This window comes from Mesoplodon bidens (assembly GCF_964165515.1).
Source record: "Mesoplodon bidens genome assembly, chromosome: 12".
Classification (NCBI taxonomy): domain Eukaryota; kingdom Metazoa; phylum Chordata; class Mammalia; order Artiodactyla; family Ziphiidae; genus Mesoplodon; species Mesoplodon bidens.
This window is the reverse complement of record NC_138168.1, coordinates 33,179,259-33,251,347: the sequence shown is the minus strand read 5'-3', so window position 1 is coordinate 33,251,347 and position 72,089 is coordinate 33,179,259. Positions and strand designations below refer to the sequence as shown.

The 72,089-nt window shown below is 39.7% G+C and overlaps 1 protein-coding gene across 1 annotated transcript; it reads left to right on the top strand.

Annotated features, from left to right (window-relative positions):
• The first annotated feature begins 14,149 nt into the window (after positions 1-14,149).
• GPR63 (G protein-coupled receptor 63) lies at positions 14,150-64,207 on the top strand. Its single transcript, XM_081251113.1, has 2 exons — positions 14,150-14,338; positions 58,821-64,207. Exon 2 carries the CDS (start codon positions 58,971-58,973, stop codon positions 60,228-60,230), a length of 1,260 nt encoding a protein of 419 aa, XP_081107239.1. The 5' UTR covers positions 14,150-14,338; positions 58,821-58,970; the 3' UTR covers positions 60,231-64,207.
• Positions 64,208-72,089: the final 7,882 nt, after the last annotated feature.

Here is a 72,089-nt window from a genome sequence, read left to right as displayed (position 1 = left end):
ATGTATTGAGGTGCTCCTATGTTTGGTGCATAAATATTTACAATTGTTATATCTTCTTCTTGGATCGATCCCTTGATCATTATGTAGTGTCCTTCTTTGTCTCTTCTAGTAGTCTTTATTTTAAAGTCTATTTTTCTGATATGAGAATTGCTACTCCAGCTTTCTTCTGGTTTCCATTTGCATGGAATATCTTTTTCCATCCCCTTACTTTCAGTCTGTATGTGTCTCTAGGTCTGAAGTGGGTCTCTTGTAGACAGCATATATATGGGTCTTGTTTTTGTATCCATTCAGCCAATCTGTATCTTTTGGTGGGAGCATTTAGTCCATTTACATTTAAGGTAATTATCGATATGTATGTTCCTATTCCCATTTTCTTAACTGGTTTGGGTTCGTTATTGTAGGTCTTTTACTTCTGTTGTGTTTCTTGCCTAGAGAAGTTCCTTTAGCATTTGTTGTAAAGCTGGTTTGGTGGTGCTGATCTCTCTCAGCTTTTTTTTTTTTTTTTTTTTTTTTTTTTCTTTTTGCGGTATGTGGGCCTCTCACTGTTGTGGCCTCTCCCACTGCGGAGCACAGGCTCCGGACGCACAGGCCCAGCGGCCATGGCTCACGGGCCCAGCCGCTCCGCGGCATATGGGATCTTCCCAGACCGGGGCACGAACCCGCCTCCCCTGCATCGGCAGGCGGACTCTCAACCACTGCGCCACCAGGGAAGCCCCTCTCTCAGCTTTTGCTTGTCTGTAAACGTTTTAATTTCTCCATCAAATCTGAATGAGATCCTTGCTGGGTAGAGTAATCTTGGTTGCAGGTTTTTCTCCTTCATCACTTTAATTATGTCCTGCCACTCCCTTCTGGCTTGTAGAGTTTCTGCTGAGAGATCAGCTGTTATCCTGATGGGGATTCTCTTGTGTGTTATTTGTTGTTTTTGCCTTGCTGCTTTTAATATGATTTCTTTGTGTTTAATTTTTGACAGTTTGATTAATATGTGTCTTGGCGTATTTCTCCTTGGATTTATTCTGTATGGGACTCTCTGTGCCTCCTGGACTTGATTAATTATTTCCTTTCCCATATTAGGGAAGTTTTCAACTATAATCTCTTCAAATATTTTCTCAGTCCCTTTCTTTTTCTCTTCTTCTTCTGGAACCCCTATAATTCGAATGTTGGTGCGTTTAATGTTGTCCCAGAGGTCTCTGAGACTCTCCTCTGTTCTTTTCATTCTTTTTTCTTTATTTTGCTCTGCAGCAGTTATTTCCACTATTTTATCTTCCACCTCACTTATCCTTTCTTCTGCCTCAGTTATTCTGCTATTGATCCCATCTAGAGTATTTTTTATTTCATGTATTATGTTTTTAATCAATGCTTGATTCATCTTTAGTTCTTCTAGGTCCTTGTTAACTGTTTCTTGCATTTTGTCTATTCTATTTCCAAGATTTTGGATCTGGGAAATAGAATCTTGGATCATCTTTACCATCATTATTCTGAATTCTTTTTCAGGTAGACTGCCTATTACCTCTTCATTTGTTAGATCTGGTGGATTTTTATCTTGCTCCTTCTCCTGCTGTGTGTTTTTCTGTCTTCTCATTTTTCTTATGTTACTGTGTTTGGGGTCTCCTTTTTGCAGGCTGCAGGTTCGTAGCTCCCGTTGTTTTTGGTGTCTGTCCCCAGTGGCTAAGGTTGGTTCAATGGGTTGTGTAGGCTTCCTGGTGGAGGGGACTAGTGCCTGTGTTCTGGTGGATGAGGCTGGATCTTGTCTTTCTGGTGGGCAGGTCCACGTCTGGTGGTGTGTTTTGGGGTGTCTGCGGACTTTTTATGATTTTAGGCCACCTCTCTGCTAATGGGTGGCGTTGTGTTCCTGTCTTGCTAATTGTTTGGCTTAGGGTGTCCAGCACTGTAGCTTGCTGGTCGTTGAGTGAAGCTGGGTGCTGGTGTTGAGATGGAGATCTCTGGAAGATTTTCGCCGTTTGATATTATGTGGAGCTGGGAGGTCTCTTGTGGACCAGTACCCCGAAGTTGGCTCTCCCACCTCAGAGGCACAGCACTGACTCCTGACTCCTCAATTTGGGATGATGTGTTGTCTATTCATGTATTCCACAGATGCAGGGTACATCAAGTTGATTGTGGAGCTTTAATCCGCTGCTTCTGAGGCTGCTGGGAGAGGTTTCCCTTTCTCTTCTTTGTTCTCACAGCTCCTGGGTCTCAGCTTTGGATTTGGCCCCGCCTCTGCGTGTAGGTCGCCGGAGGGCGTCTGTTCTTCGCTCAGACAGGACAGGGTTAAAGGAGCAGCCTCTTCGGGGACTCTGGCTCACTCAGGCTGGACGGAAGGGAGGGGCACGGAGTGCGGGGCGAGCCTGCAGCGGCAGAGGTCGGCGTGACGTTGCACCAGCCCGAGGCGCGCCGTGCGTTCTCTCAGGGAAGCCGCCCCTGGATCCCGGGACCCCGGCAGTGGCGGGCTGCACAGGCTCCCGGAAGGGCGGTGTGGGCAGTGACCTGTGCTCGCACACAGGCTTCTTGGCGGCGGCAGCAGCAGCCCCAGCGTCCCACGCCCGTCACTGGGCTCCGCGCTTTCAGTCGCGACTCGCGCCCGTCTGTGGAGCCCCTTTAAGCAGTGCTCTTAATCCCCTCTCCTCGCGCACCAGGAAACCAAGAGGGAAGAAAAAGTCTCTTGCCTCTTCGGCAGCTCGAGAGTTTTCCCGGACTCCCTCCCGGCTAGCTGTGGCACATTAGCCCCCTTCAGGCTGAGTTCTCGCCGCCAGCCCCAGTCCTCTCCCTGCGCTCTGACCGAAGCCCGAGCCTCAGCTTCCAGCGCTGCGCGCCCCGGCGGGCGAGCAGAGAAGCCTCTCGGGCTGGTGAGTGCCGCTCGGCACCAATCCTCTGTGTGGGGATCTCTCCGCTTTGCCCTACCCAGGTATGTGGGGTGTTTCTTGCCTTTTGGGAGGTCTGGGGTCTTCTGCCAGCGTTCAGTAGGTGTTCTGTAGGAGTTGTTCCACGTGTAGCTGTATTTCTGGTGTATCCGTGGGGAGGAAGGTGATCTCCGCGTCTTACTCTTCCGCCATCTTACCCGGAAGTCTCTAGGACTTAAGCTCTTATGCTCACATCTACATCCCAGGCTTCTGCTTTTTTTATTTTATTTATTTATTTATTTATTTATTTATTTATTTATTTATTTATTTATTTATTGGCTGTGTTGGGTCTTCATTGCTGAGTGCAGGCTTTCTCTAGTTGCGGCGAGCAGGGGCTACTCTACGTTGCGGTGCGCGGGCTTCTCATTGCAGTGGTTTCTCTTGCTGTGGAGCATGGGTTTTAGGTGCGTGGACTTCAGTAGTTGCAGCACGCAGGCTCAGTAGTTGCGGCATGCGGTCCCTAGAGCATGCGGGCTTCAGTAGTTGCAGCGTGTGGGCTCAGTAGTTGTGGTGCCTGGGCTTAATTGTTCCACAGCATGTGGGATCTTCCTGGACCAGGGATCGAACCCGTGTCCTCTGCATTGGCAGGTGGATCCTTAACCACTGTGCCACCAGGGAAATCCTGCTTCTGCTTTTTTAGATACTCTAGTCTGTACCATGTAAACCTAAGTAGGGATTTCAGCTATGAATTATCTTTAAGTAAACAAACACCAACCAAAAACAATTGTCCTAAAAGCATTTGCAACTTAGTCAGACTTTAATGCATTTCTGGAGAGAAGATGAAGGAGTGGTCTGAGTTCTAAAAGCACAAATAGCTAAAAGCAGAATAGCTCTTATCACGAATCTTACAACGTCCTTTGAGAACCCCACCGCTGGGGAATTTCATGGATCTTTCCCTCATCTAGTTTCAGGCCTTCTCCCTCTCTTTCTTCCTCCTCTCTTTGGCTCTTCACTCTCTCTCTCTTTGTTCCTCTCAGGAGCAATAACATCTCACCCCCTGTCCATGCAATCCAGCTTCTTCCTTCTGGAATATTCTGGCACGTTTGTCATCTAAGACTTAACAGCCTTGCTTATATCAGCTGGCCTCATCAATTTATTCTCCTGAACAGTGACACATTCCTACTTAGGGAGACTTCTGATTCAGTGATCCCTTTGCTTTCCCCCAACCCCTTCCCATAGGAGTTGGAAATAGTTCTTTTCTTTCTCTTCCTCTAGTTGGCACTGCTATTATTGCTTTGACTTACCAAAACAGTAATGCTACACTAGTTTTCACTTTTTCTGTTTCATATTCTTTTTTTTAATTGAAGTTATATTCGATTTACAATATTATATTAGTTTCATGTGTACAGCATAGTGATTCAGTATTTTTACAGATTATGCACCATTAAAAGTTATTACAAGATAATGGCTATAATTCCCTGTGCTGTACAATATTTCCTTGTTGCTTATCTATTTTATGAATAGTAGTTTGTGTCTGCTAATCCCATACTCCTAATTCATTCCTCCCCCTCCATTTGCAGCCACTAATTTGTTTTCTGTGTCTGTGAGTCTGTTTCTGTTTAGCATGTACATTCATTTGTATTATTTTTTAGATTCCACCTATAAGAGATATCATACAGTATTTGCCTTTCTCTGTCTGACTTATTTCACTAAGCATAATATTTTCTAGGTCCATCCATGTTGCTGCAAATGGCAGAATTTCATTCTTTTTTATGGCTAAAACATATCCCATATATAGATATATGGAATCCACTAGTGTCTGTTGAATGACACTTGGGTTGCTTCTATATCTTGGCTATTGTAAATAGTCCTTCTGTGACTATTGGGGTGCACGTATCTTTTTGAATTAGTGTTTTCGGTTTTTTCCAGATATATACCCAGAAGTGGAATTGATGGATTATATGATAATTCTATTTTTAGTTTTTTCAGGAATCTCCTTGCTGTTTTCCATAGTGGCTGCACCTATTTACATTCCCATCAACAGTGTACAAGGGTTCCCTTTTCTCCACATCCTCTCTAACATTTGTTATTTGTAGACTTTTTGATGATAGCCATTCTGACAGGTGTTAGGTGATAGCTCACTGTGGTTTTGATTTGCATTTCTCAAATAATTCACGATGTTGAACATCTTTTCATATGCCTGTTACCCATCTATAGGTCTTCTTTGGAAAAATGTCTATTTAGATCTTCTGCCCATTTTTTGATTGGGTTGTTTTTGATATAGAGTTGTATGAGCTATTTATGTATTTGGTATATTAATCTCTTATCGGTCATATAATTTGCAAATATTTTCCCCCATTCCATAAGTTTTCTTTTCATTTTGTCGATGGTTTCCTTTACTGTGAAAAAGCTTTTAAGTTTAATTAGGTCCCATTGGTTTGTTTCTACTTTTCTTTCTTTTGCCTTAGGAAATAGATCCAAAAAAAAATATTGCTCCGATTTATGTCAAAGAGTGCTCTATATATGTTCTTTTCTAGGAGCTTTATGGTTTCATGTCTTACATTTAGGTCTATGATCCATTTTGAGTTTATTTTTGTATAAGGTCTGGGAAAATATTCTACTTTTATTCTTTTACATGTAGCTGTCCAGTTTTCCCAGCACCACTTATTGAAGAGACTATCTTTTCTCCATTGTATATTCTTGCCTCCTTCATCTTAGATTAATTGGTCATAAGTGTAAAGGTTTATTTCTGGGCTCTCTATTCTGTTCCACTCATCTATGTGCCTATTTTCATGCCAGTACCATGCTGTTTTGATTACTGTATCTTTGTAGTATCGTCTGAAGTCTGGGAGGGTTATGCCTCTAGCTTTGTTCTTTTTTCCTCAAGATTGCTTTGTCAGTTTGGGGTCTTTTGTGGCTCCATATAAATTTTAGGATTATTTATTCTAGTGCTGTGAAAAATGTCATGGGTATTTTGATAGGGATCGCATTAAATCTATAGATTACTTTGGGTAGTATGGCCATTTTCACAGTATTAATTCTTCCAATCCAAGGCATGGGATATCTTTCCATTTATTTGTATTCTGTTTCATATTCTTACCTTTCTCTCTCCTATGGCTAACATCTTTAGTTCTCTTTTCCAGGCAGTCCTTAATGCTGGTCTCTGCTTCATTGTAACTATGTCACGCCTTTCTCAAAGTTGCAGATGGCTTCTCACTGTTTCACAGGTAATGTACATGATGGTCCTTCAAGGAAGTCTTCCTGCATTGAGAGAAAGAAGTATACACTATTTCCTCGTGTCCCTAGGCTGGCTGTGCTACAACTTCCCTACCCTTTCTAATTAAATCTCAATTATGCTCTTATTTTTGTTTCTTAACTGTCAAATTCATGTTACCTGAGTTTGTTTGTCTTTGCCCACCAAGAAGCAGACACCAAGATGGGATAAGTTTTGCCACATATGTTGGTGGAAATATCAGTGAAAGGTAAAGAAGAGGAAGGAGGAAAGCAGGGGAGACTTCTGAGCATGATGCAGGTCTCACACCTGTGCCTGGAGAGAGGGAAGGAAGGAGGACTGGCTATAAAGAATCTCAGACTGTAGCACAATTCTGAGAAAGTTTGACCAGGCTGTTGATGAGTCCTGGAGCCAAAGTTACATGTTAGAGGAGTCCCAGGTGTGCAGGACTGGGCCCACACTATTTCCCCAGCCATTCTTTGTCATTGGCTGAGTGTAGGCCTAGGGAAGTGTGGCCCCATTTAATGCAGTGGTGGATCTTTAGGCTGGCAGTGATATGGATTCCAGCAGTAGGACAGTTGAGTGCATTTTAATAGCCACCACAGTGAGCTTATTCAACATTTTTATTTCTATTCATATATTAATTTATTACTTGCCCATTATCTATATAAGTTACATATCTAACATCAGCAGAAAACCTTCAGAAGGTGAATATTATATGTCAAATAATTATGTAAAATAAGGAACCAAAATGATTTTATATACTAATTTTGAGAATAATTGTTTTCTTTTAGTGATTTGTGTTCTAAAATGGAGGATTTTTGCTTACTTCAAGAAAACCAAAAAATTTGAACAACATCCCTTTTAACTCAACCAAATGTTTATTATATTTTTAAAAAACTAAAATACTGAGATTTTATAACTTCTAAATATTCTTTAAAAGTTCTTTGCAAGGGCCAAGTATAATTGTTTTTAAAAATATCAATTGTATGAAAAATGAGTGATTGATTACAAAAGAGATAAAATGGGAATTCCCTGGCATTCCAGTGGTTAGGACTCCATGTTTTCATTGCCAAGGGCCCAGGTTCAGTCCCTGGTTGGGGAACTTAGATTCCGCAAGACTTGCAGCACGGCCAAAAAAACCCACAAAAAGCAAAAGAGAGAGAGAGAGAGAGAGAGAGAGAGAGATAAAAGGTGATAAAACTTACTATCAGCAGGGTAAGAACTACTTCACTTGTTAAAAAATTCATGCTGAAAAAAACTACTCACAGTAGTTTGAATATTGTTAGTTATATTTCTGAATGGAAAATTTTCAAATCAGCTGCTTATTATTCTACAACTTTCTAAAAGGGAATGAGATAAAAGAATACCTAGAAAACACAAACTCTGTGCCTTTAGTGATGGCTCTAACATGCATTGACATTAACTTTGTGTTGGAGACTGTTAAGTGTTTTAGATGAATGTCTTAATACTAGTAACACTTCATTCTTATTTTCAATTTACAGATGAAGAAAGTGAGGGTTAAAGAGGTTAAATAATTGCCTTGTGTCCCTTCATCATGGTGGCACTAGAAGTAGAACTTGTGATTATTAAATGCTAAAGGATTTACTTACCTACTACACTACCTTGCACTTCTAGTGAAGCTCCTGCTCAATTGGGCTAGCATTGTGTGAGCTGTGAAACCTCTTTCTGTTTCTATAGATAAAGGTAGAATTTCAAAACTCTTGTTGTTTATGAAACACCAGTTGTTTATGAAACACCTTTGCAAATTCGGTGATATCCTCAAAGTAGCCATACTTTTGTTCATTTAGGTTTTTTTTAACTGATATTTTTTAAAACTTAGCTTCGTTGGGGCTTCCCTGGTGGTGCAGTGGTTGAGAGTCCGCCTGCCGATGCAGGGGACACAGGTTCGTGCCCCAGTCCGGGAAGATCCCACATGCCGCGGAGCGGCTGGGCCCGTGAGCCATGGCCGCTGAGCCTACGTGTCCAGAGCCTGTGCTCCACAACAGGAGAGGCCACAGCAGTGAGAGGCCCGCCTACCGCAAAAATAAAAACAAAAAACTTAGCTTCATCTAAAGAAGTAATACTCAGGAAACTGATGTGCTCGTTATATTTTCTAATTCATAACAAATTAAATACACATAGTAAAGGTTACCCCCTTCTAAAGTGAAATCATATGCCAATAGACACACACACACCAGTGTTGGAGAAACACTGGCCTAAGACATAGACTGAAAGCAGGCTGAATGGCTGCTCTCTATCTCCTCTCACTGGTCTTGGCCTGCTGCATCTTACTACTGCAATGTTTACTTGGTATGTGTGTGTCCATACATTCATGTGTGAGTGTGCATCTGCTGTAGGGGGTGGGAAATAGTGTGATGGGGTAAAGTGGGGGCAGGGAAAAGGCTAAGAGATCATGTCTCCACTACAGCTTACCAAAAAATAGAAACATCCAGTCAGTTAGTCTCTATGGACTTACCTGTAGACTTTACCATGGACATTCCAAGGTGGAGGCAACCAAAGCTAGTCATTGGAGATAGTTATTGGGGCACAGAGACACTTGTAGAGCAGGCACGTGTTATACAGAGGGCAAGCTGTGTTGGGTAGTTGAGTACTCTTCCCACAGAGGCCCTCTTTTTGTCCAACCCTATGCCCCTGAGGGATCCCTTAGCAAAAGGATTGGCTTTGGAGCTTTGTCTCCAGTGTGCACTGACTTGAACAATGCTTTGAATGTGACCAGTAAATACTGGCCAAAAATATTATAATAAAAGACTTTTGAGCCTAAATCCTTGCTTCTAAAGATACTCAAGATGTACCAAGGCTCACACTGATATGTATTTATCACTGCCCTATTGGCAAAACCAAGAGAAGGATTTTAATAAAAGGTCAACTCAACATCAAATACATCAAAGACAAGGTTTTTTTTTTTTAAAATAACTTTATTAGGGGACTTTCCAAATACACACAATAATGGGAAGTGTAAGATAATAAACCTCCCTGTATCTGTCCCCCAGCTTCAAAAATTATCAATCATTTTTCATCTATTCTTCCTTCCATTTTTTTTTGCAGGATTACAAAATTCTTCAGTAGGTACCTCTGATGACATTTCTGTTTTACACATAATTGTTATGCCATTATCACATCTAACAATATTAAGAATAATTCATTTATAGTACCTAATGCTGGACTTAGTCTATAATCTGATTTTCCTGACTGTCCCAAGGGTTCTTTTCATAGGTGCTTTGGTCAAAAGAGAACACAAAGTCCACACATTGCATTTCATGATTATGATTCTTAAATCTCTTTCACTCTTTTATAATTGGTCCCCTGCTTTTCCATGCGATTGATTTGATAGAGAACCAAGGTCATTTTTCTTGTTGAGTGTTCAACGTTCTAAATTTGACTGATTGCTTCCTTGAGGTGGTTTTTAAACTTGATCCTTTGTCCCTTGTATTTCTTATTAGGTCTAGAGGCTTGATTAGATTCAGGCAAGAAGACCTTATAGTGGTTCTGGGTACTGATTTTGTCATATCATGGCACACATAATGTCTGGGTGTTGGATTTTGGGGTTTAGTTTTTTTCTTTTTCTTTCTTAGTTGCTCTCTCTCATTGGCAAGGTTCAAAATTATGCTACATTTATTTCCTTTTTCCAACCAGAAAAAAAAGTCAAGATCTACATAGACAAAATGACTAGGCAGAATACCAGTGGTTCTGAATCTCTTGGACAATCTGTATTTGAAGAAAGCTTCTCCTGCTTCGTACACAAAGGAGTTGACTGTACAAGGGAAAATGTATGAGATATGAACACTTAGGGATTACTGAATGTGAAATTACAAAAAACACATCACTAATTACTATATTTAGAAGCTAAACTATAAAAATCAGGTTGAAAATAACTGAAATGTAATGAGTCATTTGCTAATTATTTAGCTTATGGATTTCCAATGCCATTTGCTTCTAGCTCTTTTCTTCTTCCTTAGGGAATTTTTGGTGGCACTGCTTCTTAACACCTCCAGAAACTATTGTATGCTGATAACTGACCATAAATTGTACATGTGGAGAGACACATAAGAGATTATGACTCAGCATCCATGCTGTGTTATTGACTGAGATAAACCATGAGTGGATTGTACCACAGTTGAGGACTTTCAGAGCAGAAAGTAGTTAGAATTCTGCTGACTAATCAGTATGCTATCTATTGCTTGGTAGAGAATTAGAAACGTAAATCAAGAAGGTGAATATGCCCCTTGAAGAGAGACAGAGTATCACCATGCTTCTCAGGTGCTAGACGTGTTCAGTTATGGGTCCAGCCCATGGGTTTGCAGCCATAACTGTACCTGGGCAGCTTTTAAACTTACTGATGCCTGGACTCTACCCCAGAACTGAGTCTGGGTCTCTGAGGGTGGGTTCCAGACATTGGTATTTTGAAAAATCTCTTTAGGTGATTCTAATATGCAGCCAGGGCTGAAACTCTTCAATCTAGCCAGCAAACAAGAGGTACCATTTATAGGTCTTACTCTGTGCAAAAGACTGCGCTGGAAATCTCTTGCACATATGGAAAATGATGCTTGGAGAGATGTTATTCACTCACTGTTTTGCTACAAAGAGTTTCACACTCATTCTATCTGGATTCAGAACTATGTGTTTTGAAATATTTTTGAAAGTGACCAGAAGTATGAAATGAAATTTATATCATAACTTAGGAACACAGAAGATAATGAAACAAGTTCAACAAATAATCTTATTAAGTGTGATGCACTTTAATATTTTTTATTTTAATTAAAAAATACTAGTCAAAACCTACTAAAATGATTTCATGACCTGCAGTTTGAAACACTCTTATAAACCATGACAGTGCAGATTTCCTTTCAGTTCCAAACACATGGCAAAATCTTTTCCCCCTCAATCCTGCTCATATTTTCTCTTCTTACCTGGAAAACCATTATTTTTTTTCTCTGCATTTTTAAAAGGCCATCAGGTTGTTTCCTGGCTGAAAAGCATTTCCCAGACTACTTCAGCTCATTGTGTCTCTTATTTCAGTGCCTATAGCTAACACGCAGAGCTCATCACACTTTTTTTTTTTTACACTAAATCATGTGATATACTGTGATGCTCTGTAATTGTCCTATATCTTAGATGGTTATGTCTCCTTGATTAAATTTAACCGTTCTGAGGGCAGTGATTATGTTGCATGCTTTTGCTTCTATACTTTTCAAGATGCCTAGCACAGAGCAGGGCAGATCACAAAAGCTAAACGCTGTCCTGTGACCCTAGGCAAGTCAATCTCTTACGTTTTATTTCTTCCTCCTTAAAACGAAGGGGGCTGTTTTAGGTTAATCCTAAAGTTTCCTCCAGGTTTTTAAGTCTATTTGTGTATAATATCTATGAACTTCTTCTATAAATACAGAAGTGAAGAATACATTAAACATTTTTATGAGCAACCAAAGGAAAGTTCTCGTGTGGGAAGAAAAAAGGCTGAAATTATTTGGCAGTTTTGGTAGGCAAAATATAAACTCCTCTGTGCTATCTCTGAAAAGAAAAAGAAGAACTTACTGGAGTTTGGAAATGGAATTGGGCCCTGGGTCATTTGGATTCTGATATGTGATTATTCACAGGCCGCATTTCTTTTTCAAGTTGAATGAATATATGGGTAGCAAGAAATATCCATGGGCTCTTTATATTATTATGAATTGATCACATAATAACACAAGAATTAACAATGAATGTGGGGTTGTGGGAGGCGTGTGGAGGAAGAGGTAGCATGATTTAGGGAAAAAATTATTGAATACAATTACAGTTTAGGTATTGTTTGTTTGCAAGTGGTTTGTTAACATCACTGAGGCTCTTCTGAGTGGCTTCTGAGGTGAAAGGATGTGGCTGGCTGGGTCAGTTACTTGCATTCTTCTGAACCAGAGGCTATAGGCAGAGTAGCCAGAGAGATAGGTGCTGCGTGTATGTGTGTGTGTTAGGGAATGGGAGGTGTGGGGAATAGGCCAACTATGGACTTTACCTGCTTATTATTATACCAATTATACCAATCCATGGTTATAATGGTTAGTTCAGAGATGGGCATAGGATCTAAGCAAGTCCAATGAGACTCATTCCTTGGCCTGCTTTCTTGTTAATGGGACCAATTGCTAAGGAGGTGGGAGGAGGGGGAAAACCTGCGGCTGTAGGTCTAGGCCCTGATTAGAGAAAATAAAGCCAGTGCAATGAAAGCACAACCACGATATGAAGAGAAACAGAGTCCTAACACTTTTTGAGCACCTGGAGAAAAGCAAGGATTTTTTTTTTTTTACCTTTTTTTTAAAAAAAGCAACATTTTATTAATTTATTTAATATCTTTATTGGAATATAATTGCTTTACAATGTTGTGTTAGTTTCTGTTGTACAACAAAGTGAATCAGCTATACATATACATATATCCCCATATCCCCTCCCTCTTGCATCTCCCTTCCATCCTCCCTATCCCACCCCTCTAGAAAATCAAGGATTTTGAAAAGCATTTTTTTTTTTCTGCCAGTTCTACTCTTGGGGTTTATAAGCATATGAGTCAATACATTACAACCTCCTTTGCTGTAGGCTTTCAAAAGTCAGTTTGAGTAGGGTATCTATTACATCCAACTATCCTGACTACACAGGAGTTTATCATAAAACCAGTATAGCTTCACTCTTGCTCACTGCTAACCTCCTCTCTCATCTTATCCTTTGGTGAAACAGGGCCATGTCTCCTGCTTTTATAGAGCCCAACATTCGTTTCCTCTCCATCTGGTAAGAAAGGTTTCTCCAACCTTCTGCGCATGGTCTTCCAGGTGTCTTCCTCCACAAGTTAACATGTGCTTGTTTCACAACAGCAAGTGGCAGGAGAGGAAAAAACCGAGGTCCAGTCTTAGGCAAGTGATGCGACTGCCTTTGTGTCTATTACAAAATACCTCTCCCTCAGAGTCCCCACCCGCCCAGCACTCCCATTCTTTGGAGCCCAGGCTGGATTTTAATCTTCAATTGCCTGTCCACCTCCACCTCAGCCAGAGGACATTGGGCAGGCTACAAAGGACAGGGTACAAAAGACTGTGCTGAGGTCCCACAGTACTAAGAAGAAGCAAGAGCTGGAGTCAAGAGGTAGAAAAGCAAGCCCACATCCACACCCACACCCACTGTTACTGTGGTCTCTTCCTAAGGTGTTGATAGCTGCTGATGCTGTGTCTCTGAGCATCGACACACTGGGCATATCCCGCTGTGCAGTGATCACAAATGTTGATGATAGCTGGAAAAACAGTATCACTTGTCACTTGAAAGCAGTATTTCCCAGTATCATTTAGATCTTAAGGTTGATATCTTTTCTTAAGGGCCTTCCTGAATTCAGTTTGGTGATCTTTACAGCCAGTCTTTGCTGATGAAAGTCAATAGTTCAAGACGTCCAGTTGGAGGCCACCTGGCCATTGGCCATTGGAAGAGAACAGAGCACATGGTAAAGCAGGGCATTTGGTAAGTCTCCCCTGACACACCAGTGACACCTTCAGGGGTCAGTCTAGGGGCCCCATCTGGTCTTAGTTTTTTCTGTCTCCTGCACTCCTGGGGTGGGTGGGGGGACTCTCAACACTGTGTTGGAGACAGGAAGAAAAAGCAGGAAACACGGGAGGAAACGCAATTCCACTAGGCAGTCTCCAGCGGCGCGCACGGGCTTCGGGGGCGTAGGTGTGGGCGGTGCCTCTGTGGAGGCGGGAAGACAAGCCCCTAAGGGGGATGGGGCGAGTAGGAGAAGGGGCGAAGTTCCAACACCATCGTGGGCGCAAGCCAACGGCGAGGGCTGCCCGCCGGTGCCAGGTCCCAGCACTTGCCCTGTTTTGGCCCAGGCGGAGGGGCTACCTGACCCGGCGGAGAGCTGGGGCAGCCCGGGTTCTGGCCCCTGGAATCTCTCCGTGTCTGCAAGCTCCCTCCCTATTTTCTTGCTTCCTCCCCCCTCGCCGCCCGTCCGAAAACGCGGCGCCTTTAAGAGGGAGCTCGGTTACCCTGGGGGCGGGAACCCCTCGGCAGATCGCGAGGCGGCGATGCTCCTCACTTTCTGCTCCAGCTCCCGCCGCCGCCGCCTGGATCGCCACCGCCATCCCCGCCTCCTCTTCTTCTTCCTCCTCCTCCTCCTCTGCCTCGAAGCGTCGTTTTCTGCAGCAGAGGAGAGAAGTGCTATGTCAGGAAAGTTCCGGGAGGGACTGGCTGGGGCCATGCTCCCCGGGCTCTCCCGCAGGCGCCCGCGCGCAGCCCTTTGTATGAGGTGAGACTTGGGGTCCCCGGCCCCAGGGACAGGTAGCCGCCCGCGGGGAGCGCTTTGATTCGTCGCGGTGGGAAGGGTGTGCGGTTGGGCGGAGTGTGTGGCGGGGGACGAGGCTGGTGAGACTGAAGTTGTGCCGGAGAAGCTCGGGGTTTTCGGGAAGGTTTTTGCAGCTGGACTAGAGGGATTTCGGCAGCCAGCGCCACACGGTGGGGCCCGGCCGGGACTCGGTGTCCCTGGGTCCCGCCTCGCCTCGCCTCCCGACGCCCCCTGCCCTGTCCACTGCCCGCCCGAGCGGTGAGGCCTTCGAGGAAACCGCTCCGCTGCTGCCGGCCCCCGGTGCCGGGTTTCTTTCTGCCGGGCTCTCCCCTCGAGATGCTAAGCGCTGGAAGTGAGAGGCAGGGGATGGAATCCTCCTGAACTTTTACACTGTGGGCTCCTCACTCTTCAGAGGTGAAATTCACCTCGTTTGCCCAAGTCCGAGGGCTCCTTCGAGCTCCACCAGTTCTGAGAGGTTGTCTTTTACTTGTGGGTGAGCTTTCCGTGCTGTGGCTCTTTCAGCCTTGGTCGGTTTACAGCGTTGCACTGATTTTCGTCCGCCCTCCTCCCCCACTTTTGGGAAACATTTTTTTTTTTTTTTTTTGAAAGAAAAAAATATCTTGGAGGATTCGGGTGCTAAAACAAACAAAACAACCACCAGTACAACAAAACCTAACAATGCATTTTTGTGAAATTTGCCCCCCGGGGCTGACCTAAGTATTCCAAGTGATCGTTTAGTCCCCATGAAATATTTAGTCTTGGTCTTAACACTTAATGAAAGGCAAAGATCCCTGTAGTAGGATGCAGGTTTTTTTGTTTTTTTTTTTTTTGTTTTTTTTCAGTGAGGTAAGATGAGGTTTCAGTCATGTTTTTAAAAGATTTTTCTCTTTGTTTATTGGTTTTCATTATAGCTTAGATTAAGAAGGCTCCCATTAATTTTAGGAGTAGTATTTCTAAGAATCATAAATAAAACCTGATGTTTCTTGCATAATCCGACATTGCTTCAGACAGTTTTACTCTTGGATGAGGTATGTAGTAGGTGTAATTCTTTGATGAAACCTAATATATAAATACATTTATTGCCCAAGTGGCTAAGTTTTCTTTTTTCATGTATCCTGTGGGTGAAGGAAGCCCATTTTCTCACACCCCCAGGTCTCTACCACAAATGTCTGTTCTTGTTTCTGTCTTCTTCACTCACATTGTATACATCTGATGACAGGGACAAATCAGAGGTGCTGATGGCAAGTCCCTATATTTTGTGAAGTGTTGCATAGCCAGAATTGTAGTGATGTAATTGATTATATCGTCCAGATTATTTTGAAAAATAAAAACAGAACGTGGGAGCTTGTTTAAAGAAAAGAGTGTCATTAAGTATTTAAATTCTCAAGTATATGCTTTACATATAATTTGTGTGTGGAAAGATATATTACCAAAATAGATGGGGAATACAGTAGGAGACAACTTATGTGCAGTGGGGAAGTTTTGAAAGAAAATCATTCCAGAATAAACATTAATATGATAATATTTTGTTTGGGATATAGGTTTTCATCTCTGAGCATGGTTTTGTCACTCTGTTGTCAAATATACCAGAATTGAAACTTTAAAAAAAGAACTCTCCATCTCAAGCATTTTCTGAAAATTTGTAGCAAAATGAGCATTTTTGGAAAAAAATTTGCTTAGAAAAAGTCGCATACTTAAAACCCTAACTGCAGTTACTATTTTAAGTTTGCTGGACTCTAGGCCAGAAAGTACCGCATTCAGTAAGAATTTGGGGTTCTAAGGTGGATGTGACTTATTTCCTAGAACTGTGTGGGTTAATATGAGTACCTTGAGATTTGGTATGTGACTTATTTGATTGAGATGATTGTTTTGTGAATAATCCTTTTTGAAACTAAAGATATATATTCATATGTATATCACATATACATATCACAAATATATATATCACAAAATCCATATCTATTTATAGATATGGGTATACATATATTTATGTATCTCTATATAAAAGGGAAAACTGTTCAGGGACTCAATAATACTCCTTCACTAAGAAGAGCACGTCTGAAAGATCAAAAGCTAAAAACATTTCTTGCTACGGCTTGTCATTTCTTCAGCAATTTCATCACTATCAGTTAAGTTAAAAAAACGCTGTATTTTCCACATGTTCTTGTTCTCACACAAGGCTTGGACCAGGGAGCCATATGCCAGTGATCCTAACCACATATTTTTAAAATGGACTGAATTATCACACCAATGGATGATTGAATCAGGCATTTCTTAAGCTTCAGTAATTTATCTCCAGTAGAAGAATCCCTGGTAAAATTTAGCTTGTCAATATAGTGTTTTCTTCTTTTAACACTTCAGTAATTACCTTCAGGGCATTCCCCATAGGTCTGGGTCTTAGAGAGTAGACATCAAAGGCATGGGAGGCAAACCTTGGGTAAGTTTTGGTACTCCAAATGTGAAATGATGTCTTGAGTATTTGATGTGAGAGAGATACTCATTTATACTTGGGAAAATAATACCTATGATACAGTGCTCCAATCTGTAGGCAAAGCTTTGGAATATTTCTTATCATGTTCCACAGCTGAAGCTGCTGCATTTTAGCATACATATGAAAGTTAGAAACGAAATGATTTTTTTAGACTTTTTGTCATTTGCTAGACGTTTACCAGAAATGTGTTTATATTTGCTACAAATGCCCTTTACTTTATTGCATATGGCAAGTTTTTCCTTTTCCTTTTTTTTTGCTACTATGATGTGTATATTTAGGGTGAGTTCTTAGTGTATATTTAGGGTGAGTTCTTAGTGTTTACTTGAAACAGACAGTACCATGTTTCACAGAGTTTATGTTGTGTCTCTTCAGCTTAAAAAAAATAACATTTGAAATGTTTGACTATGAGCATGAGATCACAGACTTTTAGAACTGATGGGATCTTGTTCAATTATAGTTTCAGTTTCCTGGGAATTTTCTGTTTAAGGTCAGATGTGGCCCTGATTTGAACTGGATGATCCACAAATAGGTACTTTTGCAACCACAAAACATGGAGAACATTCCAAATAATTTGCAGTGTGGGCATGCTTTAGTGTTTAGTTGGCTTGAGGCAGTGTGCCATGCTTGTAAAAAATGGTTTTTGAAGCTGACAGCAAGCTGTTTCACTCTTTGAGTTTGACACGTAGGATGAAGTGCCTTTTAGCCTCTGTGCCAGTAAATACGGACAGGATTGGAAAAAGTAATTTGTTCACATTTCTGTATGTCAGAAGATTCAGAAAACTCAAGCATGAAACTAGCTTAATATACTGGAAAGCTCATTCATATTCATTAAAAATGTAATGAAGAGTTGAGAATGTTGGATTTTAACACAGCTTTCAGGTCATGGGCAAAAGAGTGTATATTTGCAGTTAGTAGGGTAATCTAGTGGTCATCTCTTGAAATTAATAATAACACTATTATTAATAGTATTTCCTTTGAGTGATAATCCTCCCAGGCCCAACTTTGATTAAAAAACATCCCCAGGGCTTCCCTGGTGGCACAGTGGTTGAGAGTCCGCCTGCCGATGCAGGGGACACGGGTTCGTGCCCCGGTCCGGGAGGATCCCATATGCCGCGGAGCGGCTGGGCCCGTAAGCCATGGCCGCTGAGCCTGCGCGTCCGGAGCTTGTGCTCCGCAACGGGAGAGGCCCCAACAGTAAGAGGCCCGCGTACCGCAAAAAAAAAAAAAAAAAATCCCCAGCCAGACACTGTACCAATCACCTAGCAAATATGTTAATTGATTCTTAAATAATTTTAAGTTGAAACCCTTATGCGTCATTGTAGTCATAAGCTTTATGTACCTTTGGGGTTTTTGACCAAAGTTTCTTGGTTAACTTCTTTTCTATCAATTGATGAAGCCCAATCTATATCATTAAAGCATTTAAAAATATTTTAGGCACATTTTTTTATGCGAAAATTTCTAAGGATTTGCCTTGGGAAGGGAGTGCAGAAGGGACATGATTCTTTATTGTAGCTCTTACCTTCCAAAGGAAGGTGCCTTCATCTCTTCCTGTCTTTTTTTAAACAAAAACAAATGCATAGGTAATTTTAGAGAAAGAACATTTGCAGGCATTTAAAGATGCTTGAAGTTTCAATCAAAATAAGGGTTTCAGCTCAAAGTTACCTAAGCATCAGTGAACGTTTGTGCCAGGTGTTGGTTACAGTTTCCGGCTGAGGGTGTTGTCTGCTGCTGATCCAAGTTGGTCCTGGGAAGATACAGATTCAAAGGGAGTTGGAATGGAAAGGGGCTAATTCCAGGCATAGCAGCTATTGCCTTCCAGAGGGAAAAATGTTTGCCTAAGTGTGTACCTCTATAAAATCCACTTTTCATCATTGTAGCTTATTTTTTCCGTTTCCTTCATGCTATATATGAAGTGTATAGTGTCTTCCTGATCCATTTTTTTTATTGTTGTTGCTGTTTTTCTTTCTTTTTTTTTTTTTTTTGCGGTACGCGGGACTCTCACTGTTGGGGCCTCTCCCGTTGTGGAGCACAGGCTCCGGACGCGCAGGCTCAGCGGCCATGGCTCACGGGCCCACTCCGCGGCATGTGGGATCTTCCCGGACCGGGGCACGAACCCGTGTCACCTGCATCGGCAGGCAGACTCTCAACCACTGCGCCACCGGGGAAGCCCACTACATATTTTTAAAAGAATATTTGTTGCGAAGTACCTTGTACATATAAAGGTGCATAAAACATATTTGTAAGTTAAAAAAAATAGAATACCTTTGCACCTACCATCAAGGTTAAAAAGTATAATAGGGGCTTCCCTGGTGGCGCAGTGGTTGAGAGTCCGCTTGCTGATGCAGAGGACACGGGTTCGTGGCCCGGTTTGGGAAGATCCCATGTGCCGCGGAGCGGCTGGGCCCGTGAGCCATGGCTGCTGAGCCTGCGCGTCCAGAGCCTGTGCTCTGCAACGGGAGAGGCCACAACAGTGAGAGGCCCGTGTACCGCAAAAAAAAAAAAAAAAAAAAGTATGAAATACCTAGAATCCCTCAGTTTACCCATTCCCCACCTAAAGGCAACCCTTGCTTTATCTCTAAAGCAACTTATTCTTTAGTTTTGGTTATTTTTGGACTTTACATAAAGGGAATTATGATATATGTATTATATACTTTTATGTTTGCTTCATTTGTTCACTGTTACGTTTTTGAAATTCATCAATTTCATAGCTGTAATTTGTTTTTGTTTCTGTTTAGTGTTTTATTGTATGAATTCTATAATTTATTCATTTCACTCTTAAGGGGAATTTGTCATTGTAACTAGGTTTTCAAAAGCATAAAGTATAAGCATAAAGTTTTCCGTGATATCCTTTTATCTGTTTAATCACTGCCACATCTGTGATATGTCCCATTTCTTTTTTACTCCTGATGCTGCTGATTTCTGTCTGTCTGTCTCTGTCTGTTGCTCTTTCACTCTCTGTCTCTCCTTCAATCTTTTTTTTTTTTTTTTAATTGTTTGGCCACACCACCGGGCATGTGGGATCTTAGTTCCCTGACCAGGGATCAAACCCTTGGCCCCTGAAGTGGAAGCGTGGAGTCTTAACCACTGGGCCGCTAGGGAAGTCCCTCTCCTTCTTCAATCTTGAGATATATCTTTTCAAAGAAAAGATCTTTTCAAAGAACCAACTTTTGCCTTTGCCGATCATCACTATTACATGTTTTTTTTTTCCCTAAATCCTTCATTTTTTGCTATTTTATTTTCTTTCTCCCATGTTTTTAGGTTTATTCTGCCATTATTCTAATTTCTTAAGTTGGGTGCTTAGCTCATTAATTGTGAACTTGCCTCATCAGAGGACAAGGAGTTGTCCTTGAATCATCACATTAGCTGCTTATCAGAATTTTTATGTACTGCTTTTGTTATCATACAGTTCTAAATATTTGCTATGGTTTCTTTGATTCATAGATCCAAGATCCATCTTGAGAATGGTGTTTTCTAATTGCTAAACATAGTTTGTTGTTGCTGTTGCTGATTTCCAGCCTACCTGTAATATGGTCACAGTATGTGGTCTCTATCATACCAGTCTTCTGATGCTCTTTGAGGTTATCTTCATGGGCTAGGGCAAATGTTCTCTTTTTAATAAATGTCCCATGTGTAGCTTGAAAATCATGTATATTCTCCAGTTTCTGGGTGCAGTGTTCAATGTGTATCCATAGATGAAAATTTTAATTGTGATGTTTAAATCTTCTTATTCCTTATTAATTATTTTGTCTGCTTGATCATTCAGTTACTGAGAAATTGTAACAATGGCTTTATCAATTTCATCTCCATAATTCACCTTCTGCTTTGAATATTTTGAGATTTGTTATTAAGTGCCTTTACAATTAGATTTTAAAATATTCTTATGGTAAATTAAACCTTTTTTCATATGTAATGACCTTCTAAGTCTCTAGTTGTGCTGTTTGACTTAATTTTTTCATTGATATTAATAAAACAATTTAGGGTTCCCTATAGATTTTGATTGGCTTGATATATCTTTCTCTACTCTTTGACTTTCAAGTTGGATTTATGTTCTTATGTTTTTAGATGTGTCTTTTGTAAATAGCATATAGCTGGATCTTTGCTTTTGACTGGAGAGTTTAGTCTTTTTATGTTTAGAATGAAGACTGATATATTTGGGTTTATTATCACATTATGATGTATTTTCTGTTCTGCTTTATCTCTTTCTACTCTCCTTTGTTGCCTTGTTTTGAATAGGTTGATTCTCTACCATCCCCTTTTACTATTCTTTTTATTTTGAGGGTTCAGGCACTGGCTATAAGCTCCATATCTATTATTTTAGTGGATACCCACACAGTTTTACTATGCGTACTCATCTTAATCTAGTTTAATCAGTATCTTTGCCTTCTGCCATAGACCGAATTGTGTTCCTCCAGATTCATATGTTGAAGCCCTACGCCCCAATATGATTGTATTTGGAGATGAAGCTTATAAGGATGTAATTAAGGTTACATGAGGTCATATGAGTGAGGCCCTAATCTAATAAGACTGGTGTCCATATAAGAAGAGGAAGAGACACCAGAGATATCTTTCTTCCTTTTACCTATGCACAGAGGAAAGGCCAAGTGAGGACACAGTGAGAAGGTGGCTGCTCTTGATTGCTCATGTTGCCTTTATCATTTTAAGGTTTTGTTATTTTTGACTATGAGCTGCTCACTTTCCCTAGAACTTTATTGGTGGTAATTTTTTCAGGCCTAGGTTGAAGGTGAGTTCCTCCAGAGGGGAAATATATTTTGATTCTACTACTAGCTTGGACACTATTGGCTCAGGTACATTTAAATGAGATTTCTGCTTGAGGGTTTGTTTTGTTTGTTTTTTTAATCTCAGGACTAGTTTGTGGATATGAATTCCTTGGGGAAATTATTTTCCCTCATCTATCTAGCACTAGATTCAAGACTTGCAGTTTTCTTTGCTGTCTCTTTTGGCATGGAGGAGTTTATTTCTTGTTCACTTTTCACATAGTGAATTAGCCCTTTGAAGTCCTGGTTGCTGTTGGGGTCTTCTAAAAAAGCAGACAGTATGGGCTTCCCTGGTGGCGCAGTGGTTGAGAGTCCGCCTGCCGATGCAGGGGACACGGGTTCGTGCCCCGGTCCGGGACGATCCCACATGCCGTGGAGCAGCTGGGCCCGTGAGCCATGGCCGCTGAGCCTGTGCGTCCGGAGCCTGTGCTCCACAACGGGAGAGGCCACAGCAGTGAGAGGTCCGCGTACCACAAAAAAAAAAGCAGACAGTAATGTGTCAAGATAAGATTGAAAAATGCTTACTTTTCTTTTTTTCTTTTAACTCCAATCTTATAATTTATCATTTTCCTCTACTGATACATTTTGAATTTCTGTATAGTATATTGGTATCAGCACTTTCCTAAGGCCTAAACTTCATCTTGTTTACAGTCATTTAATATTTTGTTTTATATTTTGTTCTTTAGGAAGTTAGTGTAGGCATCTTATTTTAAATTATTTGGTTACATCTGGTTATATTTGCAAGCTTGAAAGACACTGCCAGTTACATTTATTTTTCTATTGCTTCAGATTTCTAGGTTTTGCCTTTAAATGGTAGTACGGAAAGTTAAAAAGCCACCTTTGGTCTGCATTGCCCTTATTTATAATCTCCAAAGCCAGTTAAAGATGGCAGACTGCAGGATTCTTCTGGGTAGTTCACTTTTGAAAAGGAGTAATTATTCCATGTTTATTTCAGATGGATACATCTTGGTAAACATTTAAGAAATGTTTAGTTTTTCTCTTTGTTATATTCAATATTTTTCCTTTAACCCTATGTAGTATAGATATGTGGATGCAGCCTTGGTTGTAATGATCAGTTAAAATGCAAAGAGTTTGAGAACCTCAGCATTTATATTTCTTAGTACTCAGTTACTATGGATTAGCTATAAAAACTTAGATACAGTGGTAAAATGAAGTCAAATACAAAAACAGACTGAAGTAATTAACTTGATTACCTTTGGGTAATTATTTCATTCATCAAGTCATAAAGCTAAGCTTTTAATATTTTCTGTGCTCTTTTTATGAAATAATTTTTTTTTGCATTCTGAGTTTTAAAATCTTTTTGTCCTACTAATTTTTCTCATCTTGCATAAGGAATCACCAGAATAGAAATGAACTCCGAGGCTCACATAATAGAATTTTATTCTGGTAAGGTCTTTGCTCATATCTAGATTCTAGGTTGGAATAACGTTCCAGGAAAAGATCCTTCAGGTAATTTTTTTTTTAGTGGATAGCCAGGGAAGGCTCCTATGAAAAGCCTCATTACATAACACAGCATCCATTTAGTTTGCGGCCCTTGTAGAAAGGGAATTTTCTATTTGTCTAATATAAACTTGAGACTTGGAGTGATCATTTATTTCACTGAATGCTGTCCCTCCCAGAATCTATGTTAAATGCTTATTCTATTCAATTCCAGCATAATAAATATTCTGCATATAAGAAGAATTTTCACATTTGTTTCACATTGTTTCACAGCCATTAGACAAACTCTATATTTGGGCCATTCCAGTGCAATGGTTCTTGCCATTATAGAATCTATATTGAGTCCACCCACATGTATGCACACTCATGCACCTCCTTCTGGTATCACTTTCATAGGCCGCATCTGCTAGGAGAAATCAAATGAGAACCAAGCATGAATGAAGTATAACAAAACTGGAAGAACTCCACATAAGTATAAACAGTGATGTGTATACAGCAGTATATAGTGTTCTTTCTGCCTTTTTTGTGTAAGAGGAAAGCTAAGAATTGAAATTACGACTATTATGTGTGCAGTTAACATTGGGTGAGTGAATTCCCTATAGTTCCTGGGTGTTACCACCCATATGTCAGTTGAATCAGCACTTCATGAACTTGCAAAGCTTTACTGACACTTTGATTTTTGAGCAGAGGACCAGAGACTAGCAGCAGACATCTTACTGAATGGCAGCATCATTGGGGCACTACCAGTGGGGAGCCCAGCAACAAACAAACATCACAGCCTCACCCCAAATTCCTTCTCCTTTGTGGTTTTGTGGTGCATAATGAAGAATTGTTCTTTGGTGTTCAGAATACAGCCATTTTATCAACTTTATTTTTTTTTCATTTCTAAAGGTTCAAAATAAATATTCCAGATTTTCTTTAAATATTTTCTTTGCTAAGGCATGATTTTTTTGGTGGGGAGGGAGCATGGTAGGTGTTGGGAGGTGATATGCAGTACTTTGAATTTAGAATGACAATTATGTAACCCTTTTTACTTAGAGCAGTCCTTCCTCATTGTTGCCTACACAGCAAACTTAATTGAATATTAAAATTTGGAAATAATAGAAATGGAAATAAGGTTGTGTTAAAGGAAATAATTATTTTTATTCATGAATTTCGTTTTATGGCAGGATTTAGTAGAGAGTCCTTCAGCTAGTGAGGTTTCAAGAAACAGTTTTTTGAATTTAAAATTATTTGTCGGGGCTTCCCTGGTGGCACGGTGGTTGAGAGTCCGCCTGCTGATGCAGGGGACGCGGGTTCGTGCCCTGGTCCGGGAGGATCCCACATGCCGCGGAGCGGCTGGGCCCGTGGGCCATGGCCGCTGGGCCTGTGCGTCCGGAGCCTGTGCTCCGCAACGGGAGAGGCCACAGCGGTGAGAGGCCCGCGTACCGCAAAAAATAAATAAATAAATAAAATTATTTGTCAACAATTTGGTTTTAGAAGACTTTTTTAGGACCACATGCATTTAGTAAAACTTTATTCTTGCAGTGAAAACTTCCTGCTTTTAGTCTTCATTTATTTATTTTATTTTACCTCTTATTCCCTATGACCTACTTTCTCTCACCCTTCTCCCATCAAAAAATAAATAAAACAGAATAGAAAATAAACTATAACTTCAAAATCAAAATATATAGGCATGCCTCAGAGATATTGCAGGTTTGGTTCTAGACCGCTGCAGTTAAGTGAATATTACAATAAGTTGAGTCACAGAATTTTTGGTTTCCCAGTGCATATAAAAGTTTACACTAGGGGCTTCCCTGGTGGTGCAGTGGTTGAGAGTCCGCCTGCCGATGCAGGGGACACGGGTTCGAGCCCTGGTCTGGGAGGATCCCATATGCCGCGGAGCGGCTGGGCCCGTGAGCCACAACTACTGAGCCTGCGCGTCTGGAGCCTGTGCTCCGCAACAAGAGAGGCCGTGACGATGAGAGGCCCGCGCACCGCGATGAAGAGTGGCCCCCGCTCGCCGCAACTAGAGAAAGCCCTCGCACAGAAACGAAGACCCAACACAACCAAAAATAAATAAATTAATTAAAAAAAAAAAAAAAGTAAAAAAAAAAAAAAAAAAAAGTTTACACTATACTGTAGTCTATTAAGTGTATAATAACAGTCTGAAAAAACAATGTACATAACTTAATTAAAAAATACTTTTTGCGGGCTTCCCTGGTGGCGCAGTGGTTGAGAGTCCGCCTGCCAATGCAGGGGACACGGGTTCGTGCCCCGGTCCGGGAAGATCCCACATGCCGCGCAGCTGCTGGGCCCGTGAGCCATGGCCGCTGAGCCTGCGCGTCCGGAGCCTGTGCTCCACAACGGGAGAGGCCACAACAGTGAGAGGCCCGTGTACTGCAAAAAAAAAACAAAAACAACTTTTTGCTAAAAAATGCTAACCATCATCTGAGCCTTCAGCAAGTCATAGTAGTAGCATCAAAGATCACTGATCATAGATCACCATAACAAATATAACATATATAATAAAATATATACTATAATTATATAAAATATAATAATAAAAAAGTTTGAAACATTGTGAAAATTACCAAAATGTGACACAGAGACATGAAGTGAGCAAATCTGTTGGAAAAATGGTGCCAATAGACTTGCTAGATGCAGAGTTGCCACAAATCTTCAATTTGTAAAAAGTGCAAGATCTGACAAGCACAATGAAGCAAAGCACAATAAAACAAGGTATGCCTATGCTAGTCTTTAGCCTAGTACTTTTGCATTTATCTTAGTGGATAATATACTATCATAGAGCATGACATTTAGAGAATGTTGTAAGAAAACATGGACAAATAAATGAGGAATTATATTTTCTCTGTTTTCTACTCTTGGGGCATCCTGAGTTTTTCTTCACAGTGCAAGCAACAAGGTGTAATACAGTGGTTACTTTGTGTTTCTATGTCTGTTTGATGTGAGTCAGGGTTCTCCAGAGAAATAGAACTGATAGGAGATATATATGATTTATTATAAGGAATTAGCTCATGTGATGATGGAGGCTGATGAGTCCCACAGTTGGCCTCCTGCAAGCTGGCAACCCAAGAAAGCTGATGGTGTTGGTGGGAACTGGAGGGCTGTTGGTATAAGTACCAGTTGAAGGTAGATGATTGAAGTCCCAGCTCAAACAGGCAGACTTTGAATTCCCGCTTCTTGACCTTTTTGATTTATTCAGGCTTTCAATGGATTGGGTGATATCCACTCACTTTGGGGATGGCAGTCTGCTTTCCTCAGTCTACTAATTCAAATGCTAATCTCATCCAGAAACAACACCACAGACACACCCAGAAATAATGTTTAATCCAGGCACCCTGTGTCCCAGTGAAGTTGACATGTAAAATTAACCATCACAGTGAGTATCCCCACTAGACTTGAGAGTTACCTAAGATCAGGAGATATACCTGTTTTTTCATTGTATGCCATGCTTAGTCAGAAGCTGGCATAGAGCAGGTGCTTAATAACTATTTGTTAAAGGAAGAGAATGAGTTTAAATAAGTGTATAAGTTAAGTTGAAAAGTATATATCAAAGATTTAGAACATGAATAGCATGGTGAAAGACTGAGTATCAGGTGAATATCAAGATATGCAAGTGAGGTAATTTTACTTGGCATATGATGATTCTGATGACATTTCCTTTGTCTTTATTTGGTGGCCACTTTGAATATTAAAACTAAAGTATTACTTCTTAGATTTTTGAACTCCAAGAATTTTAAGTATGACCTTTAGATTTTTCAGAATCTTCCCAAGTTAAACATATTACTTTGATCGTGGCAGTGAATCAAGGTCAAAACAGAATTGCCATTATTTCTGAGATGATTCAATGCTGCTCTTCAGCAATCCTGTTTTGAAATTGCACACCAAGAGCAGAATGATGTTTCATTCGAGGCTGTTTCCCTTGCACTATTTTTTAGCTTCCCACTTATGAAAATGTTTAGTAATTACATATTTTCCCTTATGTTGATTATTAGAATTTGCTATGGTAATGAATTATATTTACAGAGCCAAGGGACCAGGGATTTTAGCATCTTTTAAAAGATATATATATATAATTAAGATATATATATATATATACATACATAAAAATATATTTTTTTTTTTTTTTTTTTTTTTTTTTGCGGTAGGTGGGCCTCTCACTGTTGTGGCCTCTCCCCTTGCGGAGCACAGGCTCCGGACGCGCAGGCTCAGCAGCCATGGCTCACGGGCCCAGCCGCTCCGCGGCATGTGGGATCCTCCCAGACCGGGGCACGAACCCGCGTCCCCTGCATCGGCAGGCGGACTCTCAACCACTGCGCCACCAGGGAAGCCCAAAAATATATATTTTTTGACTATTGTATATTCAAATATATACTCAAGAGGTTATTTGAAGTATCTGATGATGTCATTAAGGTCTTCCAGTTCCACATTCTGTAACATTTCTATTCTACCATCAGAGAAGATGTGTCTGGTTGATGCGGGTGGGGCAGGGTAGTAAGGTGGTAGGGGTAGGGAATCTTACACACTGTCTTATACAAAGAGATGATGCTTGAATCGTCTCAGACAGTATCATTGCCCAGATATGTAGCAAGAGAGAGGAGACCATGGTGTAGCATATGTGTCCCCCATTTGTTTTGGATAGGATGTCCATGAATCTCCAACAACTAGCACACTACCTGGCACAGGGTCGATGCCCTAAACATTTTTGTTTAATTGACTTGGTTGCCGCTCTCAGGGGCAGTCACAGTCAGCAGCAACAAGCGTTGTTCTGAAAAATAAGGAAGCTGTACAACAGTTTTGCACCTGGAAGTAGAGGAATAAACTGGGCATGGTTGTAGTGGACTGTTTCTAGGTGTAGGAAGGAATATACAGACTTCCACCAGGTTTGAAACAATGACACAACAAAAGAAGCTGCATCTCTTTTGTTCTGAAAAGAGACTATTGAGGGTCACTTTTCTGAAATAAATGGGGTGGAAGCTGGAGTGGAGAAGGTCAGAGGAAGAGAAACAATGGTATCATGTCAAAATCACAGTGCAGAATCTTGAGGTGAAAAACAGGTTTAAATTCAGTTGGGTGAGATGTGGAAAATAGTCATTTCCAAGGGTGACGGGTAGAATGCTGGTTTTCTTTTTCGAGTAGAACTGCTAGCTCGTAAGTACTGGGCACTGACTGTGTGCCAATACCTTACATGTGCTGTCACATTTAACACGGCCCCACCGCAGCTTCAGGAACCAAGGTGCACCATGGTCATCTCCATTTTTCTGAGGAAGAACCTGAGGACACGAGAGATTAAGTAGCCTACCCAATGACACTTAGTAAGTAAATGGTAACCAGGTACTCTGACCCCTGCTGAGGTGGACACAGTGGGCATCTGGAGGAAGAGCATGGAAGTGCTCAATAAAAAGCTTATTTTCACTCTGATTGAGTTTTGATTCCTTCCAAAGGATATGCCAAAATCATTTGTTGTTAAGAGGCAGTGGAGGGGCTTCCCTGGTGGCACAGTAGTTAAGAATCCTCCTACCCATGCAGGGGACATGGGTTTGAGCCCTGGTCCAGGAAGATCCCACATGCTGTGGAGCAACTAAGCCCATGCGCCACAACTACTGAGCCTGCACTCTAGACCCCGTGAGCCACAACTACTGAAGCCTGTGCACCACAACTACTGAAGCCCACGTGCCTAGAGCCCGTGCTCTACAACAAGAGAAGCCGCCGCAATGAGAAGCCTGCACACACAATGAAGCGTAGTCCCCACTCCCCACAACTAGAGAAAGCCTGTGCACAGAAACAAAGACCCAATGCAGCCGAAAATAAAATAAATAAAATAAATAAAATTTTAACCCCCCCCAAAAAACAACAAAAAAGAGGCAGTGGAGAAGAGAGTAGCAGCATTTTTGGAAGAAATATGTATGATGGTGGAAACATTCATTTTTATTTTTATTTTTTTATTTTTTTATTTTTTGGCCACGCCACACAGCATGTGGGATCCTAGTTCCCTGACTAGGGATCGAACCCACACCCCCTGCACTGGAAGCTTGGAGTCTTAACCACTGGGCTGCCAGCAAAGTCCTGGAAACATTTAGTTTTGATAAGATAAACTTAAGGCCTTGGAAACTTTCACTTTGTGCTGTGTGACTATTAAAGAAAAATTAAATGTCTTACCTTCACATAGATAGGTGTATGGGGTCAGATGGGTTACAGAGTTGCTTAAGGAAACAGTTTTAAAAAGTAGAATGGTAAGCTGAGCTGTACCCAGAAATTCAGCTGCATTAAAAAAATAAAACTTTTGCAGAATAGGGCATGAAAGCAAACAAAAATTAGCACTTTTTTTTTCTTTTTAAAATTGCATTGATTCCCAAGAGATGTTTGTGGAAACCAGAAAGGTGATCTAGAGAATAATGTGAAAAGGTAGGTACTGTTTTTTTAAATTAGTAGGTAAATAATTGGAAGAAATATGGGGTAATTACAAGTAATGACTAGATAAATTACCATATATAAATTTTGTGCTCTGTGAGATAAAAAAATTCTACTCCTAAGTTTCTTAGGCCCTTTACTGATGAGAGTACATTTCTTGCATAGTAATAGTAAGACTTGCCTAAAGGATAAGGGACAGTTCTAAAAATTTATTTTATTGAAGTATAGTGGATTTAAAATGTTGTGTTAATTTCTGCTGTACAGCAAAGTGATTCAGCTATGCACATATATACATTCTTTTTCATATTCTTTTCCGTTATGGTTTATCACAGGATGTTGAATATAGTTTCCTGTGCTATACGGTAGGACCTTGTTGTTTATGCATCCTATATATAATAGTTTGCATCTGCTAATCCCAAACTCCCACTCCATCCCTCCCTCACCTCGCTCCCCCTTGGCAACCACAAGTCTGTTTTCTATGTCTGTGTGTCTGTTTCTGTTCCGTAGATAAGTTCATTTGAGTCATATTTTAGATTCCACATATAGTGATATCATATGTATTTGTCTTTCTCTGACTTACTTCACTCAGCATGATAATCTCTAGGTCCATGTTGCTGCAAATGGCATTATTTCATTCTTTTTAATGGCTGAGTAGTATTTCACTGTGTATATGTACTACATCTTCTTTATCCATTCATCTGTTGATGGGCATTTAGGTTGTCTCTATGTCTTGACTACTGTGACTAGTGCTGTGAACATAGGGATGCATGTACCTTTTTGAATTATAGTTTTGTCTGGATATTTGCCCAGGAGTGGGATTGCTGGATCATGTGGCAACTCTATTTTTAGTTTTTTGAGGAGCCTCCATACTGTTTTCTGTAGTGGCTGCACCAATTTACATTCCCACCAACCATGTAGAAGGGTTCCTAAAGGATAAGGGACATTTGAGTAACTCTTCTTGTCACCATTTTCCAAATTTTTAAACACTGTCTTCTGTTCTACCCATGGGCAATAGGCATGTTGAGATAGGCAGGAGAATGCTTATTTTGCTTCCTTACTGTCTCCTCCTAAGGAGTAGAGTTTTTTTTTAAGGAATGTGTCTTATTAAAAAGAAATGTTAATGTTTATATTTATAATATACGAAAATATTCTTCAAGAAGAAGTCTTTCTTAAATATAAGAAAACTCATTTTACAAGATTTGGAAAATACAGAAAAGTAAGAAAAAATATGTCACCGATAATCCTACTGGTCAGAAACATCTGTTAATATCTTGATGTGTTTCCTTCCAATTCTTTTTAAGAACTTGATAAAACGTATCAAGAGCATGCTTTATATACAGCTTTGTAGTCTGTTTTCTTCACTCAACATGCTCACATAATATTTTCTTGTGTCTTTATTTTTTTTAAAGGAATCACTATCTTTTATTTAAATCCGTACACCTAAAACAAATATCATATAATATCGCTTATATGTGGAATCTAGAAAAATGGTACAGATGAACTTATTTGCAAAGCAGAAACAGAGACACAACTGTAGAGAACAAACATATGGATACCAAGGGGGGAAGGGGGGTGAGATGAATTGGGAGATTGGGATTGACATATATACACTACTATATATAAAATAGATAACTAATGAGAACCTACTGCATAACACAGGGAACTCTACTCAGTGCTCTGTGGTGACCTAAATGGAAAGGAAATCTAAAAAAGAGAGGGTATATGTATTTGTATAACTGATTCACCTTGCGTTACAGCAGAAACTAACACAACATTGCAAACAAACCACACTCCAACAAAAAATAATTAAAAAAAGAAATCCATACACCTATTCTCAGTCTTCATCTGGGTTGAACTCTCAGCATCTTTTAAAATAAAACTATTTTTCAAAAAAAAATTAAGAAAACAAGTCTATTTACAAGAACATCAAAAAGAGTAAAATACTTAGGAATAAATAAAAGAAACTTGCACAATAAAAATCATAAAATGTTGTTGAAAGTAATTTTAAAAGTCCTTAAAAAAAGTACTAAATAAATGAAATGATATCCCGTGTTCATGAACTGGAAGACTTAGTACTGTTAAGATGACAATATTCCCCAAACCGCATCTGCCTTTTTTTTTTTTTTTGGCAGAAATTGACAAACTGATCCTAAAGCAATGGTAATTAAAACAGTGTGTTACTGGCATAAGGCTAGACATATAGATCCATGAAACAGAATCGAGAATCCAGAAATAAACTCTGACATTTATGGTTAATTGGTTTTCCAAAAGGGTGCCAAGATAATTCAATGGGGGAAAGAATAGTGTTTTCAACAAATGGTGTAGGGACAACTGGATATCCATGTGCAAAAGAGGCTGGGTCCCTATATCACACAGTGTAAAAAAATTAACTCAAAATGGATCAAAGAAGGAAAAAAAAGGATCAAAGACCTAAATATACACACTGAAACTATAAAACTCTTTGAAGAAAACATAGGAGTGGATCTTTGTGACTCTGGATTAGGCAATGGCTTCTTAGATATGCCACCAAAACCCCAAGCAACAAAAGAAAAAACAAACTGGAATTCATCAAAACTTAAAGCTTTTGTGCTTCAAAGGATGCCATCAAAAAGGGAACAGACAACCCAAGAAATGGAGGAAATATCTGTAAATCATGTATCTGTTAAGGGTTCAGTATTCAGAACAAATAGAGAACACTTATAACCCAACAATAAAAAGACAAATAGCCCACTTTAAAAATGGGCAAAGTATTTGAATAGACATTTCCCCAAAGAAGATACACAAATGAAAAGATGCTCAACATGATTAGCCATTAAGGAAATGCAAACCAAACCCACATTGATACACCACTTCACATCCATTTGATTTTTTGTTGGGTTTTCATTGCTGCGCGTGGGCTTTCTCTAGCTGCCTCGAGCAGGGGCTACTCTTTTTTTGTGTGTGTGTGGTATGCGGGCCTCTCACTGTTGTGGCCTCTCCCGTTGCGGAGCACAGGCTCCAGATGCGCAGGCCCAGCGGCCATGGCTCACCGGCCTAGCTGCTCCACGGCATGTGGGATCTTCCCAGACCGGGGCACGAACCCGTGTCTCCTGCATCGGCAGGCGGACTCTCAACCACTGTGCCACCAGGGAAGCCCAGGGGCTACTCTTCACTGTGGTGCAAGGGCTTCTCATTGCGGTGGCTTCTCTTGTTGTGGAGCACGGGCTGTTGGCGTGTGGGCTTCAATAGTTGTGGCACACGGGCTCAGTAGTTGTGGCTCATGGGCTCTAGAGTGCAGGCTCAGTAGTTGTGGCCCACGGGCTTGGTTGTTTCACGGCATGTGGGATCTTCCTGGACCAGGGCTCGAACCTGTGTCCCTTAGAGAAACAAGAATCTCATAATTGGTTCTCATTACTTGCTTGTAAAGCTCCTTCTGCCATGCCTCTAGATTCCGCCATTCTTGCTCGGAGAAATAGACGGCTACAGCCTCAAAAGTCAGAGGTAATGGAGCTGGCTCGGCCATGGGCCCTCGCGGTCCCACCCGGCCCCAGACCAGGTTATGGCCAAGCCAGGAGTCCTGGCTGCCCACGGCACCTCCCCTCCTGTGTCTTTATTAAATACTGTTCAAATACAACTTTAATGGCTGCATAGCATTCTATTATATAAATCACATAATTAACTCAATCTGTTTCCTTAATGTGAACCTTTAGTTCCATTTTCTTACTATGTACATGAATTTTTTATGAGCTTTATTAAGAGATGTATTTAATATATCATAAAATTCAGCCATTTCAAGCGTATAGTTTACTGGTATAATTTTACCAAGTGGTGCAGCTATCACCATATCAGTTTTAGAGCATTTTCTCCCCCGCCGCGTCCAGTAAGGTCACTTATGGCCATTTATAGTTAATTCTTCATCTCATCCCTAGTCCCAGGCAATCATTGATCTACTTTCTGTCTCTTTGATTGCCTTTTCTGAACATTTCATTCAAGTGGAATTACATAACACATGGTTTCTTATGACTGATTTCTTTTGTTTACCATAATAGTTTGAGGTTCATCCATGATGTAGCATGTATCAGTACATTATTACTTTTTATTGCTGAACAGTATTTCATTGTAAGGATATACAGGCATACCTTGTTTTATTGCACTTCACTCTATTGAGCTTCGCAAATATTTCTTTTTTACCGTTTTTTACAAATTGAAGTTTTGTGGCAACCCTGAATTGTCAGATAATGGTTAGTATTCTTTAGCAATAAAGCATTTTTTAGTTAATGTATATACATTGTTCTTTACACATAATGCTCTTGCTCACTTAAGAGACTACAGTATAATGCACTAGGAAACGAAAAAGTTTGTGTGACTCTCTTTACTGTGATACTCGCTAAAATTTATTGTGGTGGTCTGAAACCAAACCCATGATATCTCCGAGGTATGCCTGTAATAATTTTTTTCTATCCATTCACCAGTTGAGGGACATTTAGGTTGTTTCCAGCTTTGTCCTATAAAGAATAATGATGCTATGAACATTCATGTGCAAGTCTTTGTGTGGACATACATTTTTGTTTCTCTTGAGTCAGTACCTAAAAGTGGAATTGCCAAGCTCCGTAGGAGACTTATTTTTCACTATTTGAGAAACTGCCAAACTGTTTTCCAGGGTGGTTCTACCATTTTATATTCCCACCAGCAATATATGAGGGTTTCTATTTCTCTATATCCTCACCAACATTTGTTATTATCTGTCTTATTTATTATAGCCATTCTAGCGGGTGAGAAATATCTTATTGTGATTTTAATATGCATTTTCCTAATGGCAGTGATGTTGAACATCTTTTTGTGTGCTTATTAAGCATTTGTATATCTTCTTTGCAGTAATGTCTATTCATCTTCTGTCCATTTTTCGATTTGCTTTGAATGTTATTAAGTTATAAGTGTTCTGTGCAAATTCTGGGTACAGGTCTTATATTTGATATCTGTTTTGCAAGTACTTTGAGTCTGTTGCCTGGCTTTAAATTTTCTTAAATATGTCACCTGAAGTGCAAAAATCTGAATTTTGATAAAGTCCAGGTTGTTAATTTTTTCTTTTATGGACTGTGTCATGTGTATGAAGTCTTTGCCTAACCCAAGGTCTGGAAGATACATATTTTAAAGGACATTTAGAAATATTTCTAAAGGATGGATCCGAGAAGTAAAAGTTCTAGAAACTTGTAGTACAGTCAGCCTTTTGTATCCGCAGGTTCTGCATCCACGGAGTCAACCATCTGCAGATTGAAAATATTTGAAAAAAAATTACAGAAAGTTCCAAAAAGCAAAACTTGAATTTGCCATGCACTAGCAACTATTTATATATAGCATTTACATTGTGTTAGGTATTATAAGTAATCTAGAGGTGATTTAAAGCATATGGGAGGATATGTATCTCTTATATGCAAGTACTATGCCATTTTATATAAAGGACTTGAGCATTCTCAGATTTTGGTATCCATGTGGGTGGTATGGGAACCAATCCCCCACAGATACCGAAGGATGACTATATATTTTCAGTAAAGTTTTTTTTGAAGCATTACATACAACAGGAAGTTGTACAAATCCTAAGGGCGAAGCTCAGTTAAATTTGAAAAAGTGAATACGTGTGTTATAACTACCACACAGATCAAGAATGTTACCAGCATCCCAGGAACCCCCCAGAACCTCCAGAAGCCCCTTCCCAGTCTTTACTCCTACTCTTCCCCAAAGTTGATCAGTAATTACTAACACCGTAAATTAATTTTGCCTGTTTTTGAATTTTATATAAATGGAATAATATTGTATATACATTTTTATGTCTGTGTCTTTTGCTCAGTATTGTATTTATGAGATTCATCCATGTGGTGTGTTACAGTGGTTTGTTCCATTTCATGTCTGTGTAGTATTTCATTTTATGAATGTATCACATTTATTTATCAATTCTACTATTACAGATATTTTTACTGTTCTATTTTTGGCTATTTTTAATAGTGCTAGCAAAATACTTGTACTTGGTTTTTGGTGCACAAGTGTGAGCATTTCTATTCAGTGTATACTCAAGAGTGGGATTCCTGGGTTATAGAGCTACCATAACTACAAATTTACCGTAAATGGCAAACTGTTTTCCATAGCCAGTTACAATTTCCACTCCCAGCAGTAGTGTATGAAAGTGTCATTTGTTCCACATCCTGACCAACACTTGCTGATTTTCCCTTTTTAATTTTAGCCATTCTGTTGGATTTGTGTCTTACTGTGGTTTTTATTTGCATTTTCCTGGTGAGTAATGAGGGAGAGCACCTTTATTTTTATTAGAAATTTTTTTTTTTTTTCGGTGTGTGTGGCTATTTGGTTATCTTCCTTTGTGAGGTTTTTGTTCAATTCTTTTGCTCTTTTGCAAGTGTCTTCTATTGTTTGGCATGCCTTTTCTTATGATGATGCCTTTTGGTCAGCTTTTCAGTCTTTCCTTTATAGCTAGCGCTTTTGGTGTCTTATTTGTGTCTTAAAAGTAAACTTGGTTTGGAGACTTCATTACGATAAAGAAACTTAAACTTGAGCTAATTAGAAGCTGATGTTTGGTGTTACGAGGGCTCTCCAATTTCCTGTCGTGCCTGTTCCAGGGGGTTCTTCAGAAGTCATTTTTCCCACCTTCCATGGCCCTGAACACAGCTTCCAGCCCTTTGAGACTGATACAGACTCTGCTCTGCTCAGCTTCTCAGGCTCCCAGCTGCCTCTCTTACTCAACTTTAAGCTTCTCAGCTGTTTTTAAGCCTTTCAGCTGCCAGTTTTCAGGCTCTCAACTTCTCAACTGCTTTGAGAAAACCTCTGAGCTGGCATTTTAGAATTGGCCCATGCCTCCAGGGGAGAAGTATCTTTGAATGCTGAGCTACCTCACTTTTACATACTTCCTTCTCTCTGAGATCTTGGCCTCTCAGGTGCCTTCAAAGAGGTTTAAAAAAATTATTTAGGCTATTTTGGTTGTTTTTGGTTGGCACATTGGTCTGCCACAAGCTTGTCTTTCTTTGCCAGGAAAGGAAATCCCTAGGAATGTTTTTTAAGGCTGTTGATAAAGCTTGTTGAATTATTATAAGGTTGTATTTCCGTTGATAGAGTATTAGTTTGCCAGAATTATTTTCATCTTTTATAAACCTTTGAAAATTGACCAAGCAAAAAATAATCTTGTGTTTTTCTTTTTCTTTTTATTCTAATGAGACCGAACATTGTTTCAAACACTGGTTGATCTTTTGCATCTTCCATTTATGATTTACCTATTAATCTCCATGATTTTTCATTGATATTTAAGAACGGTGTAATATTGCTTGTATTAATAAGAACTTGTACATCTGAAGATAAAGGATTGTTACCTTATTGAACTTAAAAATAATTGGCATTTCCATTGAGCTTTATAATGTTTCAAGACTTTTGAAGGCAAGGGTCGTATCTCCTCTTTTGTGTTCTTTTTTGGTACCTGATAAGTGGTATAGTCCAGGTTACCATGAAGCAGACTGCATTAAAAAATAATGCAGAGAGGGCTTCCCTGGTGGCGCAGTGGTTGAGTCCGCCTGCTGATGCAGGGGACACGGGTTTGTGCCCCGGTCCGGGAAGATCCCACATGTCGTGGAGCGGCTGGGCCCGTGAGCCATGGCCGCTGAGCCTGCGTGTCCGGAGCCTGTGCTCCGCAACGGGAGAGGCCACAGCAGTGAGAGGCCGCATACCGCAAAAAAAAAAAAAATGCAGAGATAGGGGCCAGAAGCTCTTGAAGATTGTTTGTTCCCTTTGTTCACTGTGAAAAATTTCTTTAGTTATTGATACTTCATTTAGGAGCATGGCCTCAAGTCTAATCCCATTTTTGAGTCATTATCTTCTTTCTCATATCCATCTAAATCACTAATGTAGGATCAAACTCTCCTTTGTGCTGTCCCACATTTATTGGGGATAAGTATCTGCTTCATAAATCTCCACAAATGTAAAAGGGGAATTACATGTCTACCTTCCTCACATGAAGTTAAATTAATGTCATTCCTAGAAGTATCATATAAATGCTGAATGGCAACCTTGCCAGCTGCATTTTGAAGGGGTGTAAAGGTAACACAGTTTCAGACTGACTTCAGGGTTCTAAAGCATGCATATAAAAATTTTTTAAATCTAAAGCATTCTTCATTCACGCTCTAACCAAGTGTTTGGATTTCAAGAAATCATCTAGACAGTTTAATTTTTAGTCATATTATGAAAATAATGTCTGAGGATGAGGGATAGTAGAATTTTCCTTATCATGTTAGGCATACTTTGCCTCTCTAAATTGTGGAAATATAATTTTACTCCTTGAAATGTCCTTGTTTTAGTCACTGCCCAACCTTTTTTATTTTGGTTATTTCATCAACTCTGCATAAACCGTAGTATTTGCTCTCATGCTGCTGCTTCTGGCCCTTGGGGAATGATGTTCTGAAGAAAAATTGAAGTCTTTGGAGAAGGCTGGTGTAAAAATAAAATCCTCAAGGTGTCAGACCAAAGATGTGGGCCAGATCTAGCAATAGCTTTTTTTTTTTTTTTTTTTTTTTTTTTTTGCGGTACGCGGGCTTCTCACTGCTGTGGCCTCTCCCGTTGCGGAGCACAGGCTCCGGAGGCGCAGGCTCAGCGGCCATGGCTCACGGGACCAGCCGCTCCGTGGCATGTGGGATCTTCCCGGACCGGGGCACGAACCCGTGTCCCCTGCATCGGCAGGCGGACTCTCAACCACTGCTCCACCAGGGAAGCCCCGGGACAGCATTTTTGACATCGCAGATTGCTGTATTAAATGGAATAAAAGAGCCTTTCTCTTTTTTGGGTGATGAGGGAGGCAGCAAACCATTTTGGAAGGAGTAGGGACTTTGGATCCAGGCTGCCCTGGGTTCCAATTCCAGCTCTCCCACCAGCTGTGTGTTTAGAGACACGTCACGTTCTGAGCCTTGGTTTACTTGTATTCAAAATGGGGACAATAACTCCTATCTTTGGGGTGACTTGTCAGGAATAGCAATAATATATGTGAACGTCTGTTACAAGGTTGGTGTTTAAGAAATGGTAGCTATAACTGCACGTCTTGAATTTTCTCTCTTATTCTGGCATAAGACTTTTTCCCCTCCCTAATGTCATAGTGATTCAGGGACTAGAGCCAGGTTACCTAGGTGCTAATTTATTCACTGTGTGACCTTGGGCAAGTTACCTACTTTGTAGCTCAGGCTCCTCATCTATACAAGAGGATAGTTTTGATGCCCATCTCCTAAAGTTGTTACAGATATTAATATTTATAAAGTACCAGAATAGTGTCTGGCTAATATGTAAGCACTAGGTAAGTATTTGATATATAAAAGTAGACACTCAAAGCCAACATTAATTGGTTATTGTTATTAACAGGCGTAATAGGATTAAGGATGGGTCTGGGGCACCATTGCTGTGTGCTAAGCAATGGCCCGCAGGTAAGAGAAATAATAGACTCGAAGAAGTTTACTGAGATAAAAATTGGCAACTCAAAAGCTGTCACAGATTCAGATGGCTGCTGTTGATCAGTAGGCACATCAGAGTGGTGGAGGTGTTTACTTTTAACTCATTCTTATAAGAACCTGTAGAGAAAAGTCTTCACCAGAATGGTTTCTGCTGTGTTCTCCACTGTCAGGAAAGAGACCTAAAGGAAGAGGAACATGACTCAGGCAGAAAATACTTCCATGCAACACTCAGCTGACACTGGCACTCCATAATGTCAGACATTGTCTGCTTTGGTTGGTAAATATATATATTTTTATGTATATAAATAGTATGTCTCACATACGAAGTTGGAGGTTGAACAAATCTATGGATTATTTTTTGAGTACCATTGAATATCATGGTACATAAAATGTTTTATTTTTATTTTTTCAGTTGCTTTGAATTAGCATAAATAATACCAGCGTTGTCTTCTTTTTTGTTGAATTTTTATAATAATTTTCTTTTATATCCTGCATTTCAGGTAGTATGAATCTTCACCTAAGGCTTTGTTTTAATACAATTTGAGTATCTGGTAGACTCACGCAGATGTTTATATGTTGCCATCCTTCACAGCTCACCCTTATGTTAAAAAACCATAGGTACTGCTCAGAGAGAAGTCAAAGAATACAACATATTTTAAAGGTAAAACAAACCCGTAGGGGAGACCCAAGAATGTGTCCATGTCTATAAAATGAAAAATGAAATGCTTTTTATTGCAGAGTGATTTACTCTCCATCTCAAATATTACAGAGGTTTTTTTTTAAAGAAGAGAAAGAATAAAAACAGATGGGTTCAGTAATTTCTTAGCGTGAACATTGAGAATACTTCTATGACTGGGGATTTTTGGAAAGTTCACCACTTCTTATTTTCTGCAGACTTCCATTGCTCATAGTAGGTATTTTAAGAATAAAGATTCACAAAGCCGTCTAATTGCAGTAAATGGAAGAGGGAGAATGAATAGCTAAGCTGCACTCCACATGTGCACTGTTCTTCCTTTACCTGCAAAACTACCCTGTAGGACAGAGCAGCCCAGCATTTTACCCCTGAGTTGAAAACCAGAGACTTCTTTTCTCAAGAAATCAAAGGAACTGCCTGGGGGAGAATTGGAGCTGATGAGGGGAGTGCACATGTGCCAGTAAAGCCCTTATCTTCTTTCTGTTTGAAGGCCCACCCCCTGCTCACCCTGAAATAAAGCCTTTTGTTAAGTCCAACGTTTCCCCACACGGAGCTCCCTGACTGCTGCCTTATACAATACATAGGAGAGACTCCCAGAAAAGCAGAGGAAACCCACACTGGCCATAGGGAGAAAAGCTACCGGAAATATCCACCAGATAGATGACAAGAAACAAAAGAGTGATAAAACAAACAGAACAAGTGTCCCTGGAAGAAACAGACTAATTAAGGAATAGAAGAGAGTATAAGTGAAAACTTTAGGGGAGTTTCAAGAAGATGACATCTGGAAAACAACAGGATGCATTAAAATAGCAACATCAAAGAATAAGGAAGAACTCTTGAAAATTGGGCATTGTTTGCTGAAATTAAAATAATCAGTGGAAAATTTGGAAGGTGAATATTAGAAATTTCCTAGAACACAGTGCAGAAAGAGAGGCAGAAAACTTAAAGGCAGGGCCTCCCTGGTGGCGCAGTGGTTGAGAGTCCGCCTGCGGATGCAGGGGATACGGGTTCGTGCCCCGGTCTGGGAGGATCCCATATGCCGCGGAGCGGCTGGGCCCGTGAGCCATGGCCGCTGGGCCTGCGCGTCCGGAGCCTGTGCTCCGCAATGGGAGAGGCCACAACAGTGAGAGGCCCGCATACCGCAAAAAGAAAAAAAAAAAAAAAGAAAACTTAAAGGCAGAGACAGGCTCAGTCAAGTTGGTCTAATATCTAAATACTTGGAATTCCAGAAGATACAACAGAGTCAATGAAGAGGTGAAAATATCAAATAAATAATAGAACCTCCTCTTGTGCTCTGGGAAATAATCCAAATCTTCAGATTGACAAGTTTTGAGGGCCCAGCAAAATGGATGAAGGCAATTTTAAATTCAAACTGATTCTTGTGAAATTTAAAAACACTAAGTATAAAGAAAAGATCCTAAAAACTTCTAGAGAGAAAAGGGAGCTTGTCAAGTCTTTGAACACTTCTTTGCTTTCTGGTATGGTAAGGTACTTCAGCCTCTACCCATATGTTTCCTACCACAGGCCTGGAGTCAGCCCTTTTTCTAAGGAACTTTGGTTTCTTTTAATGGTGAATGTGTTTAGAAACAAAGATAGCCTAGGTGTTCCCTGTATCTGCAGTATTGTGGCTTCTAGACTTTTTCAGTGGATAGAGCCGGGTGGGGAGGGGATAAATGTATATATGCTTTATCCCATGATACATACAAAATGGTTTTACCAAATAGCAGTATCACTACTAATAGCAAATAAGCTAAGTAAAGTTGAGAGTTTTTTTGCCTTTTTTTTTTTTTTTTGTCTTTAGAATATATAGGGTGTTCTAAGGGCATACAATCAGAGTGCTATGTTCAGAGATAAATTCTTTCTTCAGTGTGATTATCAATTTGACAATAGGTTTAGGTTCATTTTTTTTTTTACTGATTAAATCTTGAGGGCTTACATTTTTATCCCTTTAATTTTTGAATATGTGAAATATTTAAGTGGTTCAAATGTCAAAACTATTAAAAATATACTCAGAGAAGCCTCACTAATACCTCTGTCTTTTCTATTTAAATACTCCCCCACGCCCTATTTTTGGTTTATCCTTTTTTCAAAAATAAACGAATATATGCATATATTTGTTTGCCCTTCTTTACTTCACAAAAATAGCACATTATATATACTCTTTTGTACTTTGCTTTATTTGGTTTACAATGTGCTTGGAAATCACTGTTAGTTTATGGAAATCTCCAATCTTTTTGACAACTTCATAGTATTCTGTTATGTGGATGAGTAAAATTTATTCACCCAATCTCCTAGATAAGCAGTTAGGTTGTTTTCAGTATTTTGCTTTTACAATCACTATTGCAGTGAGTAGTTCTGTGCATATGTTGTTTTGTATTTGTGGAGATACTTCTTTAGGGTAAATTCTTGGAATTGAGCTTGCTGGGGCAAAGGGTAAACGCACATATGGTTTTGTTTGCTAAATTCCCCTTCCAATAGGTTGTATCATTTTGCACTCCCATCAACAATATGTGGAGTTGGCTAACAGATTTACCAATATCGGGTATTTAAAATTTTTCGCGAGTCTCCTATGTGAGTAATAGTATCTCTGAGAGTGTATTATTTACTTTTCTTTTAGTGAGAGTGAAGTTGAGCATCTTTTCATGTGTTTGAAGGCCGTTTGTGTCCTTTCTTGTGAACTGTCAATGTCTTTTACCTGTTTTTTCTTCTTTTTTTTTCACTTATGTAGGTACTCCGTTTGTAAACTTTCTTATTGATGTGTAATGTGCTCATAGAATAAAGTACACAAATGTTAAGTGTCTACCTCAGTACATATTTAAGTTGTAACCACTAGCAGGTCAATAGAGAGAACATTACCAGTTCCCAGAAGCTCCCCCTAAACCTCCTCTCATCCTCAGCAAAGGTATCCACTTATCTGAGCTTTATTATCATGGGTTAGTTTTTCCTGCTTTGGAACTTCCTACAAAGTGGAACCAAACAGTATGTCTGGTTACTTCAACTGTTAAACATAGTATTTTGTGTTGTCGTATGTAGTAGTAATTTTTAAAAACTATTATTGGTGTCTATATTTTGTTGTATGAATATACCAAACTTAATTTAACATTCTACTGTTAATGGACATTTGGGGTCATTGCTGGTCTCTGGCTCAGGGAACATCCTTCTACGTATGTTTTGGTGTACCTTTGTACTCAGAGTTATGTGTATGTTCAGTGTTAGTAGTACAATCTAAGAGAAGTGGTTGTACCAAGCTACACCCCACCAGCACTCTGTGAGGGTTCTAGCTGCTCCAGATCCTCAGCAACACTTAGACTGTCATTTTCTCCTTAATGATAGCTATTTAAGTGGGTGCGTATTATTATTTTATTGTAATTTTAACTTGCTTTCCCTAATGAATAATATTGGTCACTTTTTCATATGCTTAACTGTACATTTGTATATCCCGTTTTATGAAAAGCCTACGAAGTATTTTGCTCATTTAAAAAAAGAAGGGCTTTCCTGGTGGCGCAGTGGTTGAGAGTCCGCCTGCCGATGCAGGAGACATGGGTTCATGCCCCGGTCTGGGAAGATCCCACATGCCGCGGAGCGGCTGGGCCCGTGAGCCATGGCCGCTGAGCCTGCGCGTCCTGAGCCTGTGCTCCGCAACGGGAGAGGCCACAACAGTGAAAGGCCCGCGTACTGCAAAAAAAAAAAAAAAAAAAGAAAGAAAAAAGAAACCTGGTGTGTCTGGTTTTTCTTTACTGATTCTAGAAGTTCTCTATGAATTCCAGATATAAGTTCTTTTTTTTTTTTTTTTTGCGGTATGCGGGCCTCTCACTGTTGTGGCCTCTCCCGTTGCGGAGCACAGGCTCCGGATGCGCAGGCCCAGCGGCCATGGCTCACGGGCCCAGCCGCTCCGCGGCATATGGGATCCTCCCAGACCGGGGCACGAACCCGTATCCCCTGCATCGGCAGGCGGACTCTCAACCACTGCGCCACCAGGGACAGATATAAGTTCTTTATAATTATCTTCTCCCTGTTTGTGGCTTGCCTTTTCACTCTGCATGATGATTTTTTTGATGACCAGAGGTTGTTAATTTTTTTTTTTTTTTTTTGTCTATGTATGTCCAATGGCTCCAGTTCTTGGGAGAAGGAATGAATTATAGCTGAGGGAAGAAGCTGTCAAGGTGACTCTTAGGTTTCTGGCTTGTATAACCAGATGGGTGGCAGCCCAGTCAGTGAACATGGGAACTCTGGTGTGGGGTCCCTTAGAAGGGGGAGAGACCACCCCCCTAAGTTTAATTTGGACATTTAAGGTTTGAGGTGCCTTTGAGATATTCAAGTGCAGATGTGAAGTGAACAGCTGGGTATGTGAGCCTGGAACTTAGAAGATTTGGGCCGTTGGAACATATTTGTCAGGTGTCTGCATTCAGGCAGTAATTGAAGGAGTGGGTAGGGAGGAGATTGCATATGTCATGAGAAGAAAAGAACCAAGCTTAAATCTGCTTTTTTTCTTTTTTATGTGTGTTTCTCAAAATCAGACTAAATTATATTGCTTTTTTTTTTTTTTTTTTTTTGCAGTACATGGGCCTCTCACTGTTGTGGCCTCTCCCGTTGCGGAGCACAGGCTCCGGACGCGCAGGCTCAGCAGCCATGGCTCACGGGCCCAGCCACTCCGCGGCATGTGGGATCTTCTCAGACCAGGGCACGAACCCTTGTCCCCTGCATCGGCAGGCGGACTCTCAACCACTGTGCCACCAGGGAAACCCTATATTGCTTTTAATTAGCATGTGGATTTAAATTTGAGTACCCATATACTCCCTTAGGTATAAAGAACAAAACAGAACAAAACTTGTTTTCACCCTTTGCTCTATGCAAGTAGTTTATAGGCAAAAAAAGGAGATATTCAAGTTTTAACACAGCAGTTATAGTTCTAGGCAGAGCTGTGATAAAAGATTCCAGGTTCATTACCTAATAAGACTTGGTATTTCCTTGAATTTATAATCGAACACCACTGTGAGAAACATCAATGGCAGGTTAAATAATGTGTCTGAATTATTCAAAAAGGCTGATGAAATTAAATTGGCCTGCATTTTCCCCAATAATAGTTTCAAGGCAGGTAAAGATTTCTCAGCAGAGCAAAGACCTAATGAATGTGAGCCAAGGACTAAGAATTAGAAATAGGAGGCAAAAGGAGATGAGCAAAACCCATCACCCGTGGGACTCATCATTTCTGTTGGTTTTGTATTCCTAGAAAGGTTCCAGAAGGTTAATCTTCTATTAGCCACTTAAAAAGTACGTTTTCCTAGTTTTTAATTATAATTTACTTTTCTATTAAATGCTGATCTTTCTTGCCACTTGAGTTTCAGTTTTAATTGTCATCAGAAGTCGGTTAGACTATTTTCCTCTGAAACAAAGACCTTGCTGATATTTAGTTTAATTTCTCCTTGGTGATTGTGGGGAAAAGTAACATGAATGCAAATAAATCCTCATGCTTAATAATCTAATTTTTAAAATGTCCATGGAAAACTAAATGTTCCTTTGAACATTACTGAGAAAAATTCTTCTTTTTTTGTGGTGAGTATTCTGGTTGGAATTAGAAATATATTAGGAATGGAACCGTGTTATAAATAGAACATTGCTATGGTTCATACTTAAAATGTGCGCATAACATTTTTTTCCCTTTAGCTTTATTACATATAGGTTTTAAGTTAGATATACCTTGAAAATAAGTGAAATTTTGATGCAATGATGATTTTCTCTTTATAAAAATGACTTCAAATAAGCCTTCCCCTACCCCATCCACTCTACTTGATTGTTAAATATTTTCCTCTGGTTTGTTTGTTCAAAGCTTCCTTTTACTCTATCTACAGATAAAACAAAAAATAATAATTCAACCCAAAAAAGTAGACATTGCTACAGTGATACAAATTTATCTGTAGACTGTTTTTCTAAATTTTAAAGCAGAATGCCCAATAAAGATGATTGCTTTTGTAAAAATGAAATCAAGTTGAAATTTGGGCTACTTCTGAGGTGAAATGCCTGGTTCTTTATTTCTGGCTCCCCGTAGAGAACTCAAGAGTAGACTGAGTATATTTGAGTCCATCCTGGTATGTTCTTTGTCTACTGTTCCCCTTTTCTAGTTAGAATCTCTAGACAAGTATTAAGGGCTTACTATAGGTAAAGAAGATGGATTTATGTGTGATGCATGGTCTCTTTCCTCTCTTAGTGTTAATTTTATTTCTTTCCTGAATGAGAGGAAAGATACGGGTGAAGGGAGGAATCCTTTGAGGCCAAGTGAAATTTTTGTCTGAGAGTGTGGTGAGTATCAGAGAAGGACAGTGGTGTGATGCCTTTCCTCCTCCAGCATTGCCTGTGGCCCAGAGTGGGAGAGAGATGCTCAGTAACCCAGGATACGAGTGCTTCTTCTCTTAGGCATTTTCCTTTTCTTTAGATTTTTACTTTGCTCAAGACAAAAGCAGACAGTCTGAGAAAGGCCAGTATTTCAAATTCTTACCTGTTTTTATTTTACTGTGCTAGTTATGAATTTGCTAGAACACTTCGGTTATCTTATTAGTCCTCTGCTGGTCTTTACTAGAGGCCAAATACATGTATACTTGACTCCTTAAGGGACAGAAGAGTTCTAGAACAGCAGCTGTTGTTTTAATTTCTCGACCTTCCCAGCAGCCTGGGCTCAGTGGACTCAAGGTCACCCTTTAGAGTGTGTACAGTGAGCTAGGACTCGGGGAGGTAGGAGGTGTCTGCTGGGAGCCCTGAGAAGTCTGAACCCAGGGCCTTCACTGGGCCCAGTTTGTCAAGAATATCCACAAACTAGATGGCTTGCTTCTCTTCTCCATGGTTAAAGGGTGCTCTAAATGGTTATTGCATTTTTAGCATCACTAGGGTACACAGCTTTGTGTTAGGGCTGATAGGTTATAAAGAAGATAGGCTGCATCCTGCGTCCTGTTTTATATAGGAAACAGTGAGGAAAGTTCCACAGAATTATAAAGGTCAGTATTAGTTTAATGTGAAAAAAACTTTTAAAAAGCCAGAAGTAGGGCTTCCCTGGTGGCGCAGTGGTTGAGATGCAGGGGACACGGGTTCGTGCCCCGGTCCGGGAGGATCCCACATGCCACGGAGCAGTTGGGCCCGTGAGCCATGGCTGCTGAGCCTGCGCGTCCGGAGCCTGTGCTCCGCAACGGAAGAAGCCACAACAGTGAGAGGCCCGCGTACAGCAAAAAAAAAAAAAAAAGCCAGAAGTAAAGAAGGAAAATAAATTTTGCACCCTGATTTTCACACTAGAGAGGAAATCCTTTTTGTTAGTTTGATGTATGTTCTTTTGTCTATTGGTCTGCTTAAACATATACATTTACATGTACATACACACATGTACATGCATCTACATACACACACAACTGGGAATATGTTGTATGTCATTCTGCAAGTTGATTTTTTCACTCAGTGTTTGTGAACATTCTCTGGTGTCACTATTATGGATTAGCTTATTGTTTGTGATAGATTGTGTGTATATAATTCATTTAACTACTATTTTATTGATGATCATTTAGAAAGGGTCTAGTTTTTCACTCTTAAATAATCCTGCAATAAATATCCTTATCTTCATGTTTCTGCTTTTATTTCTATAATGTGGAATTCCAGACAGTGTTTAAATTGTTTATTTTTGATATTGAAAAATACTTCCTGTTTACCCTCCAAAAAGCTGAACAAGTTTATACTCCCACAAAGGTATACAATAAAGATATGAATTGCATAAAATAGTTGAAGTGCTGTAGAAAGATCATGGTTATAATATGTTATATTTTGATGGCCCTTTGTATTTTATAATCCTCTTGCAACCTATCTTATTTAATTCTCACAACCACTGTGTGGTATGGTTTTATGTATGAATTTATAGGGATTGCATTGAATCCGTGGATAGCTTTGGGTATTATGGATATTTTAATAGCACTCTTCCATCCATGAACTCAGGAAATCTTTCCATTTATCTGTGTCTTCTTACAGTTTCTTTCATCAAAATCTTATGGTGTTTTTTTTTTGTTTTGTTTTGTTTTTGCGTTACGCGGGCCTCTCACTGTTGTGGCCTCTCCAGTTGCGGAGCACAGGCTCTGGACACGCAGGCTCAGCAGCCATGGCTCACGGGCCTAGCCGCTCCGCGGCATGAGGGATCTTCCCGGACCGGGGCACGAACCCGTGTCCCCTGCATCGGCAGGCGGACTCTCAACTACTGCACCACCAGGGAAGCCCTTATGGTGTTTATTGTACAAATCTTTCACCTCCTTGGTTAAACTTGTTGCTATTGTAAATGAGATTGCTTTCTTAATTTCTCTTGCAGGTAGTTTGTTGTTAGTGTATGGAAACACAACTGATTTTGTGTGTTGATTTTGTATCCTGAAACTTTACTGAGTTTATTTATTAGTTCTAATAGGATATTCTCTAAGATCATGTCATCTGCAAAAAGGAATTATTTTACTTCTTTCTTTCCAATTTGGATGCCTTTTATTTTTTTTTTCTTGTCTATTTGATGTGACTAGGACTTTCTAGTACTATGTTGAATAAAGTAGTAAGAGTGGGCATCCTTGTCTTGTTCCTGATCTTAGAAGGAAGGCTTTTCACTTTTGAGTATGATATTAGCTGTGGGTTTGTCATATATGCCCTTTATTATGTTGAGGTACATTCCTTATATACCTAATTTATTTTGAGTTTTTATCATGAAAATATCTTGAATTTTGTCAAATGCTTTTTCTGCATCTATTGAAATGATCATACGATTTTTATCCTTCATTCTGTTAATGTTTGCATATGTTGAATCATTTCTGCATCCTAGGAATCAATCCCACTTGATCATAGTGTATGATACTTTTAATGTGCTCTTGAATTCTGTTTGCTAGTATTTTGTTGAGGATTTTTGCATCTATGTTTATAAGGGATATTGGTTTATAAATTTTATTTTCTTGTAGTATCCTTGTCTGGCTTTGGTATCAGGGTAATGCTGGCCTTATAAAATGAGTTTGGAAGTATTCTTTCCTCTTCAGTATTTTGGAAGAGTTTGAGAAGGATTGATATTAATTCTTTAAATGTTTGGTAGAATTCAACAGTGAAGCCATCTGGTCCTGGCTTTTATTTGTTGGGAGATTTTAAATTACTGATTCAATCTCCCTGCTCATTATTGGTCTGTTCAGATTTTCTGTTACTTTATGATTTAGTCTTGGTAAGTTGTATGTTTCTAGGAATTTGTCCATTTCTTCTGAATTATCTAGTTTGTTGGTATTTAATTCCTCTTACTTAAAATGGGGATTATAATAGTAATAATCTCAGAGTTGCTATGAAATTTTTAAAAAGCTAGTTTATATATATTAAAAAAGCTTAAGACATTCTTTCACACTCTACTTTCTAGAAAAACTCAGGAGAAAAGAAGTTATCCTCTTTAAGAATACAAATTCCTGCTTTGAGTACAGACTAAATATCTTGATATGCTTCTGAGTACTTAAAAACAAAATTCTAAATGTTCTCTTTTTGAATTTCCACTGTTTTATTCCAAATATGTAACTGAAAAGGTAGAGATTTTTAGCTTTCTGATTATTTTTCTCTGTATACATATGGGATATTCTGTGAAAGAAAGGCAGTACAGATATTAAACATACTGATCTTATGATTGACAGTTTAATTTGATAAAATTATCCAGGATATGAGTGTATTCCAATGAGAACAAAGTGTTCCATGATGGAAGTAGTCCATGTAATCAACCTTCCACCAGATGGCTGGCGGGTGCCCCAGACAATGATGCCATATTCACTAAGTCAAGTTTTGGCCTCAGTGTTGTCAGATTAAGTACTAAGTGGCTGTAGCCAGATTCATTTTGGTGAATGGAAATCCCATGTTGCTGAGCCGTATACAACTTCCATCTGTACTTCCATGGCCACTTTGTTCATAATCCCTTTTGAGAAGAACAAGAGTAGAGAAAAAGGTTGGTTGACCTCTGAAGAATGCATCATCTTCTCTACGAGATTATTTACCTCCTTATCTGTGAAGTTGCTATTTAGTGAGCGTGTATATGGCCAGCCAAACCATTAGCTACTGTCCATGAATGAGTGTAGATCAGTACTTCTGACATGTCTCTTTCAAAATGAACAACCAGGTACAGTAGGCCCTCTGTATTTGCTGGTTCTGCATCTGCAGATTCAACCAATGGCCAGTTGAGAACACTTGAAAAAACATTCAGAATGTTTCAAAAAGCAAAACTTGAGTTTGCTTCACACCAACTATTTACATAGCTTTTACATTGTATTTACAACTATTTACATAGCATTTACATTGTATTAGGTGTTAAAAGTAATCTAGAGATGATTTAAAGTACACAGGAAAATATATGTGGGTTATATGCAAATACTATGCCATTTTATGTAAAGGACTTGAGCATCCTTGGATTTTGATATTCGTGTGGGTACTGGAACCAATCTCCTGGGATACTGAGTAATGACTATATACCATTCAACGCTTTGCCCTCTGGGAAGTTTTCCCTCTGCCGTGACCTTAAGGGCTCCTGAATGGGGCTGTTGTGTTACAACTCTTCACTCTTGGGTGGCACCAATATATTGTATAGAACCATTTCTAAATCACGCCTGAATTTTTCTTCTTTAGTTAACTGGTTGGTCATAAGGAACTTGTCTTAGTGAGGCCACAGGTGACGTTTGAAGAGAGGATCAGTGTAGCAAGAATAAGAGCTATGGGAATATGAGCCACTTTCTTATGTTAACCTAACTGTGCTCATAGGACTTGCCAGGCCTGATTTCATATACACCTCTTCTGTTTAAGGTTGAAGAGCTCTGTGCATACCCAATTTTATGGCTTTGGAAGGTCAGATAACCCCGTTCACGTGAAATGCTCATGCTCTGTAGCTTTGTTCAAACTCCTAAAGGTCTCTGTTCACCTACAAAAGGACTGCCAAATGCCATACTATGTAGCAGCCTCTATCTGCCACAGACACTTAAAACACCAGTGAAGCTGTTGGGTCATGTAGCCCAAGTGGCAAAGCAGCTCTCATGGCACTCTGGACCTGTTGCTGAGCCTTCTCTTATTAAATGTCCCACTCAAACCTGGCAGCTTTGCAAGCTACTTAATAAGTGGGTTAGAGTAACATACCCAAATAAGTATATGATGCCATCAAAATCCAAAAAGCCTACTAAGTACTATGCCTATTTTTTAGTGGTAGAAAGAGATATCTTGACCTACTACAAGATCCCTAGAAAGTTTACAAAGATGGTAGGCCAAATTTTTGTAGTAATCTTTCCCCACCTTTGGCACACCTGTGTTTTACCAAGTATAGAGTAGTTACTACTTACTTCTCAGTCAGCACATAATGGAAAGCATGACATTCTACAGAATGGAGAGGCAGTCAAGGTCCCTGTGGACTAGATTATGAAGGACTAGACTAGAGTATGGAGAGCTGATAGAACCCTAAGGTAGCGTAGTAGGGTGCCAGCTGGAGCCAAACTGCTCAGGCATTCTTTGCTAGCACATATAAAGAAAAAAATAATAATTTGCCCAATTAATAGCTATGTACCAGTTGCCAGGGAGTGTGTTTATTTATTCTAGCAAAGAAATCACATCTGGTACAGCACCTGCACTCTGCAGGATCCATCTGTTTTCTCTAATGCCAGATAGGCAAGTCGAATGTGGGTGTTTTAGGAATGATCACCTTCATCCTTTAAGTCCTTGATGATGACCCTAATCTCTGAAGTCTCTACAGGAACAAAGTGGTCTCTGGTTTTCATAGGTAGAGGTAGTGCTAGGAGTTTCACCTGGCCTTTCTTACATTATAACCCTAACTCCACACGTCTGGGAACCAGTGAGGGAGTCTGCCAGCTGCTGAGTGTGTCGGTACCAACTCCACATTTCAGAACTGGGAAAATAATGATGGCATGAGTTCTGGGGTGAGTGGTAGCTGGAAGTGAGCAGAGACTCCATTAATCATGTGACTTCTATAAGCCCCTACTCTGAATGGTGGAACACAGTACCATTTTGGGTCTCCAGGAATGAGAGTCATTTCAGAGCCATATCCAACAATCCCACAAAGTTCTGATTATTTCCCCATTCCTCAGTGTATACCCTGGTAACTTGTTGCAGGTTTTTTGGGGAAGACTGGAAGATTTATAGTATAAATTTATAGCTGTGTAGCAAGGTCCTTCCTCAAAGGGGCCTGGCTTTCTTGAATACAAGAGGTTCTAGGTCTGTGTCCTGGCTCAAGTTTGGGAATTGATTGAGGAGTTGCATTTTTCTATTTTATAGCTTTGCTGCTTATACAGATCAAGTAGCACTTGGTAGCTTTCTAACTATTTCTCTCTTAGAAACACCATGATCAAACACCAGTGATCTCTGCAGGTCAGACTATTCTGATTTCAGCTTTTGCTCCCTGCCCATTTTGATAATCAGGCTCACCTCATCTTTTGTTACGTACTGTCACAGAGCCCCTGCCACTCTGAGATACTACCATCCCCATTCAATTTAGGAACCCATTTCTTGGATGACAACATTGCCCATTGTCATTCCTGGTCTTCAGAGAGTAGCTACTATAGAGACCTTCAAGGATGCTGCTGGTCCTTTCAACCAGTGTATCTCTCAAAGCCTTGGTGAAGGCAGTGCCCTCTGGATCCTACCAAGTGACGTAGTTATAAGTGGGTGAGCAGGTCTTACATGATAAATCCAGTTCAGCCTTCCTATCTGCTGAAGTCTTTGGATAGTTCCCTCTCTACCAAGCAGTTATGGCATCTCAGTTTCATGTAGTGTAGGTTACCTTTGGGACCAGGCTTCCGCCAACCAACTGAACATGCTATTAGAGGCATTTTCAGCCATTTGAGCTAGCACAGAGAATCCAGAATCTTGGTTTAGTGTGCCCATATCAATAAATTTGATCTGATCTAACATTATATTCCTTCTAAGCTGACTCAATACCCTCAGCATCCATTTCCATACATACTCCCTGGTTTCTGTCTATGTAAATTGGAATTATCTTTCATATCTTTTGATATAAATGGTACTTCTTTCTAGGTCACAATTTATACCTCACACTGGATTCTGCTGGGACTTGATTCTGGTCGTAGGTCTAGAAGCAAGAGAGGTAGATGGAACAGGGTCCTTAGGAAGGGCAAAATTCCCTTGCAAGATGCTATCTTAGGTGAGGCCCTTACTGATTTTTCAGGCAAAGAGAGAGCTAACCTCATTAGGCAAGGGAGGAAAGGCTATTACTATTGGTAAAGAAGACTGCAGCACAAGGTCCTAAGCCTCAGCTTCATCAAAATCCCCATATATCCTCATCCCAATTTTCAGGCCCCTACTCCTTCCCAGTCAGGCCCTAACTTTAACAGAAGAGACTCTGTAAGGTTGGGAATTCAATTTGCATTGTAACATTGCCACCCATAGGATTAGACTTTGATTTAGTTTTCAGAAATTCCATTTCTGGGGCAATAGGAGATAAAAGTTTTCTAGCACTGTTGTTGAAGAAGCTTTCTGGATCTTCATCTAATCCTTGAGCTTGGAATTTAAAGTTCTCAATTTAATTTTTTCTGTCCTCCAGAAATTCAAATTCCAGGCCCCACCCCAGACCACAGACTTAAGAGACTCAGTGGGTGGGGCTCAGGAGTCTGTATTTTCAGGTGCTCCAGGTGATTCTTATATACCCTCAACTTTGAGAACCACTGATGTAGAACAACACCTTCAAAATTCTCAGAGAATTATTTTCAGCTGAGAATTCTAAACTGAGACAATTAGTATGAACAAATAAAGACTTATTCAAACATACAGGACTCAAAATTTACCTCCCTTGTGTTCTTCCTTCAAAAGTAATTGGTTCCTGGAAAAGAAGGAAGTGAATAAAAAGGAAGCAGTGAAGTGGGAGACAAAGGACCTAGGAAATATGGAAGCCAAGAGCCCAAGGCAGAAAGGAGGATTTCCAAGATGGTAGTAAAGAGATGTTTCTGGCTGGCATCTTTGTAACAGAGAGAAGTGTATCACTTCAGGGAGGGACATGAGGCCAAAAGAATGACTCCAAGATAAAAATGTAGTTGATAAATCTGACCTTCCAAAGGATAATACTTCTAGGTATAAAATCTTTCAGGTGTGGCTTCCCGGGTGGCGCAGTGGTTGAGAGTCCGCCTGCTGATGCAGGGGGCACGGGTTCATGCCCCGGTCCGGGAAGATCCCACATGCCGCGGAGCGGCTGGTCCTATGAGCCACGGCCGCTGGGCCTGCGCGTCCGGAGCCTGTGCTCCGCAACGGGAGAGGCCACAGCAGTGAGAGGCCCGTGTACCGCAAAAAAAAAAAAAAAAAATCTCTCAGGTGGAGCAGGTAAAAAAATATTGATAGTTATTTTTAAAAATTGAAAATAAGAAGTAAATTATTTATTCTAGGAAATCCAAAATTTACACAAGAAAGAAAACATTCTTTTAGCTTATCAGTAAATATACTATTAGCCTAAATACATTAATAGAAACACTAACTTCTGTAATTCAAAATTTTCAAATAAAGATTTTGGTAGTATGAAGGGATGAGAAGTAAGTTAGGAGGTGCTATGGCAGCTAACCCCTTATCCAAATAGGAAATCAGGATGTAATATACAATATTGATAAATCAAAAAGCAATTTCTTCATATTATTTAGATATATAAAGAATAAGTACTTTTGAGAAAAACCTTTAAAATAATTAAAAATGACTACCTCTAAAAACAGAAGTGGAATGGTGAAGGGTAGTACAGGATTTGACTGTCATTGAAAAACTCAATAATTTTTTAAGCAAAATTATGTGCATATAATGTATAAATAAATATTAAAATGAGTAAAGAAGAAATTCTCTGATCTGACAAAGCATAAAGCAAATAAATATAATTTACCATATATGCACTGGCTGTGAGCAAAGCATAGTAGTCATAGGGGACAGTGAGATTTATAAAATCATCAGTCTCTGCCTTTTAGGAGCATATACTTTTTTTTTTTTTTTTTTTTGCGGTACGCGGGCCTCTCACTGTTGTGGCCTCTCCAGTTGCGGAGCACAGGCTCCGGAAGCGCAGGCTCAGCGGCCATGGCTCACGGGCCCAGCCGTTCCATGGCATGTGGGATCTTCCCGGACCGGGGCACGAGCCCGTGTCCCCTGCATCGGCAGGCGGACTCTCAACCACTGCACCACCAGGGAAGCCCAGGAGCATATACTTTTTTCAGAGAATTGAAACAAATATCTACAGCACTGGAATTGCAGATAAGACTAAAGGACGAAGACCGGGGGAATTCTACAACCTCCACTGCCCATTCCAACCGGTGAAGCCCCAGTGATTGTGAAATTCTGGCGTACCCCAAACATAAAACACTTACTTGTGTCATTAATCTGATTGCCCCAGTGTTGTTTCTGTAGATGTTATAAGAGAAAGAATCATAAATTCAATCACTTCTGCCATACGTGAGTTTTACGTGTGTACATACATGTGAGGTGTGTGTATATATGTATGTGTGTGTATGAATATATACACATATATATAAACCTTCACATACAATTTTAATTTTTTCTTAGAATATGTAATGAGAGTTTCTGACAAATGGCAAATAAAGACTAGCGTAGATTAAACATTAGGACTGTTAAGCAAGTATTACTGACCTGAGCTAATTTTCTGCTGTTCTTATGTTGCTACCGTCCCATTTCCTGTGGAAGTACAAATTTTAAGTGTAAAACTTTTATTTAGTCTTCTGTGAAATTCAAAGAAACTGCAGGTCACAGTGGTATTTGATGAGAATACCTAAGAGGAAAGAATCTTTCAACATAGTTACAATGAGTATTCAAAAGCTCTGCTTTGGTTATTACACTTTGCAGTGAGAAAAGAAAGGCCAGAGAATATTTCTATTCTGGTAGCCAGGAGTACAATGAATGAAGAGCATGTACAGATACCAGGGCAAAGGCATTATTAAGTTCATGTATGTTACGTTCCCTGTTATTAGAAATTCCAGTTCTTTTCGTTAATGTTTAACTATTAACATTGCTTTTGTTTAATCCTTTTATAGATTCTTTATATATTTGGGAAATTTACCATTTCTATTTAATGAGCACTGAAAAACTGATTGGAAGCTCTGTGTGTGTGGGTTGGCCTTGATAGTGGGTGTGCTTCAGTATCCAGGATAACTGGGCACCAAGCTGGCATTTTTCTTGGGACACCATCAAATGTTAGTATCTAGAATTTTTTCCTCTAGGGCTTTTTAAGTTACTGGAAAAGACGAGTCCTTCAGTTCTGCATGGTAGCATACGCCTGGCTGCTGGCCATCTGGGAACAGGGTGGAGATGGGGGCTAGGTTCTCATGCTGAATGTGCAGACATTCATCCAGTCCTGCTGTGTTCAGCCCTGCACCAATATGCTAAAGTTTAGTGCTTATCAGGTTCAGTTGTGCCAGCGACTTGGGCTACTGGCACAGGAGTACGTGCTTTCATGTGGTTGCTGGAAGAGAAGACCCCTGAGCCTGGATTGGGGTTCCGATGGCTCTGTGTATATATTTTTCAATTTCCCAGTTTTCAGCCACACCTACACTTACTGTGGTAACTGGTACCTCCTAATCCAGAGCTTCTCTGGGGACCTACAGGGTGTGTCAGCTTCTTCTAAGCATATTTCTGTGTAAGTATTGAAGATAAAAAGTTCTCTGTTCTACTCTGTTCAGTTACCACACCACCATCTGCCTTTTGCTTTGAAACATTAAAAAAAATCTCTTATCTATTGATGTATCTTTCATTCATACTTCTTGTCCTTTTGAGTTGTACATTTTATTTATTTATTTATTTATTTATTTTTTTTTTTTGCGGTACGCGGGCCTCTCACTGTTGTGGCCTCTCCCGTTGCGGAGCACAGGCTCCGGAGGCACAGGCTCAGCGGCCATGGCTCACGGGCCCAGCTGCTCCGCGGCATGTGGGATTTTCCCAGACCGGGGCACGAACCCGTGTCCCCTGCATCGGCAGGCGGACTCTCAACCACTGCGCCACCAGGGAAGCCCCGTACATTTTATTTTTAAAAATCCCTTTACTGTCATTTCAGTGTAATTTTGAGGTGGTGGTTTGGTCCTGTTTAACCAGAAATCCAGGAACCATTTGTTCATCACTGTCTCTCCAGTGCCTGGCTCATAGTAGGCTCTGAAATAAATATTTGATGGATGAATAATTGAGTGACTTGAGTTAGAAGTTTTTACAATGGCAGTAAAATGTTGTGACTATATATACACATGTAACAACCTTAAAAAGCATCTTTTAAATTATGGTTTTGTTTTGGCTCCGTTCCATTTTTTGTTTTAGTTCCTCAACATGGTCGAGAAAACTAAGTGTTTACAAAGTGTGTGCTACCTTCAGCATGGATATATTTGTTTACTTGGTCAAACACAGTTATCACTGTTACCTTAGGCTTAATATACACATTTGCCTAAGGTACACATTTATAATTTTTCTCTAGAGATAGAATCGTATTGAGGCTGGTTTATGTAGTAAGCACAGTCTTTATTCTTATTTGTATGTATATTTAGGTAGTTATAAAGAGACTTGTGGTGATTATGGTGTAAAGCTACCACTGCCCCTTTTTCCATTGGCCCTTTGTGGTTAATAAAGTTTGGGAGTCACTGGATTAGTGGGGCATCTTATCCAGGTATGTTTTGCATTTCAAAATGAACACGTGAGGATGGATAACATATAGTAGAGACAAAGAAATTAAGCTATAACAGTGAAAGTGTATAGTACAGTTAATATTTTGAACAAACAGATGAATATTCTCCTTCTTCATAAGGTTAGCCCTGGACCACAAATTGGGGATTGTAGAGAGATACGAGTATAGTAGAGAGCCCATGATTTGGCTACAGTGCTGGATCTTGGGTCTCGTAAATGGGATGCTTCTACCCTCAATACTATAGGAAATGAATAAATGAACTTTTAGCATTTACCCTTAAGATCAATGAGTAATTGTAAATTCAAATAATGAGAAAATTACAGCATTGTCTTAAAGCACTGTGCACCACGCCCCTCAATCTTAGGGATTTATTAAAGGAATCTACCCAGAAATCCAAAGAGAGTTCTTTCTAATTAAAGAGATTAAAGCTACCTCTCCAGTAAAGAAGTAAGAACCTACATAACAGAAGTGGGTTAGGAAGATAGTAGATTAAGGAAGTCCTTTACAGAAAACTCCAGGGTCACAGAAATTAAGAAGTTGGGGGTTAGGATAAGAGAAAGGTGATAAACTTTTTGGAGCAAGAAAATGAAATGTTTTCTAGAATTCATTATTCACGCCTGAATATTTTCCTAGTCATCTTCTTTAGAATCCCCATCTTTATTTCTTGGTTGACATCTATCAAATTGCTGACATACAAGGCTTAGGGAGAAGAAATTGAGAAGATAGAAGTATTTGTATCAGAAAATAAAAGGTGGAAATGGATGCATGGGAAAGAAGAGAGAATAGGAGAAGCAAAGAGAGCTTTAGAAAAGAAAGGAAGTCTTAAAAATATGACCAAGACGTTTTACAGATAATTTTTCTTCTCTTCTTGAATAACTTCTCCAGTAGTTACGTGGTGGGATTTCTGGGAAGAAACACTTACAAATAAAATAGAAAGCCAGGAAACTGTTTCAGACCCTTCATTGGAAATAACCTAGTGCCTACTTGTGAAAGTGTTAAAGCAAAAGTGTCTGATTATCATGTGTTAAATAGGATACTGATTTCAAGGTTCTTTGCCAACTAGTTTTGTGCTAATGTAAAAATGGAATGAACCTGTACCAAAGAGCTATGAAGAATACTCTCAGGAGAACCATTATTAATAAAATCTGTATTAATAGTGACTGTGGAAAGGCTATGCTGCTCCTGGAAATTTAAAAGAAAAATTAACTGTGAAGTTATAATTTTTGCCTTTAAGGCAGTAATACATTTTCATTCTTTTCACTTTCACTTTATACATGAATGTCATGAAATTTCCATTGTAGTTGACTAAAAATGAAACAACAGAACAACAGTACTTTAGTGATGACTAGGCTAGAGACTTAAATATTTTTAAAGGGTTAGAAAAGGCGGAAAACTGGTCCTTCGTGATGAAAAGTAAGAAGTCAAATGTTATTTACAAAACTCATTCCCATTCAGTTTTTTGTGTTTTGGGCTTGTTTTCAGGCAAAAGGACTCCTATGGAAGATGGAAGTCTTTGTGCATTTTCCAGAGTGTGTTTCCAAGCCCATCAGTGAAACATGATACTGCTGCTCTGTGTTGAAATACTTGAAGAACACCTACATCTCTGCCGGCGCCTTCCATCCTGCTGAAACCATGGTCTTCTCTGCAGTGTTGACTGCATCCCATACTGGGGCATCCAACACAACATTTGTAGTTTATGAAAACACCAACATGAATATTACGGTCCCTCCACCATTCCAGCATCCCGACATTGGTCCGCTGCTTAGATACAGTTTTGAAACCATGGCTCCCACTGGGCTGAGTTCCTTGACACTGAATAGTACAGCTGTGCCCCCAACACCAGCAGTTTTAAAGAGCCTAAACTTGCCTCTCCAGATCATCCTTTCTGCTATAATGATATTTATTCTGTTTGTGTCTTTTCTTGGGAACTTGGTTGTTTGCCTCATGGTTTACCAAAAAGCTGCCATGCGCTCCGCCATTAACATCCTCCTGGCCAGCCTGGCTTTTGCAGACATGTTGCTTGCAGTTCTGAACATGCCCTTTGCCTTGGTCACCATTCTTACCACCAGATGGATTTTTGGGAAGTTCTTCTGTAGGGTATCTGCTATGTTTTTCTGGTTGTTTGTGATAGAGGGAGTAGCCATCCTGCTCATCATTAGCATCGATAGGTTTCTTATTATAGTCCAGAGGCAGGATAAGCTAAATCCATATAGGGCTAAGGTTCTCATTGCAGTTTCTTGGGCAACTTCTTTTTGTGTAGCTTTTCCTTTGGCAGTAGGAAACCCTGACCTGCAGATACCTTCCCGAGCCCCGCAGTGTGTGTTTGGGTACACAACCAATCCAGGTTACCAGGCTTATGTGATTTTGATTTCTCTCATTTCTTTCTTCCTACCCTTCCTGGTGATACTGTATTCGTTTATGGGCATACTCAATACCCTTCGGCACAATGCCTTGAGGATCCATAGCTACCCTGAAGGTATATGCCTCAGCCAGGCCAGCAAACTGGGTCTCATGAGTCTACAGAGACCCTTCCAGATGAGCATTGACATGGGCTTTAAAACACGTGCCTTCACAACCATTTTGATTCTCTTTGCTGTCTTCATTTTCTGCTGGGCCCCATTCACCACTTACAGCCTTGTGGCAACATTCAGCAAGCACTTTTACTATCAACACAACTTTTTTGAGATTAGCACCTGGCTACTCTGGCTCTGCTACCTCAAGTCTGCATTGAACCCACTGATTTACTACTGGAGGATTAAGAAATTCCATGACGCTTGCCTGGACATGATGCCTAAGTCCCTCAAGTTTTTGCCGCGGCTCCCTGGCCACACAAGGCGACGGATACGCCCCAGTGCTGTCTACGTGTGTGGGGAACATCGGACTGTGGTGTGAATATTGGAACTGCCTGACGTTTTGGGTGATGGTTGTTCTTTATCTGACTTTGAATTTTTTTCTCGTGGCTTCTCCACTTAAACTATATTGTTTTTCATAGGGTGTGTGTGTGTGCAGTGTGACGAAAGAATGGTGATTAGTTATAAGTCTGTTACCAAGGATACACAATAGGGAAGTGATCACACGTGTTACCTCCAGGGTTCAAGAGAAATCCTTGATTTAGGGTGGGGAGATGGTTTTCTGTTCCTTTGATTGATTTTGTTTCTCTAGTAGGAATCAGGATTGTGCTTTATTGAGCCTGCAGTTATTCTGTATGCTGCTAAGATATGCTTTGTCAAGTTTATCAATTATTTTTTTCTGGAAGACACTGCTGCTTTTTGCCATCACATTGGAGGCAAAAACCACATACATCTCTGTAGATAAATATTTAGTTTTATTTAAAAAAATAACCCAAGGGGGTTAGTGACATTTTAAAGGTCATGAATATTTACTTTGGTGCACTTTAAGAAACAATGTACAAACGAATTCAGTCATGTTTTTCAGAATTGTTTTTATACATGACATGTTGTGCTTTAGGAAACATTGCATTATTTCTAGGAAGACAGTTTTTAAAAAATGTTTTGTATGTACAGTTTTAAAGGAGGGAACATAAAAATGAAGAACTTTTTCTAAGCACAATAGTGATTCTTTAGAGCAGTAGGGCAGAGTTGAGATGGAGCACCCTTGCAAATTTAAATGGGGTGCAGTGAGGCTGTGGCTGGTGTGGGCTGTGGCGATTCCTTTTACCCAAGGATTCTCTGAGTCCAGTGGGGAGAAGGACACCATTTACTAGACGTCTGCCATGTGCCAGGCCCTGTACGTCATTTTATCCTCACAGCATCCTGTGAGGGAAGTATTATTTCTTCCTTTTTGCAGATGAAGAAGGCAAGTCTCAGAGAGACTAAAACCCTGCCCAAGGTTAGTGGTAGAGCTGGGATCCAAAAATCTCCGAGTCCTGAGACTGCATTTCTACTGTACCACACGGACACCTCGTTCAGGTTCAGGTTTGGACGTTTCAGAGTCAAGAGGGAATTGTGTGTATCCTTTCATTTTCTTTTAGACTAAAACCTTCTCTTTAAAAATAGCTTCATTTTTTGTATTACCAAAAGAAATGTGAAACCATTACAGAAAGTCTGGAAAATAGAAAAGAAAAAATCATCTATAACTACCTTTTTAGAGCGGAACTAAAAATCTTAGGTAAGTAAGGGTGTAAGGAAATAAGGCAATTTTTTGGTTTGCAAAACAAGTGACAATTACTGAGAAGTTAAATACAGCTGTATATAGGTCTTTGCCCTGTGGGTTTATATGTTTCCAGTTGTCCAGCTGTATTTCTCAATGTTCTGGGCAGAACAGCATTGTTGCCCCAGTGCTTGCCCAGAGCAGAGCTGGCTATTGAAGAATGTGAATGTGCTCAGAGGTGTGTCTCCTGTAAAGAGGTGAAGATAAGCCCTGGTCTGAGCCTAGAGCAACTTTTCATTAAGGCAGGTCTGGGGTTTCAAATTATTTTTCTCTTGATGATGTTCTGCCTCTCCCCCACCCCAGGTGCAACCAGGGCCTTTGGTGCCCTTCTCTCTCTAATCACGGGAACACATTATAAAACATCCCCCAGGGATGGGGCTTCAGACAATGGCCATAAGTGCTGAAAGTGTAGCCTCTTGGCTACATAATAGGCTTTATAAATAGGCAAGTTAACCTTGAACACTTTTTGGATTTATAGCATGTTTTCAGAATTATAGTGCTTTGTGACCAGTGGGAAATGAGCTACTTTTCTTCAGTTGTACAACCAGAGAGTTGGACTAGATGAATCTTCAAGGTCTTGTCCAACTCTAATGTGAGAGTAGAGATTTTTAAAGAGCCCAGCTGATGTCAACTTCACTCTTTGGTCTCCAGTATCATTTTTTTACATTTTACTTTATTAGATGTTTCTTAAAATTGAATATCTGAAGAGCATATGGCACCATATCAGGAGTCAGGACTTTGGAAGGTGGATGTCATCATGAAAGACCTGGGAATCCCTGCTCTTGAGGCAGTTGTCATGGTATTGGAACTCATTTTCCAGTTAACTTCTCTTTGGGGATTCAAGCCTGTTATTCAACATGTTGTTTTGAGATCATCTTCTGATGATACTTGCCTACCTCTTTGGTTTCTAATTTATATTATTCACAGGCAAAATTGCTTTTATCCATAGGGATCTTATAGAACATAAACACTGTAGTAGATATTAGTAGCACATTGAAGTGTATCATGCTTTCTACTTTCAATATAAACTAGATTTCAGGCAGATATTAATAAGTATATTTGAAATTAGACTTTCTTTGAGGAAAGTCAGCATGATCTGTATTCATCTTACATATTGGCAGTAGGTCTTGAGACTCCTTTTGTGGTTGGAGCTGAAACTGAGCTTTTGTTTTCTTTGTCTTTTTATGAGCAATCCTTAGGTACTTTAGTTCTGCCTGGTGGGCAGTGCATCGTTTGGTGTGAGCTCTGGGGTGCCTGCTAAGAGTCTCAGTGTTTGTGAAAGACAACCCTGAGGGGCCTTTCTGAGAATTCAGCAACCACACTGAATAGCAGTTCTCTTTACACTGTATCGTCTTGATCAGATGACAGTTTACAAACCATTTTGAACGTTTTTATTATGTATACATTTTGAAAGCTTTTTTTAAAAAGTACTGTGGTGTACCTTTGAAAAATTTAGGTGCAGTATCATATGTTGCCTACTCTACTATATTTGTTTGAGGGAAAAAATAATACCACTACTAGTTATCACCACTGGCTGACAAAATCAGAAATGCTTTTGGTTTTGTTTTTCCTTCTGGCGAATAAGTAAGAAGCAGGAAAGAGATAATGAAATATTTGTGGTCAAAGAAAGAGCCAAAAGAAATCCCCAATAGTCTGCAAGAGTGATATTCAAACTTTCATATGAATTTGTATCTAAGTATTCCCGGGGGGCTTGTTAACAGTACAGATCCCCAGGGCCCCCAGAGGGTCTGAGATTGGGCCCACAAATGCACACTTTTATTTTGTTGAGTATTTGGCCTGATGCTGATTCAAGTGGTCTCTGGGGCATACTTCAAAGAAACACTCCTGTGGAAAATATATCCACTTAAATATTGTGTTTTATCCAAAAAATGTTTGTTTTGTGTTGGAAGCCATTATCGCCTAGTGCATGGATAATCCACATTGAGAGGAAAATCTGTGTAGCATTGTGCCTGATTTTCTGCCACTTGTGTTAGTGCTGGATCACGCCAGTGTCAGCTTTACCGTCTTTCAACTGGCAAAATTCTGATAAACCATGTAGTTTCACAGAAGAGCAAAAAAGGTGACTTAATATTTGAAAGTCATGATTTTCAGGAGTCTGATTCCTCTAATATTTTCTTTTCTCATAGAGAGGTATCTTTATGGTATGTATCCTCCTAAAGCCTGTGAGGGGAATGCAAAGATTCATCCAGTTCCTATTGCTGTGCTTATGCCAGCTGTGTTCAGTGGAAGCATGAAGAAAATAAAATAACCATTTTAATCTATGTATTTCAGTTGCTGACAAGGATATTTAACTTAATCTTGATCTTTGCTTTTGTTTACATAACAATATGTATATATCACAGGAAAAATGTTCACTTGCTTGACATTTTATTCTTCCATGATTTTTAGTTTACGTTTAAAGGACTGTTTAATTCAAATTTTTTTTCACAACCATAGTTTTCATTGAAAACTCAATTTTTATAATAAATGAAAATGTCAAAGCACATGTTTGTTATTACAAGTAAATGGTAATACAGTTCTTAGATATATATTGGTACTAGTCCTTTGTAATTTAAATTAATTTATTTTACAATAGTACCTAACCTATATGAGAAAACCACTTTGAATTTTGGGTTGCAATATTCAAAATCAAAATGTATGATTATTTGTGCATATTCTTATTACAACCAGGAAAAGAGCTCCCAATAAGAAAATGAATAAATGTTTAACATTTCTAAAAGTGAAGTTTTTTTAAAAGGGCTGCTTCATTTATCTTAGAAAAATTGTCATGAATAATACTTTCTGTTAAATTAAAATCTGAGTTTAGTTTCAAATCCTGCTCCCTTTGGGGTTTTATTTTCAAATTAGCTTTTAAAGCCTGTATGTGTATTCTAGTTTTAGAAATTCTTAGAGTAATTAAGGATGAAATGAAACTTGGCAAAAGACTATCAGTATTAAGAGACAGTTTTAAGACATTCTGTCTAGGAGAGTTATAAAAATTTTCCTGCTAAGTCATTTGAAATTTGATTGTCACTGGCAAAGCAGTGACAATGTTTGCTTCTATTTTGATGAAATGATTTCTTATTGCACTTCCTTTTCTAAAATCTAAGGCCTTTCTAAAACCTACTTTTAAATCTTTAGGAAATATCATTTATTTTTATATGAGTTTTAACTTTTTTGCCAATTAGACATGAGGGTTTTATTTTCTCTTCTTTTTCACTTATATGCAATAGCTAAATATATTTATTTTTAAATTATTAAAGGTTGATTTACAAAGGAAGTTTGTTATTGAATCTATTATACATCTGATAGTTCTTTCTGAAGTGGAAAGGTAAGAAAAATATAGCAAAATAGAGGAACCTGTTTAATTAAAAGCATTTTCACATCAATCATGAAAATAATTAGCCCCACTCAACTCATTCATAATAAAGAGGACCTTTAGGAGAAGTTTCTACCTTCTATGTCAAGGTGCAGTCAATTAGATTTAATGCAAAAAGAAACAAAAATTTCATGGCTATCTCAGCATTTAACCCAGGGAAGCAGAACTAGTAGAAGATATTTATTAAGAGATTTACTGCAAGAATTGGCTTACATGATTGTGGGGCTGGCTGGGCAGATCTGAAGGCCAGAGGGCAGGCTGTCATGCAGGACAGGCTGGGAATCACAGACACAAACTGAAGCTTGCTGTCCACAGGTGGAATTTCTTTTTCCTCAGAAAAGCCTCAGTTCTGCTTTTGACCTTTCAACTGGTTGAATCAGACCCACTCAGATTATGTAGGATAATCTCTTAGTTAATGTGGACTGACTGTAGACTTTAATCACATTTATGAAATACCTTCACAGGAACACCTAGATTAGTGTTTGATGGAATAACTGGGGACTGTAGCCTGGTCAAAGGGACACATCAAAAGACCAACCCAGTGATGACATCCAAATGTAAAATATAAGAAAATTGGGACTTCCCTGGCAGTCCAGTGGTTAAGACTCTGAGCTTCCACTGTTGGAGGGTGCAGGTTCGATCCCTGTTTGGGGAACTAAGATCCTACATGTTGCATGATGTGGCAAAAATTTTTTTTAAAATAATAAATAAAATATAAATTTAAAAATGAAATATAATAAAATCCTTCTGTGATGCTGTAGTGGTAGTATAAAAAACTAAGTCGCATAAATCTCAGTGTTGAGATTAATATAATGACCAAGATAAGTTTATTGAAGAGGATGGGAAACATATTCTGACTGCATTATATTCAAATTCACATAATCACAGGGCACAATATTTATCTCTGGATTTCACTGTAGCGATTGTGAAAGTTCTCAGGAGGAAGTAATAATCAATTGATTAGATGATTATGTAAATCACTTTCTTCCTACGTAAATTTTATTTGTGATACTTGCCAAGGATGATGCCTTTCTTCTAAGTAATTTGAAAGCATAATTAAAACTATTAACTCTCAGCATAAAAATATGCTAATAGTAATAATAATAATGATGATGATGGGTGCCATTTTTTGTCCACTTATTGTAGTCAAAATACCCTTTATCTATTTTAATCCACAGTATTTTCTCCTTTTTCCAACTGAGGAAACTATGTTCCCAAGAGATTAAGTAACTTTTTCAGGTAATAGCTTAGATTCACATCTAGGCCTAATGCCACACTTCATAGTTTTCTAGACCACCTTCCCCTGTTATTCCCCGATAACAGAACTGAGTTTCTTTTTTTTTTTTTTTAAATCTTTATTGGAGTATAATTGCTTTACAATGGTGTGTTAGTTTCTGCTTTATAACAAAGTGAATCAGTTATAAATATACGTATGTTCCCATATCTCTTCCCTCTTCAGAACTGAGTTTCTAGTGAGACAAACTTACTAAGCATCATACTAGATGATGATTCCTCTCCATGCATTAGGTAAATAATCATAACAGAAAAACCTATACATAAAGTTGTGGATATTAACACAAAACCTAGGTTAGTTTGTTCTTGATTTTAAGTCATTAAGTAGATTTGGCTAAATCAGAACTGAGACTGTCAAGCTGTCTGGGCCCCAGGGAGCCTTGGGTACACCAAAGCCCACTTGGGTTCTAATGTCACAGAACCTTCAAAAACTTGCTGACTGTGGCAGAAATTATGGGAATGCTTAGATACCCAGACAGTTTCCTAGATTGCATAGATCTCACAACCCCTGTTGGAAAGTTTCACCCTGATGCACATTTGGGGTTCGATTATGTACCGATTTGTCTGAAGTACTACGGGTTTTATCTATAGTAGCCAAGACTTTGGAAGAGAAGGTGGAGGTGATAAAGTCAGGAACCCTGGGGTCCTCCTGCCAGCTTTGACACTCCTGCTGTGCTGCCAACCAGGACTCCTTCAGCCTGACATAAAATGGCAGGGTTTTAACATGCCTATTAACTCATGATAGGTATAGTAATTAGAATTCCTTAGTTGATTGCATCATTTGTACAAAAAAAAACCCAAAAAACTTTGTTACCGTAGTTTGTCATATATTTTTGCAAATGATGAAAAAAATTTAATTGTGTAATTTATCTTATTGACCATCTGTTCAGGTACACTTACATTTGAAATTTTGTAATAGTAAATACTGTGAAACTACAGGATCTGTGGTTGGTTGGATTCTTGCCAGAAGAGCTGAGGAGGAGCCGGAGGGCCGACTATAAGTTACAAGGATTTCCCACCTCCTCGAGGGTGGAGATTCCCTAACATCTTGTTCAAGGGTCAGCTGTATTCCCTAATAAGCAGATGAAGAAACAGGTTTAAATAATTAAATGACTTTCCCAAATTCTTGCAGCAGTTAGGAGGCAGAACCAGGATTCAAACCCAGCTGACATCTCTCAGCTTTAGAGCTCTTAACCACTTTGAGTCAGTGGGATTTTACCGTCAGAGACAGGGGCTGGAAAGTGAGCTTGTGAGCTTTGGAAAAAACCAGTAACCAAGTAAACAAAGGTCAGATAAATGATCCTGGAAAGTCTCTTAATCAAATAGATACATTTTTATTAGTAGAAAGAAGAAAAATAGAATATTTACATTTTTAAGAAAACAGTTTTTTTTAGTTCATCACCCAAGATTTACCGCTGAGAACAGCTGAGCTTGTGGACAAAGGCACACAGCCAGGTCAATATGCGGAGGCCAGGAGCAACTGCTTCCCAGTGCGTGGGCAAGCAGTTTATTCTCACTTCAGACATAATCTCTGAGGGGGCCTAAGCTGGGTCTACACACCCCAAACTTCTCAGGTAACTATTGCTATCACTATCACTTTTGCTTTTCTGGATTTAACACTGGAAGAACTTTTTCTTCAGGGGTGCTGGGGACTCCTTGGGAAACTGTTAGTACCTAGGGAATTTCACTGTGCTCTCACCCCCTCTTCCAGGATTTATCTAATGAGCAAAGTAACTGCAAATGGCACGGAAGACATTTCCCTCTGACAGGAAGAAAGATGGAGTCTTCTTGGATGACTTACCCAAAGGTATTTGTAGTCTCAAATGCCGTGATTAACTTGGATTGCAAGACATCACAGTATTTTATGTAACTGTGTAACAGGTTCTGTTAGATCTCTCTCCAGGGCAAAAGGATTCTCATGAAAACATTTACAGTAAAACAAGATGCACATTGAAGGAACAATAGAGAAATAGAGAAATGTAATCTGACAGAGATGCGATGACAACCAAAAAAAAAAAATCATCTCAGTCTTGATTTCTAGCCCTACCTTTCCCCCTGGAGTTCTCACCTTTCTTTCCCACTAAGCACTAAACTCCCTGAGGGCAGGGCCCTGTGCTTGTATATTATTTCTCCAGCACCTAGCATGGTGGCTCACAGAGAAGGGCGATTCTCAAAAGTCTGGAAACGGACCTTTTGATAATAGAATGTTTATGGTTAAAATCATAATGGGGCTTCCCTGGTGGCACAGTGGTTGAGAGGTCCCCCTGCTGATGCACGGGACACGGGTTCATGCCCCGGTCCGGGAAGATCCCACATGTCGTGGAGCGGCTAGGTCCGTGAGCCATGGCGGCTGAGCCTGCGCGTCCGGAGCCTGTGCTCTGCAACGGGAGAGGCCACAACAGTGAGAGGCCCGCGTACCGCAAAAAAAAAAAAAAAAAAAAAAATCATAAGGGACTTACCCAAGCCAAGTAGCAAGTGCTAAGATCAGCACACAGGGCTTCAGTCTCCAAGTCCAGTAACCTGCCCACTATATAAACCTGCTTCCTTGACTTAGAGGAGAAAGTAATCAGAAGGTTTTATGACACTGAGTTTAGGCCAGTTTAGGAGACAAGTGTGTGGAGTGGACAGAGCTGCTAAGTTTTTTTTTTCCAACATCTTTATTGGAGTATAATTGCTTTACAATGTTGTGTTAGTTTCTGCTGTATAACAAAGTGAGTCAGCTATATGTATACATATATCCCCATATCCCCTCCCTGTTGCGTCTCCCTCCCACCCTCCCTATCCCACCCCTCTAGGGGGTCACAAAGCACCGAGCTGATCTCCCTGTGCTACGCGGCTGCTTCCCACTAGCTATCTGTTTTACATTTGGTAATGTATATATGTCCATGCCACTCTCTCACTTCATCCCAGCTTACCCTTGCCCCTCCCTGTGTCCTCAAGTCCATTCTCTATGTCTATGTCTTTATTCCTGCCCTGCCACTAGGTTCATCAGTAACTTTTTTTTTTTTTTTAGATTCCACATATGTGTGTTAGCATACGGTATTTGTTTTCCTCTATATGTGTTAGCATACGGTATTTGTTTTTCTGACTTACTTCACTCTGTATGACAGACTCTAGGGCCATCCACCTCACTACAAATAACTCAGTTTCGTGTCTTTTTATGGCTGAGTAATATTCCATTGTATATATGTGCCACATCTTTATCCATTCATCTGTAGATGGACACTTAGGTTGCTTCCATGTCCTGGCTATTGTAAATAGTGCTGCAGTGAACATTGGGGTGCATGTCTATTTTTGAACTATGGTTTTCTCAGGATATATGCCAGTAGTGGGATGAGCTGCTAAATTTTTATTAAACCTGGCAACCCTGAGAGTAATGCACATATGTATACAGTTTTTTGACCCTATAATGTGCAAGTCATGGCAGGGAGGAGGTCCTCTGTTCCTCTTGTTTATGAGGCTGGTCTATGACTACATCTTGTGGTCTTGACTAAATATGCTGGGGTAGAGGAGGACGTGACCCCTGGTGCAGCTGAGGAGCAGATACAGATGGACGGATAACAGAAGTAAAAGGTGTGTTTTGTAACTGTTTTGTGTAATCTCAGTTTGTTGGTAAATGACTGGTGATGGTGATATGGACAAGATGTATTCAGTAACCACCTCCATCAGGGAAATTTTGGTCGGGAAAAGTTTTCAATTGCTAGAATTAGACATCCATGTGTTGAATGCCATTTCAACACTTGCAACAGAAATTCGGAGTTTAAGTCACTTTCACCATAGTTTTGGCAGGACTGGGAACACATTTTTTTTTCAGCTGTTCTTCCTGATGGGTGCTATAAATAGCTTTGGGGAAGTATATAATTATCTCAAAGTAGAAGCTAAAGATAAAAAGCTGCTTGAGATTTTAAAGGAACATTTAATAGTTATTATTATGTAACATTTATTAAGTATGCTCACTGTGCTCATTGTCTTTGCCAGGAAGAAACTTGGAATAAAAAGTCAATCCAAGATGTGACATGTATAAATAGACCAAAAGGTATATTAACATGGTGCTAGAACAAAGGGTCGATTCAATAAAAAAGAAAATTTGGGAAACAAAAAAGGCAGCCAGATCAGTACAGTGTTGTGTAGAAGTGAAGAAAACTTATATTTAGTAACATATCTTTAAAATACTGGCAGTTTAAAACAAAGATGCATAGCCACATAAAAACAGGTAACATTGTGGTATGTGCATGGGTAGTACTGTGTTTTTGGCAGTTGGCTCAGCCTTTTATATATAAAAGGAGTTTACTTACTCTGTTCAATGAATAAATACTAAAAGATTTAAGTATTAAATAAAGATTCATTGTTGGCCGAAGCTAGGTCAGTGTTATAAAGAATGATTTCAGTCATTGGCTCCTGGCTAAGACTGTGATTGCTGTTTAAAGCCTATAGAAAGTCCACAACCTAGTAATCATATTAGAGACGTCCGTCGTTTATTTGATGCCTGCTGAATGATGCAAGTACTATATCTACATAAATACATAATCTCTAATTCTTATAATAATTCTAACAGGTAGATATTATCATTCTGTTTTACAAATCCTTCAAAGTTTTAAGTAGTTAGATGAATTTTAATAGGCGACAGGACTTACAAAGTGGAGATACAAGAATTCAACCCCACGTCTGTGTGAACACCAAAACTTAGGGGTTTTTTTCATGTTGTAGTACTATCTATCCAACCTTTTGCCTATGCATTCTTGTTTTCTTCACCTTATTTCTCCTTCACTTATGAAGACTTTTCCTTTAGAACCTGATTGTCCCACTCAACCTAGCTTGGACTTCATGATTTATCCTGTTGCCTCTTGTCCCGCCCTCAGCTTTTCCTCAACTCTTCTATGATCTCCTAGCCCTAAGCTTTGGTGATCTGTCTACATTCCTCACATCCTCATTTTTGTATATACTAGGTTCAGCATTGCTAAGGCTAAGAACTCCTGTGTGCTGATAATTTGCTTAGATGCCACCCCACAAGATGAATATCCTTATTATGGCCTGAAGTCATGTGCTTCTTATTTGCAGACAAGAAGCACAGAAAACCAAAGATCCTTATGAAGCATTATTGACCCTTATATCCTCAGAGAATTTCCTAAGAGAACTTCTTAATATAGGGCAGAAATCCAATCAGGCCAGGCAGGCACACAACTCCTGGAGGCCAGCACCAGCAGAACTCTTTTGAGATCTAAATAATCCAAACAGTAAACAAAGAATGATTCTTTGTGTTGCGGTTCTTCCTGGGAAGAGGTTTAGACATGGTGGCCACTAGGAAGGCAGGCAAGATTTTGGTAACAAAGTTCCCAAAGTAGGGAACTTTGGTGAAGTTCCTACTCAGACTTTTAACCCAGATCTGAATACCTCCTTCCTCGGGAATGTTAGGTTGGCCAAGAGATCATGGAATGCCTAGAGGCATGTGGCTCTTGTCATGAGGTCCTGATTGGCTCAGAAGCAGGGTTTCATGAATGTTTACCCTCTTCTGCAGCCTGGGTGCTCATCTGGGTGCTTTCAACTTAATCCCAGGCTGACACAAAGTAGTATTTATGTGATTAAAGGGTTAGGAATAACATGAGAGTGAAAACAGCAGTTCCTTTCTCATCCAGAAAAGGGTCAGTTACCCCCAGTAATATACTCAGCAATTAATTACTAGCTTATGAGAAAACTGAAATCTAAGGCATGGATACGGTGAGGAAGTAGAACATGAGAACACTGTCAATGTGTGGCAGGTGCAGACCAAAGTTAAATAAAAGAATTTGGGAAATGATTGAACCTTGAGAAATGGGGTTTGCAGGAATTAGGCCAGTGAGTAGAGGCTTTAGGAAGCTAATGGATAAAGAGCTGGCTATTAAAGATGAGGGCTGAAGTTGTCTGGATTTGCA

Bases quoted from the DNA above. Each gene is read 5' to 3' on its own strand.
- GPR63 (XM_081251113.1), top strand. From the start codon at position 58,971: ATGGTCTTCTCTGCAGTGTTGACTGCATCCCATACTGGGGCATCCAAC.